This window comes from Gouania willdenowi, chromosome 17 (genome assembly GCF_900634775.1).
Source record: "Gouania willdenowi chromosome 17, fGouWil2.1, whole genome shotgun sequence".
Taxonomy (NCBI): Eukaryota; Metazoa; Chordata; class Actinopteri; order Blenniiformes; family Gobiesocidae; genus Gouania; species Gouania willdenowi.
Window position 1 is genome coordinate 693,001 of NC_041060.1, and position 71,373 is coordinate 764,373.

The following is a 71,373-nucleotide window of genomic DNA, read 5'->3' on the forward strand; positions in this document are numbered from 1 at the left end:
CCCATAAATCCAATTGTGTAGATGTCCTCCACATCCTGCACCGAAAGCATGGACAGACAAACGACCTTTCACTTATTCCAGGAATCCATCGTGTATCCGACCGCAAACGTTTCGCTCAGACACGCAAGCTCACCCCGGCCCGGTCTTTGAGAGACCAGCTGACCAATTGCATAATTTCAGTTTTGGATAAATGCAGAGAAAGTGTGATTTTAAATCCACCAGACAGAAGATAAAACAAGCAGCAAGAACAGAGAGGGGGAGGAGAGTGGGAGCAAACTCGGTGAAACCAACCTGACATAACTGAGTTCGCCAATAATGAGGGATTGGGATTATTTTATTTTTCCAACTGATCCAGAATCAGTATATTGATCCAGATCTCCTCCACAACTTAATGGCGTAAAGTCTTTTTTTTTGGTTCAGTAATTTAATAATTCTGCAAACAGACAAACAAGCAAATAATTAAACATTGGTGAAAATATGACATCCTTGGTGCAGGAAATGACAAGATGGGCAACTTTAATCTCAGCAGGGGCCACAAAAATGTGATTATCTGTTCCGGGAGCCTCATAATCAACACTCATGTAAGTATTTAGAATAATTATCAATCTGGGCATTAATACACCAAAGAACAAAGGGCTTTTGTGTTTTTTTGTTGCCATTTTGGATTATTTTCTGTCATTTTGTTGTTGTTTTCTGTTTTTTGATATATTTTTTTGGTATTTTTCTTGTCCTTTTGTGTGTTTTTGGAGTCCCTCTGTGCATGTTGTATATTTCTGTAATCATCTTCTGTGTTTTGGGAGTATTTTTGCATATTTTTGTTGTCATATTGTGTTTTTGGAGTAATTTTTGTTTTGATATTAAGTATTTTTCTGTCATTTTGAGTGCAGGTTTTAGGGTCATTTTTTGTGTGTACTTAGGGGGTCGCACTAAATTAGACTGAGAGCCACTATATCTGCCTTAAAAAATTCAATAAAAAAAAAAAAAAAATTGTCCTGCATTATTCAGGATTCTTCTTTAGCCACAACACCAACAAACACCAGGGGGCGCTTTATACACAAGTTTCAATCCTGACCATTAAGACAGTCAATAAATAATAACCAAATAAATCCATCTATTTCAACAATATAAACTCAAATTTGTGAAGCAAAAAGAATAACATTAGACAGTGACGTGTGTGTGTGTGTGTGTGTGTGTGTGTGTGTGTGTGTGTTACCTTATCACCACTTAAAGGCCTCCTCCTCTGACGTGTTGTGTAGGTTACAAACATCACATTAGTGGCTTTAAAAGTTGACTTTCCTTCTTTTCTTTGACCTGCAGTGAAATGAAGGAAAAACACAACATGTTTTAACACTTTAGGATTTTATTCCCACACATCTTCACATTGATTTAGCTTTTAAAAAGCACTGTTTCCAATCTCTGCACGTGTCATAAAAATAAAAATAACCAGGGCTTTTTGTCACTTTTAGACCCCATCAATAAAATATGTGTAGACACTGAGCTACTGCTACTGCAGTGTTTCTCAATCGATGGTACGTGTACCCCAAGGGGTACGCGATGGCACTACAGGGGATACTTGAGAGAGCGAGAGGAAAAACAACAAATAAAAGCATCATAAATATGGGGTTTTATAATGTTTATTTTTCAATTACACTGAACATTACCAGCAACTCATAAAATGACAACCAGGACACTGTAAATGAGAGAAAAATACACATCACTACAAAATACACAAACATAACACAAAATGACATAAGAAAGAACCAAACGACACTAAAGAGAAAATAACTGAAATAATACCAACAACACAGAAAATAAGAGAAAAATATACTGAATAATAAAAATAACAAACAGCAACAAAATACGCAAATGACACAAAAAATGATGATAGAAATGATCTTGATTAGAACATGAACTGAAAATATTAAATACAAAAATACTTCTTTAAAATCTGTTATAATTCCATCATTATGATCTATAGTTGTTTTTTCATAGAATTCTGAGCAAAATGTTGTAGTTCGTCACAATGAGCAGGACAACAACAGAGGGTCACATGATCAACATTTATTATTATTAATAATGAGCAATCTGAGCATTAATAAGAACAAAGTTTTGATAGTAATTTTGTGTATGTTTGATGTTGTCTTGCTCGTTGTGAAACATTTTTTTTTGCATTTCTGTCATCCTTTTGTGTATTTTTACTGTAAAATATGTTTTTTGGAGTCTTAGTATATTTGTGTGTGTGTGTCATTTTGCTTTTTTTTGAGTAATTTTTGTGTATTTCTGTTGTTTTGCTTGTTTTTAAGTAATGTGGGTTTATGAAGTCATTTTTTGGTGTTTTTCTTGTCTTTTTGTGTTATTTTGATGTCATTTCCTGTAATTTTGTATATTTTTCTGAGTAATTTTGTGTATTACTGTTGCCGTTTTGTTCATTTTTGGAGAATTTTCTGTGTTTTTATCTCGTCTTTTACTGTATTTTCCTGCAATATTGTAATTCTTTGTATTTTTTTTAATGTATTCTTGCTCTTATTTTGTGTATTTTTTAAAAAAAAAAAAAAATTGGGGCCGCATAAAATTCGACCGAGGGCCGCATGTGGTCCCCGGGCCGCCAGTTGCCTATGCTACTGTAGATATGTGGCTGTGTGAGTTTCCGTCATGGGAAGCAGTGTGTGTGTGTGTGTAGAGGGAAGAGACCGCCCCCCACACACACACACACTCCCTGCTGCTGCTGTTTCACACTCGTCTTCATTCACACACACTTTTCCCACCGGGATGGAGCGGCTCGAGCCAGCGCGCGCCGAGCGCACACTCACACGCGGCTTTTTACGCACGACGACACACATGGCTGCTAGCACTCTGCTGTGGAGAACATTCTCCGTTTCTCTGTGGATAACAGCCGCCGTGTCCAGTTCCAGGACCAGGATTTATCCTCCTAATGAAGGTATGTAGGAAGAGCTCCGTGTCCGGGCGCGTGCGCGCTTCAAGTGCGTCCTGGGAAGATGGGAAATACCACATACTAGGAATTTATACACATTTTTGTGTCCTTTTACAATATTATGTCATTTATTTTCATTTGCTGCTTGAAAAATACAAAACAAAAAAAAATACTGTTTCTTTTTTTTTATCTTAAACATATTTGGTACATTGATCATTTTAGGGTGGACACAATGAAATCCATGACTATTTTCTCAAACAGCAGAAAACCAACTTATTTAAGTGATTATCAGTGAGAAAACATTCTATTTTAACAGTAATGTGCACTAGTTTTCACTTCCATGTATGAATCATATGTAAAGTAAGATTTTCACCTTATATTTTATTAATTTTGGGGCAGATTTCTATTCAGTTTGGGGAAATTTTGTGGGATAATTTGAGGAAAATTGCTGGATTTTGGAAAAACTGAAAGTTCTTTCAAACAGTTTAACATTAAAAATATATACGTGCAGGGAAAACTGAGCACAATTGTGAAGTATTGTTATATTTGTGTTCTGAATGACTGAGATATCTGCAACTGAATAAGTTGATCTTTTATGTATTTTTATGTACTTTTGTTGTCCTTTTATATATTTTTATGTTTTCTATGTACTTTTGGCATTATTTTATGTATTTTTATGTACTTTCGTTGTCCTTTTATATATTTATACATATTTTTCTGTACTTTCATTGTCCTATTGTTGTCCTTTTATATATTTATATGTATTTTTCTGTGTTTTTGTTGTCCTTTTATATATTTATATGTATTTTCTGTACTTTCATTGTCTTTTTATGTATTTTTCTGTACTTTTGTATATTTATTAATATTTTCTGTACTTTCATTGTCTTTTTATGTATTTTTCTGTAATTTTGTTGTAATTTTGCGTGTTTTTTTTAAAAATTTTGTGTGTTAATTTGGGGTCGCACACAAAATTGGACCGAGGACCTCATGTGGCAACATTAACGTGCCCTAGTTTTCACGTTCATGTATCAATAATATGTAAAGAATGTAAAGCACCAACAAAATCAAAACAATAAGTGACAGATTTCAGTCCCTGCAGGATCTTCACTTTAAATTTCCTTGTAGTTGTGACCGATTTCTATCAAATTTGGTGACATTTTGTGGGATATTTTGAGAAAAATTGCAGTTCTTTCAACAATTTAACATTAAAATGATGCGTATACGTGCAGGGACAACTGTGAGTGCTGCACATATTGTGGAGTTTTGTTAGATTTGTGTATTTTGAGGGTCTGAGATATCTACAACTGAATTAGTTGGTAATTCACACAATGACTTATTCTCTTTAATCTTTACTTTCTCCTTTGGGCCTAATTGGATGCCCCTAAAGGGCCAGATTTGGCCCCCAGGCCTTACATTTGACACACGTCTCACAGGATCATAATCCCATTCTTCCACTGTGGCGTTATAAAGAGACACCTAAAAAAAGCAGGTATTGATTGTTAAAAATGGATTGCAACTCAAGTTCCCACATTGTCTTTATTTAGCAGCCAAAGACAGTGGATTTATGGAAAGATATATTTCACTATTTCAGCCAGAAAAACAGATGATTTTTCTCTCAGCCTTAATATGAAATGATACATGGCTCATGTTGTCGTTCAAAGATGTGACATAAGCAGTAAGCACCGTGTACAACAAACATGGACAACGTTTATCATGGTGGGGGGTCCACTGAAACGTGACTTCTTAGCACCAGATCTTTTGTTTTCTTTTCCTTTTGTGAAATGTTCTGTCAATTTTTTGTGTTTTTCTACATTTTTGTTGCCCTTTTTATGTAATTCTATGTACTTTTGTTGTCCTTTTATGGATTTGTCTGTTAATTTGTCATCCTTTAATGCATTTTTGTTGTTCTTTTGTGTATTTTTCTCTAATTTTGTTGTGTTTTTCATGTGTTGTTTTTGCGTTTTTATGTACTTTTGTGTATTTTTCTCTAATTTTGTTGTGTTTTTATGTATTTTCTGTGCTTTTGTTGTCATTTTGTGTGTTTTTTAATTTTATTGTGCGTTTTCTTTTGGGTCACACAAAAATTGGACCGCATGTGGCCCTCAGGCCGCATGTTGCCCATGTCTAATGTACAAGACATTGGTCCAGTTGCATTATCTTTTCATTCATAGGAATCGCGAAACACATAAACAAGCTTTTCAGTCGCTGTCTTGTTTTAGATGCGATAAGTAGGAAACCCTTCTACGTCATGGACACGAGGGGAATATATTACAATATATATACATATATATAAACACGCCACCTTTGAGCGTAACACATTAGCTTGATTGTTCTCTGAAAATAAAACTCAATTTCTTCAAAATTATCCCAAGCAAATTGTCCTCATGTTTTAAAAAGACAAACTTATTTTTTAACCACGTTTCAAAGTTTTTTTTGTTTTGTTTGAAGCCTTTTGTTTATCTCTTCCCAAACTAACTGGTATTTGTGTGAACGTGTAATTCCAGTGACCCTGCTGGATACCAGGACAGTGCCAGGAGAGCTGAAATGGGCAGCCAGTCCTGTAGAGGGAGGGGTGAGTGGGAGCTGCCTGCTTTTATTTGATTTATTCTTTAACTTTACACTGTTTACAACACACACACACACACACACACACACACACACACACACACACACACACACACACACACTCTGGGATCTGTAAATAATCATCCCACAGAAATGGGCTCACCAGGCCTGAGTGATAAAACTGCTGGCATTGGTTTTGGCAAAGCGGGCAAGTAAAAATGTAAAACCAGCTTGGAGGTGGGAGTCATTTTTAGGGTTTTTTATTGTTGTATGACGGCCAGATTGAAGCTTTAGGATATCAGTCTCATATATTTAGTCTTCTCTCTTTATATTCTGCTCCAGTCTACTTCCTTTAACAGGTTTTCCACAAACTTAAAATCATTCTGTCACATGTTGTTTGATTGACGAGGTCCTGCTCTGCACGCACTGAGCCCCGCCCCCTCCCCCTGACCTCCCTTACAAAGATATACATACTAAACTACATTTCTTCCTGTTCTCCATAACAGCTGCGTTTTCTGCGTCAACTGTAACTCTAAGAGACACATAAAGACATCAGGTTTGGGACAGCTGCTGGATTAGTTAGTTACATTACATAAGCACAATAGGGCACACACATACACTCTATTGACCAAAAAAAGATTGATTAATATTGATAAAATATTGATTAATTCATTCATTTTTATTTAGCATTTTATTTTGTCCAAAAAGGGAAACATTTTTAATATATATATATATATATATATATATATATATATATATATATATATATTATAAAAAGAAAAAAAGTTTAATTTATTAAGCAATATTTGAATTTTTTATTTATTTTTTTTTAATTTAGCATTTTAATTTGAACAAAATATTTTAAAGAAAAAAGTTTAAATTAAGAAGCAATTTTTTAAAATAATTTTTAGAATAAATTTTGCATGTTATTTCAAACATAAATTGAAAAGAAAAAAGTTCAAATTAACCAGCAATATTTTTTGCATTTTATTTCAAGCGACAATTTAAAAGAAAAAGGTTTAAATTATTAAGCAATATTGATTTATTTAAATCAAAAGTTTTTCGGAAAAAACTTGTATTTAAAAAAAAAAAATACATATAATTTTTTAAATATATTTTCTTTTTATTTAGCATTTTATCTCAAACAAAAATGAAAAAGAGAAAAGTTTTAATGAATAAATATTTTTATTATTTTTTGACATTTTGCATTTGATTTCGAACAAAAAGAAAAGTGAAAATTGATAAGCAATATTTTAAATTTAGCATTTTATTTATTTTATTAAAAAGGAAAATAGATAAAAAAAAACAAGGGGAAAAAGCATAAACACCCCCTTTAATCACCCTATGATTCATTGCAATATTCCTGTTACTTCCTTTACATAATGAATATTTTTAATAAACAACATGCAATGATATATAATCAACCAACTGCACTAATAAACTGTTTACATTATTCATTACAATACATGCATGTAATGCCAATTACTAATACATTTTTGTTTTAGAATTGTGTACATTACCACAATAAATATATTACGTATCTATCTATAATGCATGAAAGGTCTGTATGTGTGTGTGTGTGTATGTGTGTGTGTGTGTGTGTGTGTGTGTGTGTGTGGAGCAAATATCTTCCCGGTGCCGTGTCTGTTCGACCTGAAACTTTGTCAATGACTTCCAAATACCACAAGTGTGTGCATCTGTTATTTTGGAGTAATTTGGTCATTTCCAAATGTTTATTTTAGTTTTATTTCGCCCGGACGGCACATTCATGTTCACCAGAAGTGAAAGCTATTCAGCTTTTGACCTCAGTGTGAGGGGGCGCTAGAGCACCATCACTGAACACCTCCTCTCTGGTGAGACCAGAGCCAATCACAGTGGAGAGCTAGAGTCACATGTGCAGCCAGAGCCAATGGCTCCTCGCTGAAGACCTGGAGTAGCACCAGACGAATGAGAGGACTTCTTCTCTTTTCAGGAAACATACTTTTTGACTGTCCCTTATTTGGTGATTACGTTTCAAAACGTTTATTTAACCGTTCGCTGTTTAGACCAAACGGACGGGACCCGGAAGTTATTGGCGGCTGTGTTGAAACAACAGCAAATTTACAAAATACTAAACAATATTTGTACAAAATTACACCAAACGACAACAGAAATATGAAAATGACTCAAAATTCACAAAACTAAATATTTATAAATTAAAAAAAATACACAAAATGACAACAGAAATGCACAAAACTACACTAAAAGAGATACAAAAATACACAAAATGACTCCAGAATCACACTACAATGACAACATGAAACAATAATTATACAAAAAATGCACAAAAACACAACAGAAAGATAGAAAAATACACATGACTCCAAAAAACATACATTGCAGATAAATACACCAAACAAAAAAAATGTAAAAATGAGTAAAAAAACAACAAACACATTTATCATGTTCATGTCTCATAGAATTAAACCAGATAAATCACACACACAAATAAACCCCTTTAAAACAGTACAGAGTATGTACATCCAACCTTCAAACACATACTCATTTGGTCATATTTGACTTGACTACTCTACTTAAGCTCCTCCCACTATATGAATACATACTTCCGACAGGCACTGAACTAGTGTATATTGTTAACCAATGCATTTAAGAACATTTTTTAACCTTACAAACCTTTTTTTTTGCAGCTATCAGCACTAACACGATGCTAAGAATGTTAAAAATGTGCAAAGAAAACCAGATTTTCCCACTTTCTTGGTTATTTATGTCAAACATGAAAACTCAAATCTTTGGCCCTGCTGTTAGACAAACTTTACGCCATTAGCTCATCTTTATGTTTCAAGAAAATGCCTGTGACGACGCATCGATTGGTCTAAAAACGAACTGACACGCCAACATCCCATCTGCCCTAAACACTCCCGCTGTGTGTCACTCTCTGACTCTTCCTTCCCTTCCTTCTCTCATGGACACGGTGCATTTAGAGAGTATACATCTCACAGCGTATTATTATTCAGTGGCAATAAAAAGTCCATTTGAGTGGTGGGGGCTCGACGGTCATTTCAAAGGTCACAGTACAAGGCAAATAATCGAGTGGATTTAGACAAATGGTGGCGTGAAGGTTCACTGCTGTAGAAGTACGCCTGCGGAAACCTTGGAGTCGCAACAAATCTGAAGTGCTGTCCACTGCACAAAATGGATGTAATACTAAATGTTACCCTGTGAGGCTTTAAATGGCAGCAGTGAATTAGAGGATGCGCCTCAGCCTCTCAAATGCTTTGCTGTCCACACAAGGACAAAAAGTTCTCCCAAGGCGACAAAAAACAAGAAACCTTAAGATTTGTTCTGTTGGAATTCTTTGAAATGGTCAGCACTTCATGTACCTCCACAAATACAGCTTTGGATCAACTTTGTGTCACGTGGTTAGTTCCACTTTGTGTCTGCAGAGCGTGGAAATCATCCCAGAGTGAAAGCTGTTTAATTATAAATTATAGAAGAAAATACACGGTTTTGTTGCATGTGCTTCACCTCTCATTTGAAACTTTAGTGCAAGAAACATTTCAAATCCTAATTTAAAGCCCTCCAATTTGTGACAACAAAGATACGCAGTATTACTTCCAAATAACACACAACACGATTACACAAAATACACCAAACAACTGAAAATGTACAAAACAACAACCAAAATGAAAACCAAAAAACACCTCAAAATGAATCAGAAAACTACAACAAACTCACATAAAATGAGAGAAAATGACGACAAAAACACAGAAACCCTTTGTTATTTCCTGTATTAAAGCTCAGATCAATCAGAAAGTTGGCCATCTTTGATGTCCTGATTGTACTGATATGTATTTAGCCATTATGAGACGATAAGCTGGATAAATGGATACAACTTTTTGTTTCTAAAAGCTGCTTTCCCAAGTAGTCTAAACAAAACCTTTATCTGTCTTTACACAAGGTGTTTCCATAACGCGTTAGTGTGGCGATACCATCACATGAGTAGTAATGCACTGTGTGTGTGTGTGTGTGTGTGTGTGTTTGAAGTGGGAAGAGGTGAGCATTATGGATGAGAAGAACATCCCCATCAGAACATACCAGGTGTGTAACGTCCTGGAACCGAGTCAAAACAACTGGCTGAGGACGGACTGGATTCCTCGCTCTGGTGCTCAGCGCGTCTACGTGGAGGTCAAGTTCACCCTCAGAGACTGCAACAGTCTGCCAGGGGTCACCGGGACCTGCAAGGTACATCAAAGTTACCAGTCAGTGATTCTCAACATGTGGCTCACTTTAATTATTATTCCCCCAGAAAACCTTCAAAGTTGAAACTTTTTAAACCTTTGGCCATTTTCAAACTTCCTGTGTTCCATTTTCAAAAAGTTCTGACACTTAACAATAAATATCCCTTTATTCCTACTTTTTTGTCCACTTTTCATCCAAATAAGCTATAAATACCAATAAATACCACTTGTTTCCTTTTTCCGCCTACATTTCGCCCTTTAAATCTACCCTTTGTCATTACATACCACCCGGTTCCTTTTTATTTTACCCATTTTTTGACCACTCTTGACTGTTTTTGTCCCATTTTAGTCACTTTACACTTTTTTTCTTGCAATGTTTTTGCCACTTCTGGACCATTCCTGTTACCATGTCGACCTCCACTCACTCGTCAATAAAAACATAGCAGACCAGACCAGCCCACTTCAGGTTCACCCCTGGTTTTAGATCACCTCAAAGACTTTCTGATTAGGGGGTTTGCTTCTCTAATATCATCCACGTCTTGTGTTCATTAGTCCATTAAATGGGCCTTTGATTATATATTACAGCTGGTGCTTATTCAAGCATGGGAGCCACTTTGAGTCATTATCATGTTAAGAGAAAAAAGATGATAAATAGAGCCTGGGCCACTCTGTTTCTACGTTGGTTGTCTTGCAGGAGACGTTCAATCTGTACTATCACGAGTCTAATGAAGACAGAGAGAGCTACATCAAAGAGAGCAGCTTCATTAAGGTGGACACTGTAGCAGCAGACGAAAGCTTCACCCAGGTAACGCTTCCTTTGTTTCCTCACTTTAACGCACTCCTATATGAACAATAAATTGTTTTTTCCCCAACGAGCCTGTTCATCTCAACTGCCTGTTCTACTCCTCAGAGGACACTTATGGTATTATTGCTTATTTCACCTTACCTTTACCCCAATAAAAGTTCCTCTGAGTTTCTGAGAAACAGCTGAAAAAGTGACGACCAACTCGACTCACAAATATAAGTACTAAACATATATACAGTGGTGGGGGGAAGTCTTTTTGTGCAATTTGTCCCACTTAGGCTATAAAATGTAGCCCCTGGGGTCCTTGGACAGCTCTCTGATCTAGTGTGAACAAGTGTCTTTTATACTGATAACCAGTTCAAACAGGTGCCATTAATACAGGTAACGAGTAGAGGACAGAGGAGCTAGGGCTAGGGAGTAGGGCTGCACGATATGGACCAAAAAGCTCCATATTTTTCATCAAAATGGCATTATACGATATAAATCTGGGTCATTTTAATTCAAATAAAGTCTAACCAGGAAGATAATTCAGGGTTTAATCTTCTGGTGTAAAATGCAACACAAGCTAAAATAATGTCACGGTGCTTTAAGTAAAAACTTGTGCGTGTCATAATTACGGACAACTAAAGTAAAAGCACAAAATGACTAAAAAAACACACAAACACATGGAGAAATACACAAAAGAACAACAAAAAGAGTTGGATTTATACAGCGCTTTTTTTGAGGAGACTCAAAGCGCGTCACGCCACTCACCCACATCGGTCATACCAGCGGTGGTGAGCTACAATGTAGCCACAGCTGCCCTGGGGCATCTACAGCCCCTCTGCACAATTCATACCCATTCATACAAGGCAATTTATTTATGTGCCCTACGACAATGACTCGGATAGAGTGGGATTCGAACTCCAAACCCTTCGATTGTAGGCCAACCCACTCTACCACTGATTCACTACCCAGATTTTAATAGTATTTAAAGTATTTAAGGCACCGATAATATTCAAGCAGGATCTTAAATTTCCTTGATTTTGTGACCAATTTTTGTTTAATTTGGGGAAAATTTTATGATTTTGGAAAATATTTGATTACTTACAAAACAATTTGAAGTAAAAAATGGCTGCCATCTTGTGATATCGTCATGAAAAATATATGCAGTTTCATTGATATTGTGAATTATCTGGGGATTTACAGAATGGCCGAATTGGGAGCCTTAAATGGCCGGATTTGGCCCCCAGGCCTTGAGTTTGACACAAGTGCTCACTCACACATGCTGTCTTTTATGGGAGAAAAAGACAAAAGTGGCACATTTGTTGCAACTGTTTATTAATAAATGTGTCTGTGTGGTATTTCAGAATAGTCTTTGTGCTCAGACTCCATTTGAATTAAAATGACCCAGATTTATATCGTTTATCTCCATTTTCAGAATAAATATTGAGATATGAGTTTTGGTCCATATCGGCCAACGCTACGATATTGTAATTTTCTATATCGCCAAAATAGAAAACTTGATATATGTTGAATCTCGATATATCGTCCATCCCTATGTGAGAGCCAGAATTCTTGCTGGTTTGTCGGTGTCAAATATTCATATTTTACGCAATCATTTACAAATACATTCTTTAAAAATCATACAATGTGATTTCCTGGATTTTTTTTCACATTGTGTCTCTCACAGTTGAAGTGTAGCTATGATCAAAAACACGCACCTGTACATACACTATTGCTAACGTTTCTTTCCTCGCAGGTGGACGTCGGAGATCGCATTATGAAACTAAACACCGAGGTGCGAGATGTAAAAGTCACCACTAAAAAGGGTTTCTACTTGGCTTTCCAAGACGTCGGCGCCTGCATCGCTTTGGTTTCCGTCCGAGTCTTCTACAAAACCTGCCCGCTCACTATTCGGAATCTGGCGACTTTTCCCGATACGGTGACTGGAGCCGACACTTCGTCCTTAGTGGAGGTGCGAGGGTCATGCGTCAACCGGTCAGAAGAGAGGGAGGAGCCTAAAATGTACTGCGGTGCCGACGGAGAATGGTTGGTGCCCATTGGCGGATGTTTTTGCAGCCCAGGATACGAAGAAAGGGGCGGTGCTTGCAAGGGTGAGTTTAGATATTCTTCTTTACGCTAACACGCTAACATGTTTCTGTAAGATGCTGCTGTTTGGATTCTTGTTTAAAGTCTCAATTTCATCACTTTAAAGCGGGTTACGCACATAAACGACCGTGGTAGAGCTGGTTACCGCGGGTTACCTGTTTTGACACTTGTATCCAATTTTTGTCCTTTATTTATTTTTGGTCACTTTTCATCCAAACAAGTTATAAATACCTATAAACACCACTTGTTTCTTTTTTCTCCTACATTTTGCCTTTTTTGTTCCACATTTTGCTCTTTTTCACGATGATCTGCCACATTTTGCCCATTTAAGCTACAACTTGCCATTTCATACCACCTGATTCCTCTTTATTTACCCATTTTTTGGCCCATTTTACTCACTTTACACTTTTCTTTCCATGTTTTTTGCCACTTTCGGACTATTTTTGGTCGCCTTTTACCTGTTTTGATACTTTTATCCAATTTTTGTTCTTTCTTTATTTCTTTTCTTGGCAACTTTTCATCCAAATAAACTATAAATACCTATAAATACCACTTGTTTCCTTTTTTTCCCAACATTTTGCCTCTTTTTGTTCAAAGTTTTTGCTGTTTTTCAGTAGTGTTTGCCACATTTTGCCCTTTTTCTCTATTGTCTGCCACATAAACGACCGTGGTTGATTGGGTTGTCCAATAACCGCAGGGTTGTGGGTTCGAATCCTGCTCTATCCAAGTCATTGTGGTTGTGTCCTTGGGCAAGATACTTTACCCACATTGATTTGTATGAATGGGTATGAATTGTGCATGAATATTGGTGGTGGTGAGAGGGGCCGTAGACGCGAAATGGGAGCCACGCGCTTCTGTCAGCATGCCCCAGTGCAGCTATGGCTACATTGTAGCTTACCACCAATAGTATGATTGATGTGAATGAATAGTGGTTTCTGTAACGCGCTTTGAGTCTCCTTGAAAAAAATGCTATACAAATCCAAGCCATGATTATTATTATTATTATTATTATTATTATTATTATTATTATAAAGACTATTGGGCTGTTTTTGTACCAATTTTCCAACCAAGAACGGCAAACACCAGATTATCTTCTGATTAATCAGATTATCCTGTCAACTGACGTGTGTTAAAGGTTCAAAGTGTCTTGAAAACTGCTTTCAAATAAAATGCAATATTGTTATGATTGTTAGTATTATTATTTTAATTTGGTGTATTTTGTTGTAAAATGTCAGAGTGACTGCCCTCTATGGGTTAGAACCAGGCTATTACAATTGAATTCTGCTATTGGCTGAGAACAAGATCATGTGACGTCATTGGACCATCGTGCATCACAAACAACCACTGTTGGCTCCGCCCCCTCCTATAGGAACTAGTGCCTGTGGACTATAGTTAGCTATAGTGAGTACTGAGCAGCTAGTTAGCGTAGCATAGATTGTTCATTGGAGATTTTATAGTATACACTGGGCGTGGCTTACCTGCTCCAGGAGCCCCTCCCCTTTTTATTTGGCAGGTCAAGAGAAACCAGGGCGTTTATTAACTCTTTAAACTTTAATCGTTTTTGTTGTCGTACAGTATCTCGTGCAAAATCTGGCGTGGTCTCAATTTTGGGAAGTTTATTTGCCCGTAATAACATCAGATGATGGAAAAAACGATAAAACAAAAGTCAACGGAAATGTGTAAAGTTTAAAAGATGTGGGAATATTTTGAAATGGAAAATGGGAACCTCTACACACCATCACATGTGTTCAAACTGGCCTTGAACCTTTAATTTCACCACTTCCTCACGTCTCACCACTACTGCCTTTTACTGTGTGTGTGTGTGTGTGTGTGTGTGTGTGTGTGTGTGTGTGTGTGTGTGTGTGTGTGTGTGTGTGTTCAGTCTGTGTTGTGGTGTTTTAATGTATACTGATTAAACCACCTTGGGTTCTCTTAAAAGGCACTATACACATTTAACTTTTTATTATTATTATTATCATTATCAGAAGCAAAAGAACAATAAATATGGAGGGGATTTTAAAAATACAATATTTATTAACAGTTTTTGGATACGAAATAAATATATTGAATATAATAATTAATTGACAGAATGTGTAAAAAAAAAAAAAATAAAAAATGGATTAAGGCTGATTTTTCCTCTTCTTTTATCAGAAAAACAAAAACAAACTGAGGAAAATAACAAAAATATTTCTATCTAAAGGAAACAAAAACTTCTTTAAAAATCTAGTTATTATTACGTTGCCATTGAAGTGCAGAATATTCTTACCACTATACGACAGAATAAAGTCACTTTATATTCAACCAAAAGTTACACTAATGACATTAAACTCGGTTTGAAAAATCAATAAGTTTCTTAACCTTAACCACGTTTTTAAAAGACTCTATATTCACATTAAATACAAAAGAAACGTACTTTATTTACTGCAGGGATGGTTAACTGTTAACTGTTATCACAGCGGGGCCACATTATCAACATTTATGTTAGCATTTAGATTAATGAGCAATCTGAGCATTAACACAAAAAACAACCAATGTTTTTTTTGTGTCATTTTGGGAATTTCTGCTGGCATTTTGTGTATTTTATTAGTGATTATATGTGTTTGTCATTTATTGTGTTTTATATTTGCATTTTGTTTATTGTCAATCTGTGCCTTTTTTGATTTTTTCTGTATTTTTGTCATTTTGTGTGATTGTTGTTCAGTGAGTTTAGGTGCTTGTTTTGTGTGTCAGATGTCCTTTAATGTGTATTATGAGTCTTTTTTGTGTTTTTGTTGTTGCTTTGTGTATTTCTGTGTACATTCTGTGTATTTTACTGTTGTTTTGTGTGTTTTTGAAGTTTTGTGTATTATGTTGGGCTTTATATTACTTCCAATTTCTTGAAATACAATATTTGGTGCACAGAATTAGACCGAGGGCCACATGTGGCCCCTGGGCCACCAATTGCACATGTCTGATTTACTGTATTTGAATATAAAAGGTTGACTTTTCATCTGCCAAACATAAATTCTTTCTTCAGAATCAGCAAAAACAAGAAAACTTCATAAAGCTAACAAACACTTCCTACACATTTAGTTATTACAAGTGTTATAACACTTAGAAAACCTCAGTTGGTCTTTTAAGTGGATTTTATTGCTGTGTTGATGAACGTAAGCTTTAAATTTGCTGTTAATGAGATTCTTTTCAGGCTGAATGCGTTCACGCTTTCACACCAGTAGCTTATAATCGTGTTTATTAGTTAATGACAAGTAACAAAATCAACCCCCAACTTCAAGTTGGAATATTTTTCTCAAGCTCTAATCACTAATCAGACTTTAAAAATAAAATAAAATCTAATCAAAGCTCCGGGTCTCAGTGTGAAGTAATAATCAACGCCATCTGGACTAAAAATGTCCCCACAAAGCTTCGATTATGATCATGATAATAATCATATTCACAAGCTGCTCACAAACATACATGTCCTACCTCCGTCACACACATTACAGCAGATAAGCTTCCTCCATCACACACACACACACACACACACATACAGTCATTTTGTGTATTTTCTGTTCTTTTGTGTATGTTGTTGTCGTTTGTTGCATTTTTCAAGTGATTTTATTCCTTTTTTTGTCATTTTTGTGCTTTTTTGTTTATTTTTATATCTGTTTCTTTATTTTTTGTTGTCATGATGTGTATTTTTGCTGTTGTTTTCAGAATCAGAATCAGAAATGTTTTAATGGCCAAGTACAGTTTTTAGGACAGTTCAAGGAATTTGTCTCATATACATTTTTATGCCATTTTGTGTGTTTTGAGTCATTTTTGTATATTTTATTTAAATTTTTTGTATATTTGTCTCTTATTTTGTGTTGTTTTGTTGTTCTATTGTGCTTTTATGGGGGTTGTTTCGTGTGTTTTGTGTTTTTGGAGTGATTTTGGTGTATTTTTGTTGTCGTTTCATAACTATAGTCCAAGAAAGAGACTGGAAAGGAGAAAACACTCACTGATCTTTTCCCTTCAGTTTTATTTATGAACCCTATCCCAGCAGACTAATTGTATAACAAACAGACTCATAATTCAAAGAGAAAAAGAGGAGACGGTGAGCGGTGGAAGGAGAAGGACGGAGAGACGGACGTAAAGAGCCAGTCGGTGTCAGTTGGTGATAAAACCAGAGAAAGAAAGTGACTTTTTTATGTTTCGCAATAACAAAAAAAACCATCAGCCAAAATTATATGTGATTTCTTTGTCCTGTTCGCCCCATTTGTTCCCAATGAAAAGCTGGGGGGGGGTTAGGGGGAGTCCCTGAGGTCTGAAAGATGTTTCTTCTCATCTAGATTTAGGAGAGACCCTTGACTCTGTTGAACCTCCAGCAGATGTGAAGTGCCATCTATCCATCCTCTCCTCTCGTTCTCTAACCGTGGAGCAGCTTGTCGGCTGAAAGCAGCTGCCTCTGTGCAAATCCATCACAGCGTGCACGGAGGAGCATGCTTAGCTAAATGCCTGCCTGGAACGCTCTGAACATTTGTAGGAATGGGAAAAGAAAAGGAGGAAGGGAATGAGACGTAGATGTTAGAGATCAATTTGTCTCTCAGCACATCACAGAGGTCGAAAGGTCTCTGGTTCCTCCAGAATCACGTGCCTTCACTTTGTCAGCAAAAAAAACGAAAGAATTACAGAAAAACCTTCTGACCATCGCTGGCTTTCAGTCACAAGTCTAACCCAAACAGGAAATGTTCCTAATTCCTTTTTAGGATTTAGTTTGACAAACTAACAGTATTATTGCTGAAGAACACGGCCGTAGAACCACATTTTGGGCCCTGGGTACAAACCATCTTGTTGGATCCCTATTTTACGTTATGTACACTTCTTTTTCCCCTCCCCATAAACTATACTAATATTCTTTCATTATTATAGAATTATTATTCTTCACATCAACCTTACATCATTTTTATATTCTAGAATTAGTTTTTGATCATGTTTAATAAAGTGTGTTATAAATACGATAGCCACCTTAGATAGTTTATACTGCATTTTATTTGAAATAGATTTATATTTGAGAAATTATAGGTTACAGTTATTTGATATTTATTGTGTGTGATGTGTAATCCTTTTTTACCGACTTTCTTTTCTTTCCTTTACCAATTACTAGACATTTTAGGCGACCCCACATGGGGTCCAGACCCTAAGGTTGAAAAAAAACACCATAACCTAATGACTCCATATCTATTGCATGTATGTTATATGTATTTTAGTGGTTTTTTGAATATTGTGTTTGTGACATAATTGTGCTACAATTTAGTGGTGGCTGATTAATATTTATTTATTTTGTATTTTTTTTGGGGGGGGGATGGGGGGGGGGGGTATAACTAACACACACACACACTAAGCAAACGTCTACAAAGGTTAATAAAAGGTAAATATAGAATGATTAGAATCATGAGGAGTCTGGACACCTACAGCAAAATGTATTCTTTAATATATATACAGTATATTTTTTCATACTTTCATTTCCAATTAAGATTTCACACGCAAAAGGAATGTTCGAGCATTTAAATGCGCAAGAGTGCACTATAGTTTATTTCAAACAAAATAATATATTGCCTAAAAAAAGACGTGTTTTAAAGCTGACCTCTGGAGAATTGAGTCAAACCTTCTCTCCCTCTCCTTTATTTCTTTCTTTCTTTGTCTTTTTGGCCTGATTTTCCTTTGCTGAGGAAAGACATGGTTTCCTGCTGCTGTCTATCTCCCACAGCAGCAGCACACGCCCCTGCTCAAGAAAATACTATATTTTCTTGTAATTTAATGAAACAGGATTATTTCATGTTGTAGAGGCCATTTTATCACACTTTTAAAAATAGGAGACGATAATTAGCTACATTTTACAAAGGAGATCGTATTTACTTACTATTGCAGTATTACATTCGTTGTATGATAATTAAAAAATAAAAATAAATCCACTCATTAAACAAATGTTGGAGACACAGTTTGGGGTTTAGTTCCTTCACATATGACATTATGGAGAGGGCACTAATGATATGAAGAGGAGGTACACAGTGGGGGTACACGGGACAAAACGGTAAGGAACCACTAGATCTCTCCAGTTGTGCTCGCTGCTTGCAAGGGACGGAATTTTTCAATTGCATATGTTTGTTTGATTGTAGAAGGATTTCCTGGTTGTGGCGCTTTGTGTTTACATAGAAATAGTCATTATGAATTAAGTTTTACATGAAAAACAGGTTTATTCGCCTTTATTCAGTTCCGCTTTGGGTCTGGGGGTTGGGAAGACTTCTGAAGAGCTTTAACAACAGATATTTGGCTTACGAGTGAGAACATTTTAGACACTGTTGGCAAATGACACCAATAGAGACAGAACACGTATTCAAGGATATTGATGCAGCTTTGTGTTCCTATAAATCAGCATTTTTCAGCAGCCTGTGGCTCTCTGTGTAGACGTTCCCAAATCATACAGCGTTAGATGCCAGAACTAATTTCTCCTGCTCAATAACTTTTGAAATCCCAATAAATCACTATAAAAACCACCCAGAAACATATTGGTCATTAGTCTTGGCCAGCGACGCTTCGATCTGGCCTTATTACCTTCCATTATTCATTTTTGAGGGAATGGCAGATCTTACATTACATAAAGTGATGTTCCTACTTGTGCAAGAGATAATCCTGATTTAGTCCATTCTCTTATTGTTCCATGTCTTATATAATGTATTTAATCAGCTAAAGACAAACTTTAGCTGATTAAATATAATACAGTATAGGGTGCATTCACACTGGTTTGGTCCAGGACTCGGTCAGAATGGACGAAGGACAGCTGATCATTTTATCACCCTGGTTTGGCTCTGTTGGCGTCCAGAGTGCAACTTCTGATCTGCTCCAAACAGCCTCTGGTGCAGTTTGGCCCCCTCACTGTAACCAGTCGTTACTGGAGTAGAGGCTTCTGAAAGCTCTCCACTATGGAGTACTCAGAAACTTTCTCTGTTTGTTTTTGTTTAAAGTAAATGTACAAAATGACAGAAAAGTACATCAAACAAGAGCAAGAATACATAAATAAACACAAAGAATTACAACATTGCAGGAAAATACAGTATAAGACGAGATAGAAACACAGAAAATATTCTAAAAACACACAAAACTACTACAAAAATTAACCAAAAAACAACAGTAATATCAAAAATTACTCAAAAAAATATACAAAATTACAGAAAATGACAACAACAGTACACAAAAAGACAAGAAATACACAAAAAATGACTCTGAAAACCCACAGTACCAACAAACAAGCAAAACAACAACAGAAATAAACAAAAATTACTCCAAAAAAAAACGCAAAATGGCAACACAAACAATATGACTCCAAAAAACATATATTTTAGAAGAAAAATACACAAAAGGACTACAGAAAGGAACAAAATGCTTCACAACAAGCAAGTCAACACCAACAAACAAACACAAAACTACTATAAAAACTCTCTGTTCTTTCCTGTATTAATGCTCAGATCACTAAAAATGTCAAAGGTCTGGTATGGTTGGATTAGTTCCAACTTCACATTCTTTTAGGAACACTTTTTATCCAGTTGTTTGTTAAATATATATCTTTTGATGGGTTGATAGAGCGTAATGAGGATGAGGAGGAGGGGATGAGAAGCTCTGGGAGGAAGAGGGGATTAGATGTTGAAAGAGGTGAGAAGCTGGTTTAAAAGAAGGCCAAAGACAGCAGAAGGCATCAGTGTAAAGGGGTCCCTCCTCCCCCTGCTGGGGGTCTGTCATTGGGTGCAAAGGGGACAACTAGAGGAACACAAGGATAGGGACCTCCCCCCTTCTTTTCAAACACCCGGTTACGACCGAGGTCGTGACTGAGCTTGATGAAGACGTCAAAAACGTTGAGTGACAGCCACTCACGTCTACAGAAAGAGTTTAACCGAAAAGTGCAGGGTCACGACCGAGGTAGATGAAGACGTCAAAAGTTTGACAGCTGCAATCCGTCTGGGAAGAATCGGAAACGAAGGAGGAGAGACAACAGAAAGAATTTGAAATGCGTTGAGAAGCACAATGTCTTTCACTGGCCTCCTTTCCCCCTTTGGTCTACATCAGTGGTTCCCAAACAGGGGGACAGGAGCACATTGCAGGGGTACTCGGAAAGATTTAACAATTCATTTAAAAATTATTGGGAAATGTTGGGAAATTTTTGGGCTATTTTTTTTGGACAAATTCACCACAAACAAACAGTACTATTTAATAAAATACTAATTTAATGCTGTAGAGGACGTTTTATCACTTCTGACAATAGGAAACAATCATTAGCTACATTTTATAATGGAGACTGTAATTAATGATTCATTTTTTTATTTTATTTAAAAACAAATTTTACTTACTATTGAAGTAATCACATAAAAGTTGCATGGTATTTTTTATTAATTCCACTTTAAATTCCGCTCATTGTTTGACATTAGTTGATTAAGGGAAACATTGTTGTGAACCAGGACGAACATGCGCAGAACGACCGGAATTAAACGTTTACAAGATTGAGGAATTATTCCACTCAGAATTCAAATCAGTTTGTTTACATCAGAGGTAGACAACTTTTATCACAGCGGGGCCACACAATCAGAAGGTCACATGATCAACATTCATGTCATATTAGAATAATGAGTGATCTGAGCATTAATACAGGAAAGAACAGATAGTTTCTATAGTAATTTTGTGTGTTTTTCAGTCATTCTGTGTTTGTTTGTTGTTGTTTCGCTTGTTGTGAAGCATTTTGTGTATTTCTGTAGTCCTTTTGTGTATTTTTACTGTAAAATATATGTTCTTTGGAGTATTTTTTGTGTATTTGTGTTGTCATTTTGCTTGTTTATTAGTACTGTGGGTTTGCGGAGTCATTTTTTGCATTTTTCTTGTCTTTTTGTGTACTTTTTTGTCATTTTCTGTAATTTTGTATATTTTTCTGAGTAATTTTGTGTATTACTGTTGTCGTTTTGTTCATTTTTGTAGTAGTTTTGTGTGTTTTTGGAGTATTTTTATCTTGTCTTCTACTGTATTTTCCTGCAATGTTGTAACTCTTTGTGTTTTTTAATGTATTCTTGCTCTTGTTTTGTGTATTTTTTTCTGTCATTTTGTACATTTACTTTTGGGGCTGCATCAAATTAGACAGAGGGCCGAATGTGGCCCCCGGGCCGCCAGTTGCCTATGTCTGGTTTACAAGAAGTCGGTTTAAAGATGATTAAATTTTTATCCTGAATTAAAGTGGAATTAAAGCTCTCATGAAAACGTGGCCAGTGTAGAAGGATTTGATGGTTGTGGTGCTAATGTCTGTACACCTGCACTGGTTTCCAAAACAGGCAAGAGAAGACACACACACACACACACACACACACACAAAGAGAAAGAAATGAAAGCTAGAAAGTGCCATTGATGGCTGAATGAAGGACTAATCACTGCATTCACTTGAAATGGGAGATCATTGCATCATATCATGAACTAAACGTGTGTGTGTGTGCATGTGTGTGTGTCACTGACTTTGTATCTCACAAAGCATTTCCCTCCAATATCCTCCTCACAGATTGGAGGGCTGCCCAGGAATGCCTGGAGAAGAGTGTGTTGGGACAAACAGGCAGGGTGTGTGTGTGTGTCTGTGTGTGTGTGTGTGTGTGTGTGTGTGTGTGTGTGTGTGTGTGTGTGTGTGTGTGTGTGTGTGTGTGTGTGTGTGTGTGTGTGTGTGTGTGTGTGTTAGGGCTAACATGGACAACTAAAGTAAATGCACAAAACAACAGCAAAAAAATACACAAAATTACTACAAAAACACGTATTGACTTAGAAATACACAAAATAACAATACATATACTTAAAAGGACAACAAAAAACATAAAAGGAGAAAAAATGCAAAAATACAAGAACAACATACATAAAAAATATACAAAACGTCTCAGAAAGACGTCCAAAATTACCAAAAAATACACAAAAGGAAGAAAAAAATACACAATGTATGAACAGTTGCACAATATGAGCCAATTTGGTTTTTTTCTCCTCTAAGGGACAGCACGTGTGAGTGAGTTCTGTAGTGTGGCTTGTTTAGTGGATGGTCTGTGTTTTCATTAAGAAGTAGCGAAAGCAGCAACTCCTAAAACTACTATTTTAATCCAAAATAAGCTATGAAATTAAAATATGTCGATATAGGCGATATTCTAATTTTCTTTATCGCCAAAATAGAAAACTCAATATATTTTCAATCTCAAGTTATTGCCCAGCCCTAGTGTGTGTCCACGTGCACTCATGTTTATGTGCAGCAGGTGACGACCCCAGTGATTTGGTGAATGGAGCCAAACTCAGGTGGGGAGAAGTGTTTGCATTCCACTGTGTGTGTGTGTGTGTGTGTGTGTGTGTGTGTGTGTTATTGTCTCCCTCTCCCAGGTTGTTCCTCATGTAGAGGAGATTTGTCAGCACCATCCGTGTGTCTGGCATGAAAACAAACCCTCATTATCCTTCTTTTCTCTGCACCAACACTGCACCCTGATCCATGGTCGGGGCAGGTGGGGGATGATGATGATGATGATGATGATGATGATGATGATGGTGGTGGTGTTGGAGAGGGGGGGGGGGGGGGGTGGTGATGTGTGTCTGCTAAGCAGGATGGGGGGGGGGGGGGGCATTGTTTTCAAGTCCCTTTGAGATGCTAATCCCCAGTGTTGGCTTTGGGAAAACACACACACACACACACACACACACACACACACACACACACACACACACACACACACACACACACACACACACACACACACACACACACACACACACACACACACACACACACACACACACAGCTCTAAACCACCACTTTAGTGAATTTAGAGAAAAGCTGAAGCTGCTGTTTTTCGAATCAAGCCACTCGTTAGGTTTTAAATTCAAGATCCAAGATTAGATCTGAGTGAGAAATCGATTTAATCGATCATGAATCGATTTCATTGAAATTTTCCAAAATCGATTCATAGGTGCTGAAATGGATCATTTTTTTCCCATAGCCCCAGTAGCGGCGTTAGTAAAGTCGACTAATGCTCAACACGAGAGTCAAGTCACTTCGGAGTAAAATTTGAAAGATCAATACTGGATCAAAATCGAATGCTGATTAATCAATTCAAAACCCTATTAATTGAAAACAAATGGATTCAGGACATTGTGACGATACCCAGCTCTATAGATCCCTCTGGGAGAAGGAGTCACATATACTCAGTCACATGGTCAGTGTACGTTTTGGTCATTGGATTTAAAAAAAAAAAAAAACATTTTGAAATTAAAAAATTATGATTGAAATTTGAGACATTTTTCTCGATCAGAGTTGAGGCGAAACAAACAAACAAAACCATTGATTTTCTATTTTTTAAAACAAAAAATGAAGGACCTGTAATCTGAAGCTAGATAATTATATCAGGGATTTATCTAAATTAGCTTCACATAACCAAACATTGTCCGTTAGACGGACGCTGTCCTATGAATCTAGATTACAACTCACTAAATTAACCAGGTGATTCCAGCCTGGCTACGTGCGCACTCTAGTGACAGAGGTGGATATTACAGCGTCAGACCAATCACAATCACAGAGAAACTGTAGAGAAACTGTAGAGAAACTTACGTTACAAATGAGGAATAATTCTATGAAAATATGAAGAAATAAAATCCATAATTCAGACCAAAAACAACAGTTACTGCAGTAAAATCAGAAAGTAAATAATGCAGGAATTAATGAGTGTTATTGATTAAATTAGTGAGATTATAAACAGAGAATAAACAAACACTGATCAGTTTCACTTTCTCTTTTAACTAGTCTGTGTCTCTGATACTACGTTCATACAGATCATCATCTAAATCATAAGGTAGAATATATTTATATTTATATTATCTACAGGACCAAGGCTCTCTGAGTCACCACAGAATACATTAATTAATTAGTTAATTTATTCATTTATTGGTCTGAAAGCGCCTGATGCACGCAGGCGTTATCAGCTGATTTATTTGACCTTTTTTACTTTATCAGTCCATCAGATATAAATCTCTATGTTTCCTATAGGATGTCATCAGTAAATAAAGGATACATACTGTATTCTCTCTATGGACAGCTCGTTTTCTAAGAGATCTGATTGGTCAGGAGGCGGGACTTTAGTACTCACTCAAATCTTATCCAGAACTAAACCTGCTCCCGACCAGGTTAGTCGTTCAGCCTAAGTTACCATGGTGATTGAGCTCCGTAAGACGTTGGCTAGCTTCGTAGTCCAGCACACACTGATTAAATCCCAGAGGTTAGCGCGGTAAGAGGAAAACTAGCTTCGTAGCACACGCCCCAAAACATACAACAAAAGAGAAAAACATACAAAATGACAACACAAAATACACAAAAAAAAAACATGAATTTTAAAATGAAAATCAAATCAACACTTTTTTTTTTTTTAACAAACAATCAATGACTAACACCTACACTACTGACCCCAGATTAGGATCTTCTCTTTATCCCCTGCATTTCCTAGGGTGTTAATTAAAGAGGTCACGACCCCAGTGATTAACAGTGTCCCTCCCTCTCATGTGATAGTCTATCAATCAATCAATCAATCAATCATTCCCTCCTACCATCCATCACACAGACAAGTGTCAGACTGAAGCGTCAGGGGTACTTCCTCTGTCTCCTCCCCTCTGCTATCGGAAGGAACAAGGGACGATGACAGACGACACGGGGTCAAGGAGACCACATACACACACACACACACACACGCACACACACACACACACACACACGTGTACAGTGTGACATGTCGACAAGGCTCTTAGTTGGATTTGCTGGAGCTACATTTGCATTTTCACGAGCAGAAGAATGCATATGCAAATGGGGACAATGCTGATAGTAATCAAAGGGCACCTCCCCCCCCCCGCCTCCCCCCCCCGCTCTTTACTTTGTCTTCTTTCCACACACCTCTTCCTCTTTATCACTCACTCGTTCAATGTCTGGGTCTTTTTTTTTGTCTCTAACAACCTTTTCCATCATTTGCACTGTCACTCATTTGTTTCGAGCATCAAGACGGCTAATTACAGTGTAATTATTATTCCGTCGTACAGGCAGAATCGAAACGTACACACACACACACACACACACACGGTTACATGATGTTTTTTAATTCAGAATGAGTTATTCTGAATTAAATAATATCGGAATTAAACTGCTTCATGTGTACATGAAAACAGTATTTCCCAATTTGAGGTTTACATGGAAAACAGGTTTATTCAGCTTTATTTAAATCAGCTTTAGGTCTTGGGGTTGGGAAGGCTCTGATTGGACGTATCACGTCTCTCGGAAAAAACACACAACAAACCTTTTACTCCACCTCTGGGTCCTAGTGCCAGCCGTCCGGTGAAGCCTGTTCCGTTTACCGTGTTTACCGAGGTTTGTGTGTGTTTAATAAGTCCGTGTGTGTCCGTGTAAAAGTCTGCATGTTGATGCTTCCGTCCATCCACTCTTTTCATCCTTGTATTCTAAGGCTCTTATAAATAAGTAGTTTTGGCTCTAGTTCGGACGGCCATCTTGGAATATTTCGTCATTGCATTAAATCGCACATGTGCAGAACGACCCAAATTAACTTAAAGCGGCATTAAGCAAGTAAGGTGTTTACAAGAAAGTGATATTATCTCATTCGGAATTAAAATTGGAATAAACCAGCCTCCTAATTCGGACTTAAGTTTAATTCGGAATTACATTAGCCTTAGGAATTGAGAGTTTACATGGTCAGTTTGAAGAGGAATTCACTTTTATTCTGCTTTAAAGACGAATTAAAGCTCCCATGTAAATGTGGCCATTAACATGGGACTCGTAAAATACACAAAATGACTAAAAACTCAAGAAAAAAAATACACAAAAAGACAACAAACAACGACAAAAAACACATGCCCATCCCTGATCTAGATCGTGTCGAGAATTGCTCCAACCACAATGTGTGTAACATATACTGTACTATAATGTAATCCAATGAATCCCTTCATTTAGTCCAAAACACAGTAAAACTGCTGTAAAAAAAAATAAAATGTAACGTCCTATTTACAGGAAGAAAGCAGCTCCGCCCTGAATTATTTTTTTAATCTTTGTGAGGCTGAACTAAGTCATTAAAAATCACCATTTTTAGATATATGTTCATTTTTGCTGCAGTATCATAACATGAACTGTGAAGAAGAACCAACCTAAAGTCTCAAAAGTTAGGGACCTTTTCACTGAAAACTTCTACTACACACCTGAGGTAGAACTAACATCTGTGATATAAATCTAACAGTAATATGTATAAAACTATTTTATATTTATATTTTAAATCTCAATAACCTAGCTTTGAAAGGAAGTTTATGGTCGAATGGCTCGAGCGCCAACAAATAACTTGTATTTTCAAAAGAACAACAAATTAATTCATATGTATTTTGTACAGTCACGGTGTTTTATGGTACTTATTTGTATATTGTGTACATTATATTGAGGATTGTATTTTTTCAAATGAATTGGGGGAAACAAATGAAAACGTTTAGTGAGGTTTTGTGCTTGTGCTCGTACCACCGCACTAGTGCAGCTCCAGCTTTTTTCACGGCCCTTGATAGCGTTAAGGTTAATGTTGGGTTAATGACACCCTCCCAAGCTCTTACTCCAGGTCACCAGCACTTTCCTTTCTGAGCCAGCGCGTACAGAGACACAAAAGGCTACTTAGAAAATACAGACATAAGGGGGTAGGTACTAAAGAAAGTTTACGGTTCTCTTTCTCTCGCTCCTTCTTTTGCTTTTCTGTGTCGGAGACAAAGATAGAAGGACTCGTTGGGTAAATCAGACAAAGGCAGAAAGTCTCTCCCCCTGGCACATTCTTTTTCAGCCCTATAATCAACTTCTAAATCAGAGCAGGTCAAATTCTTTCTTCTATTTTTCTCGCCCCTTAGCTTGTTGACATCTTCATTAAAATTGCTGGAGACGACTATTCTTTTTTAATCAGATAAAGAAACTGTGTAGGCCTACTAAATCAGAAAATTGGAGAAAAAAGCATTGTGGGATATAGAGTCCTGTACACAGAGATATAGAAGTGTTTTTTTCATTCTTAAACAGGCTACGGAGATATTAATTTTCTAAATCTGAAGAGTTTTTTTTATGTGTTAGATCACAAATCAGACATTAGCTGCGTTTCCGTTACCCTTGGAAATGCGCAAAATCTAAATCGCGCAATAAAAACTGAAATTCCAAAAAAACGAAAAGAAAATGTATAATAGATATTTTTAAATTCATAGAGTTTATATTTTTATACTTGTTGAAAAAGCCCTGTGAGGAATTCCTAGTAAAGTTAATAAAAAGTCAAAAGTTCATAGAATTAAAATCCATGGAGAGGTTCAGACCTTTGGTTAGCAGCTCATTTAAAACATGTAAACTTTTTTGACCATGCTTCCTAAGGACAATGAATTTTTTTTATTGTGGGAGAATCCAGAGAAAACCCAATAAAACTATTTATTATTCTTGTTTTTCTACTTAAACACAAAAAACATAAAATCACATTAAACAGGAGAATGAAATAAAACTAAGAGAGATGGAACCTTCCACACTTTAAAGGATCCATTCTTTCTCACATTTTGCACCAAGCAAAACAGCTGAAGAACTTTCTCAGGAAACTTATTTTTCCATCCTTCTTCCTGTTCTTCTTCTCTGCTTTGTCCTGCTCCTTCTGTTTGTTTGTCATGAGGACGAGCTCCTTCTGCAGAAGATCAATTGTCCATCGCTGGTTCATCAGAAACAGTTCATGCTCCATTTTCTGCCAGTCAGCGTCCATCTTATATAAAATCCAATGCATTATTATCATTATAATCATTTTTATTCTTTTTAAATCATGTAAATCACATTGAATTCCCGACACAAATACATCTGCCTTGTTTTGCTTTAAAAGAATCGTATTTGGGAATCGTTAAGAATCGGAATGGAAACGAGAAAGCGGAATCAGAACCAGAATTGTTCAAATTCAAATGATGCCCAACCCTAATTATACGTACATGTATTTGATGTAAAAGCTCACATTTGATCAATAATATTCCAGCTTTTAGCTGCAGAGGTTGAAGACGTTTGTGGAGCCTCATCTAAACCACACTGAGAAATGATGCCAGTCGTCTTCAAAGCGTTCTCACAGTGTGACACTTAGAGCGTTACATGGAGATGCAGCCAGAAAGAGAGAGTGATGAGAGGGACAAAGACTGACGAGTGGAGGTCGAGGAGGAAGTGCATGAATAGGATTGGGAAATGTTAAAAAAAAACCAGTGCATGAGAGCGTAAATGTGAGGAAGCTGTGGCAGATGGAGAAGGATGGTTAGTGTGAGCAGATTACAGAGGAGAACTTCCTGATGAGAGTGTCATAAAGCAACATTCCTATCCACTCCCATTGGGGGATGTCTTCATCTGTCTTGGAAAATGTGAAAGCTTTGGGAAAAATGGAGTGCTTGGGAACAACAGCGGGACTGAAAGAAGAAGAATCAATAGCATGTGATGATGAATACGAAGATGGTGAAGGGATTTTCTCCTGAATGTAAAGAGGGAAATACCGTATATTCTTTAACCCTCCGTACTCTGACATCTCTTATGTTGAGCCAGTAGACGTCGAGGGGTATAATTATGCACTAATTTATTGTATTGTTGCTCTGTCAGCGTGTGAACTCGCTGATGTACAGTGCAAATAGTCCTCTCCGTCGCTCTTTCTGTTGCTTCTTTATTCCGTATATTTAAATGTCAATTATATTTGTGTGGGCTGGCAGTACTGGAGAGTTTTGATTTATTCAGCTCGAGTGTTTCTGGTTTTCTCTGCGTGAGTGGGAGCTGATCAGTAAGTGTTCTTTTAGGTGTTTCTTTCTTTCTTTGCTCATCAAAATGAAAAAGAAAAGAAGTCAAAGTGTCCCCCTCCCACACACTGTATCTGTTTCTCCCTTTGAATTTTTCCTTTAGTCATTTTTCTGTGGGTCTGAAAGCCATGTGCATATAAAAGACAAACAATCTTCATTGACACGTTAGTCACTTACTGTACCATGGATCAGTCGCACTTCATTCTACTTCTTGTTTTCAAATAATACAATATATTTGCAGGGGGCAAACGCTAATAAACTATTCATAATCGACCTAGATACATTAGGTGCAGCCATAAGACTGATCTAAACCTTTTACCTTTTTACACACAAGAAAAGCCAAAAAATAAACTAAATGACATACAAAAGTACAGAAAACTACACAAAATGTAAAAAAAAATGCACAAAATACAACTAAATTAAACAAAATTACTTCAAAAACACACAAAATAATAACTAAAATGCCCAAAAATAAAATATAATACAAAACAACAACAAAAATACACAGGAAATGACACAAAACAGGAAACATGACTCTGAAAAACATACAAAACTAAAAACACGTATAAAATAAGGAATAATATACTAAACAACAAAAATACATGAAATTACTCCAAAAATGCACACATCAACAACAAAAACTGTTAAAATGACATATAAATACATATAATAATAACTCTAAAAACATGTGGCAGAAAATGTATTTGAAAAATTAGAAATAGGTTTAAAGAGAATGCACAAAATGATTTTAAAAATGTAAAAACACATAAATCGTCAACAAGAATACCAAAAATAACTTAGTAAACAACAAAATCACACAAAAATACAACAAACAAAGACCAAACACTTTGTTTTTCCTTCTAAATACTGGCATGATTGTTTATAATATGACCCTTGCAACTTGCTCATCCACTTCTATTTTATTCATACGATAATCACAACTTTTAGGATTATCTCCGCTATTAGCCATAGGAAACCATCCACTCCTCTTTTATACCTGCTTATCCTGGTTTGGGAAGCAGAAGATTACAAAGACCTGCTGTATTATTATTATTATTATTATTATTATTATTATTATTATTATTATTATTATTATTATGGTCAGAGTGAAGGTTAGAAATAAACTGTTTCCAGACTCACAAATGATGAAAAATGAAGGTGGAACTATACATGTTACGACAAGATATTGCGATAAAAAAAATGGTGCAAGATGTATCGTCAAGGATACGAGTGGTATCGTAACTGCAATTTTTTTTGGGTCTTGTTTCCTTTCCAATAATAATAAATTGTTATTGTGATAACTTTATCGTATCATATCATGAGTTCAGTGTATCGTCCCACCTCTATCTGTGTTCTTTTCCCCTGAAACTTGTATGAGATAAAGTACAGCTCTATCTCATCCAAACAAATGAGCTTTATCATACACGAATCTAAACAATTCACATACGTAAAAATGTGAACGCTCTTAAAATATAATTGCTTTGAACTTTGTTTGAGGTTTTCTTCTACGTGATGTCTCATTTAATTACTGTATGTATGTTTGTTCTTGAATGAACCACTCAGAGACTCTATAGCTACGTGTTTCTAGATACTGTAGGTGGAAGTCAAGAAAACAGATGAAGCTTTTGACGAGTGTGGCAACTGTCTTTAGTTTGTGATTGTACTTTTAACGTGTCTTTATTTTTCCGTCTGCAGCCTGTACCGCTGGTTTCTACAAGGCCAGGTCCGTGGACCCTGCATGTGCTAAGTGTCCTCCACACAGTTACTCGCTCCGGGACGGGGCCACCGTTTGCGACTGCCACACCGGATACTTTCGTGCTGACTCTGACCCCGCCTCCATGTCTTGCACACGTAAGAACTCGCACATACACACAAAGCAAACACTGCAAGACAACACCCTGAGTAGAGTACAGTATATGGGGTTTTAGGAATAAAAGGGGTAAAAAACTAACTCTGTCATTGTTTGCCAGATGCTCTATCTCATCCAAACAGAAGCAAACATGTGTGAAAGACGCCTCTGTCGTAAGACCCTATTACTTATGACTAAGCCACCATCTACATTCTGTCTCAGAGTGATAACTAAAGACATTAAGAAGCAGACAAACGCACTCTCATGCACTCTCCTCAGGTCTGTGAGTGGGCTCTGTGTGTGACTGGCTGTAAACACACATGGTGTTCTTAGAGAAATAAAAACACACACACACATAAACACACACACTCTTACACAAGCATTCACGTAAAGGCCATGAACACATTCACATGGCTATACGAGCAGATGTCTACGTTTAACACCGTTTCACATCCGCCACATGCTCCTTTTCCATATGTGGAGTACAGGGTTGGTGTCAATTACATTTGTAATTGGTAATTCATTAGTTAATGCTAATGCTAGGTTAATGCTAGGCTAATTCTAATGCTAGGCTAATGGTAATGCTAGAAAATGCTAATGACATTGCTAGTCTAATGATAATGCTAGTTTCATGTTAATGCCAGGCTAATCCTAATATTAGGCAAATGCTAGGCTAATGGTCATGCTAGAAAATGATAATGCTAGTCTAATATTAATACTAGGCTAATCGTAATATTAGGCTAATGCTAGGCTAATGGTCATGCTAGAAAATGTTGATGCTAGTCTAATATTAATACTAGGCTAATCCTAATATTAGGCTAATGCTAGGCTAATGGTAATGATAGAAAATGCTAATGATATTGCTAGTCTAATTCTAATGCTAGGCAAATGCTAGGCTAATGGTAATGCTAATGTTAATTAATGCTACGTAATGCAAGCTAAAGCTAATGCTAGGTTAATGCTAGGTCAAGCAAATGTGGATGTTAATGTTAGGCTTATGTTAGTTAATGCTAACCCCAGGCTAATGCTAGCTAATTCTAGATAATCCTAATGCTAGTTAATGCTAACATTAATGCTAGCTAATTTTAATGCTATTGCTAATCCTAGGCTAGGTTGATGCTAATGCTAGGCTAATTGACTTTGTAATTGTAATTGGCATTAAAATTCAGTGAAAAACTGTCATTCAAAATGTAATTAAATGCAAACCTGTGAAATCATGTTACAGTTCTATGGCTTACACATATATAGTTAACAATTATTAAAATATGTTTCATATCAACTTTTCTCACTACCCGTCAGTTCTCCTCAGGATCATTTTTAACATTTAAAAAAAATATATAAATCTTGAGGTATAAAAAAGGCTCAGACGCCCACACCAAAAATATTAAAAACCAATATTTTCATTGATTACGAAGCTTAACAAGGTAACCAAGAGATGAGAAACATATATGATAGATACTTGTTTTTAGTGCATTTTACAGCTGATTTAGGACTCGTTATCATAAGAGATGCTAACAGTTTTGAAAAGCCCCCCAGAGATGCTAACAGAAAGCTAACACAGGAGGAAGGTTAACTTTTTTTAGGTTATTTATTACAGATTTAGTAATTGTGATTAATTTCAATCGACCTTTAATTGGAATTGACTTTCTGGGAATAAAAAATGTAATTTAATTGTAATTGGAAAAAATGCTGGTAACTATAATCATAAATAAATATAAATAATTGAAAACGTAACTGTAATTTGAAAAAAAAGTAGTTGACCCCAACCCTGGTGGAGTAGATGGTGTTTCATTCAGGCCTTTTTCCCGGTCCCCCTCAGAGCCGCCGTCGGCCCCCCAGCAGCTCATCTCCGTGGTGAACGAGACCTCCGTGGTCCTGGAGTGGGCCCCGCCTCGCAGACTGGGTGGAAGAAGCGACGCCATTTACAGTGTGGAGTGTCTCATCTGTAAGAGCAGTGGGAGGAGCCTCCCCAGGAACCGCAACGTGGCCCCGACCGAGGCTCAGCACGGGGGCCACGGGATGCAGTCGGACCAGGGGATCGTAGGACCTGAAGTCCAGCCGGGCAGTGGGGTCCTCCAGAGTAGACTGGGAGAGAACCCCCACCTCAGCTCAGGATCCATCTCCAACTCCCAGACCTGCCTGCCCTGTGGCTCGGACGTCCTCTTCTCCCCCAGCCAGTTGGGTCTGAGGACCACCAGGGTGGTGGTTAGCGAGCTCAAAGCCCACACACGCTACACCTTCACTGTCCACGCACGCAACGGGGTCTCCCGGGCCAGTGGGGCGGGGTCAGCACCCAGTGTTTCTGTCAGCGTCACCACCAACCAGGCCGGTGAGCAGAAAATGTGTTTGTGATGAACTGTTTTGTGTGTGTGGTAATATAAAATATGCCTGGGCGATAAAACGATAACCATATATTTCATGATAGAGATTTAATCAATATCAATAGAAAATATGTTCGATAATTTCACTGAACTCCTTTAGAAAAAACTTGGAAACAACCCCTGACTCAGCACCACAAGGCATTCTGGGGGATGTAGGCACATGAATGGCCTGAGCTGCTCCAAGGTGGCTGTTTACATTAGTCGTCTTCATGTTTCACCGCATCAAATGAGCTGGAAACTCCACTATAGCATGCTAAGCTAAGCTAACCCATGTGACAGATAAGACTGTGCTAAGAGCTCATACTAACGTACTACTCATACTAACATTCTACTCATACAAACGTACGACTCATATTAACCAACTACTCATACTAACGTACGACTCATACAAACGTACGACTCATACAAACATTCTACTCATACTAACGTAGAACTCATACTATCCTACTACTCATACTAACCTACTACTCATATTAACCTACTACTCATACTAACCTACTACTCATATTATCCTACTACTCATATTAACATACTACTCATACTAACATTCTACTCATACTAACTTACGACTCATACCAACATTCTACTCATACTAAGTCTGACGTCAAAATGAGTATGTAGTGCGTTCACATTAGACAGTATGAAAAGATTGAGTACATATATATATCGGGAATATTGGACCCAATACAGATCCCTGGGGAACTCCACAGGTAACATTTAAGGAAGTAGAAGAATGTGCCCCAAAATGAACAAATTGCTTTATATTGCTCAAAAACGGTGCATCCAATCCAAAGCCATATCGCTCCAATTTCATGATCTGTAGTGTCAAATGCCTCGGATAAATCAACAAATGTTCCAATAGCGTGTTGTTTTTTTATCAACGTTCTTCAACAGAAGAGTTTGAGAACCACTGCGTTTCATACAAATGATCTGGAACACAGAAAGTGATTTAAACAATAAGACACTGATTTTTCTCTTTGTTATTTGCTTGAACATTTGCTAATTAAGATGATTTCGAAAGTCTTTGGTTGACGAAACAATATGCGTGAATAAGTGTATGCATGTATAAAGTAATTTAAATACCTGCACGTAATGCAATCATAAAAGCCACTAGTTTTCTTTATATTATTATCAGAGCTAAGAAAACCAAGCAGACACTGTCTGTTTATCTTTCTCTCTTACTATCACTGTCAGAGTTGCCATAGTTATTACTCTGTCCTCCCACACCAAACAACTGCTGAATTAATTACTGGGCCGCTCGCAAACGAATGTCAGAAAGCACTGGAGGAAATGTAAATCACCGCCTTTATGACAATTAGAAAAAAAGTTTAGCTGTAAGGAAGAAATAAAGACACAAAATCTCATCTGAACTCCCAAATACTCAATAGGAAAAAAAAATATTGAGCTTTTAATGTGACGCTTGACAGCAGTGAAGCAGTAAAGCGTGAGCATTCCCTTGTCGTGGTGCTCGGGCATTGAAAAGGCCTTTTATGAAGTGTTTCATTTTGCAGGAGAAGACTGTTCGCTCACACATGCTTTCCATTAGTTACCACTGTGCTCGTGTGTGTGTGTGTGTGTGTGGTTGTTACAGCTCAACCGTCTTTGGTGCACTTCCTTCTTGTGGCATTTTTGGAAGTGGCACACCTGCTTTATTCCAGGTGCTCAGGGGAAATAACTTAGCTATGTGTGTGTGCGCAGCGTCAGAGCGTGTCTGGGATGTGTCAACCTGATATCATACGAGCAGCCTCGAAATACGACATGGCACGTATGAAAAAGAAGGGAAAGTGGAGTCGTACGCGTCTAGAGAGGAAGGAATAAGATTAAAATTATGATGAAATGTTTTTGCTTTTTTGTTGAATTTTGTGTCTCTTAATCTGAGGTGAAAGTAACAGATTACATATCATTAAATATATAGTCGTAGACAGTCTCCAGATTCGCACCAACCACAATGTGTGTAACATAGACAATATTGCAAAAATGATTAGTGACATCATTGATAATGTTTACGACAAAAATTAACGTCTCCGTTCTGAATACGGGTCAAAATGCATGTTCTCACTCAGGGATTAAATGCTTCTTAAAACAGCAGCATAACACTAGAATCATTTACCGTTAGAAAGCTTAGAATCTTCTGTTTTTAAGACACAACCATCACAGCAAACACACTCAGTTTGTTTTGTCAAACTTAGGAAATAAAACGGCGACATAAACAAGCCAGCACTGTTCACCTTTAAAGTGATGCCATGTTTGACTGAATCCATATATTCCAACTAAAGCGGTCTCAAAATATTCCTCAGACATTCAAAAATCCACTTTTTTATCTCTGTGAGGCTGAACTGTGTCATTAAAAATCACCATTTTTAGATTCATGTAAATTCATGATAAAATCACTTTTTGCTTCATTTTTGCTGCAGTACCATACATGACCTGCTGGCTGCAGTGTCGCTTTAACATTTACATTGAGAAGAAGAATTGTGCAACAGAAGAAGAACCGAGTCACGTGACTCGAGCATCAAAAAATAAACAATGAACAACAAATAAATTCATATATATTTTGTACAGTCAGTGTGTTTTAAAATGATTAACGAACATTGTGGAACTACAAAAAATGAAATAACCAGACAACAATCAAATGCATCATATCATAACTGACCAATCAGATTAAACGTAACACATCATATCATACCCGACCAATCAGATTAAACGTAATGTGTCACATCATAGCCGACCAATCAGATTAAACATAACGCGTCACATCATAGCCAACCAATCAGATTAAATGTAACACATCATATCATAGCCGACCAATCAGATTAAACGTAACGCATCACGTCATAGCTGACCAATCAGATTAAACGTAATACATCACATCATAGCCGACCAATCAGATTAAACGTAATACATCACATCATAGCTGACCAATCAGATTAAACGTAACACATCACATCATAGCCGACCAATCAGATTAAACGTAATACATCACATCATAGCTGACCAATCAGATTAAACGTAACACATTACATCATAGCCGACCAATCAGATTAAACGTAATGTATCACATCATAGCCGACCAATCAGATTAAACGTAATACATCACATCATAGCCAACCAATCAGATTAAACGTAACGCATCACGTCATAGCCAACCAATCAGATTAAACGTAACACATCACATCATAGCCAACCAATCAGATTAAACATAACGCGTCATATCATAGCCGACCAATCAGATTAAACGTAACACATCACGTCATAGCCAACCAATCAGAATAAACGTAATGTATCACATCATAGCCGACCAATCAGAATAAACGTAATGTATCACATCATAGCCGACCAATCAGATTAAACGTAATACATCACATCATAGCCAACCAATCAGATTAAACGTAATACATCACATCATAGCCAACCAATCAGATTAAATGTAATGCATCACATCATAGCCAACCAATCAGATTAAACGTAATGCATCACATCATTGCCGACCAATCAGATTAAACGTAATACATCACATCATAGCCGACCAATCAGATTAAACGTAATGTATCACATCATAGCCAACCAATCAGATTAAACGTAATGTATCACATCATAGCTGACCAATCAGATTAAACGTAATACATCACATCATAGCGACCAATCAGATTAAATGTAATGTATCACAAGTTTCTACATCAGATGTTTACTCTATACATGGGAACCGTACCAAGATTTATTACCAACAATAAACATGTGGGGGGTGAAAGTAACTAGTAACTTTTACTTTGAGTACTGCATAATTGTGCTTGAGTACAGTTTTAATGAAGTAACAGTACGTCTACTTGAGTAGATACATCTTTACACCTTTGCTTTTTCATTTCAGCTCCGTCTCCAGTGTCAATGATCCAGGTTCTGGATGTCACCAGGCACAGTTTGTTGTTGTCGTGGCAACAGCCGGATAGGCCCAATGGGGTCATCCTGGAGTATGAGGTTAAGTTTTATGAAAAGGTGAGTTCATGTGTTTCCCCTGATAGATTTGCAGTCAAAGATCATTTATTGAGCTGTTTTTATTTGTTTCTCAGGATCAGAAAGAGAGATCCTACCGCATAATGAGGACCTTCTCTCAGACGGTGGACGTCACAGGTCTCAGCCCCCTCACCGTCTACGTGTTCCACGTCCGCGCACGCACCGCGGCCGGATACGGAGACTTCAGCTCTCCTTTTGAATTCTCCACCAATTCAGGTGAAGTCAGAGAGTAATGTTTGGTAGTTTCAGAGAATAATACATCAACGCAGAGAGTAGGAGAGACTTTTTAACTAAGTAACTAAGTACAAATACTTTGTTCCTGTACTTAAGTAGTTTTTTCTGATATCTGTACTTTACTTGAGTGATTTCTTTCTTTCACTCCTTACTTTTTTAAACAAATATCTGTACGAAGATGACGCCATGACATAAAAAGATGCAAAATGTTGGTAGTTTGAACTTTTTTCTGTTAGGCAGGTCTCTTAGTTTATTGGCATTGGTATTATTTTTAAAATGCTCTTGGTTTAATTGCATTTATACCTTAAAACCTTTTATTTAAAAATTTTATTTATTATTTGTGCTAAATTTTCCTGGTGTTCAAAGGTATATTTGAGTAGATCTAACTTGTTTCCATGTAATAGTTCTTAAAAAAAAAAATACATATGGAATTTGCTTGTACTTTTTGAATATATTTTTAAATCAGTATTTTTGCTTGTACTTAAGTATGTTTTAAAAGAAGTAAAGTAACAGATTTAATTTAGTTCCAAGTACCAGTTTTTCTACAAGTTCTTGAAAAAAGAAATGAAATCTGCTGGTTTAAAAACCCTGTCTTATTATTGAAAGAACATTTGTTTTACTTTTATACTTCAGTACATTTCTTAGCATGTACTTTTTTACATTTACTCGCGTAAGGGAGCAACTTCAAGACTTTTACCAGTTATTTGTTATTCACGTATTGATACTTTTTGATACCTCTCCCTCTATAGATCCTTTCCCGCTGATCGGAGAGGGCGTTAACTCAGCTTTCCTGCTTCTGTCTGTGAGCGGGGTCGGTGTTTTACTGCTCATATCTGCAGCTGCGTTCATCATTAGTCGAAGGTACAAACACACACGTGTCCAACACAGATGCTGTACATAATTAGCATGACACGCTATGTGATGAAAGCATTAGCAGTTATCGAGTGACAAATCAATGAAAAAGCATATTTTTCTTCTTTACATCATTAGTTATAAGTAATGCTTGATTTTGAATATAAATGCAACCTTTTTGGGATGATAAAAATATGTTGACGTTATCTGTTGTGCATTATGTACTTCCAAGGCTGTTGTTTTGAAGGTCCCACACAAGAAGTTAATGTGTAGTCTTAGTGTTTGTAGCACTTTATGGAGTGTATGACAACAGCCTTTTGTCGCCTGGGTTACCAAAAAGAAAGCCTTTATCTATATTCTAATACAGATGTGGGCAACTGGATGCACCACAATAAAGCAGAAACACACAAGAAGCCACCAAAAAAAACACAAAATGACCAAAAAATATACTAAATGACAACAAAATTTGACAAAATGATCGAAAAATATACAAAACAACACCAATACACAAAATTGTTAAATTGAACGATAAACTTTGGTCTACCTTTAAACCAAATACTCTTAGTATAAACACGACAACAGAATGACAGAAAAATATACAAAGCAAAAAAAATCAACAAAATGACTCCAAAAATACACAAAACAAGAACAATATACAAAAGGTCAGAGTAAAAACATACAAAAGGACCACAAAACACTTTGTTCTTTCTCATATTAATGCTCAAATTGGTCATTATTCTAAATACTGATACGAATGTTAATAATGTGGCTTGTGATGTGATAAAAGTTGCCCATCATCTAATCTTTTCTAATAGTTAATCACACAGGAAGTTGTACCCATATTCAGGAAGTGGCAGCCCCAGAAGGACTAGAGTAGACAGGTATACTGGGAGTGGTCTTCAATCAGTGCATACTGTCATTATATGTGTTTGCCCTACTCTAACGACATAGTACACAAACACACACACATGTGTCCTCCTTCTATTGTGTTGCCAGATAATGTGGTTGTGTTACCTGGAGCTCTTTAAGGGGATTAGTGTAGAGACGGTGATAATCCCTTTGTCCCTGACTTGTCATTACTGTCTCTTCCAGCACAGCTTGCATGTCAGCTTCCGCTGGCGTGCACACGAGTTGCCAACTACCCACTTCCACGCAGACACACACACACACGCACACACACGCACACACACGGACACACACCTGCTCAGCCACAAAGGTTTTTCTGACAGTTTCTTTGTTTAATGGAAAACACCTTTTATCTTGCACTACCTGAGGCATCGCCCCTCCCCCTCCCCCCTCCCTCCCTCTCTCGCTGCCTTCAACGCTTTCATCTGGTGCTTTCCTGCAGCCCAGTGTTCTCTGTTCTCTTTGTCATCACTCCCTTTTGCTGTAAATCCTGAAAAAACCCAAAGAAGGCAGAGCGCTCTTAGAGAGGAAACACAGAGTTAATGTGTCATGTGCCCTTTTGACACCTTCGTCCTTGTAGTAAATCAAAACAAATAGAAAAAGAGTGAAACCAAAAAGATGAGACAAAGGTTTTTTTTTCTTTTCTTTCATGTCTGTGGATAAATACGAGCTCTTTGTGTCTCACCAGGAGGAGCAAGTACAGTAAAACAAAGCAGGACTCAGAGGAGGAGAAACATCTCAACCCAGGTACTACTACACACGCTGGTGTGGTCTTAAGTCTAAGACAGGTCGTCTTGGGCTTAAGACCACATGTTGAAGGTCTTGGTCTTTTTACGTGGTCTCATCTTGGTTTCGAATGGGCCAGACACAGAATTTTTTGTCAAGACGAGTCGAGACCAGCACCGACCTGCTATTTATCCACTTTGTTAATGTGATAATAAGGAGAAGCACTTGGAACTGTTCCTGATTAATTGCATTCCCACTTTTAAGACCCACTTGTTTTCTTATCCTTCTGACTATATTTTAGCGTGCTACTACTCTGCCAATTCTCAACCGATCTACACCATTCAAATGTCAAAATGTTCCACTGCTTAGTGACAATGCTGCTATGTAGCTTGTGAGATGCTAACATCTATGCTTTTAATGTAATATTAGGTTTTATGCTTTTACTGTAAACTGCTATATATCCATCACTTTTTAACTCAGAGACACAGTTTTAGCACTAAAATGTTGTCCACTGTCTAATCTACAATTCTAAGTCATTTGTAAAGGTTGCACTCTGAAAAAACAAATGTATATGAATTATTTCATTGACCCTGATTGTCATGCCTAATGCAAATCTTAACCGATTTACATCATTCAAAAATCAAAATGTTCTGCTCCTTAGTGGCATTGACAATATAAAATTTGTAAAACCCTCAGCCTGCTTCTAAATTTCTTTGAGCAATCATCAAGGGGATCCTGGTTCAAATCTTGCCTTCCACAATCTCTGTTACTATGACTCTAAATAATTGTTTGTTAGATTTTCAATGACGTAAATCTGTTAATTCTTCCTGAGTACAGCCTGCATATATTTAAGCTTTTGGTAATGTGTACAATTTGTCTTTATTGACAAGAAACACATACAGCCAAAAGAGTTTTTTTTTCGCATTCCCACTTGCATTGCATGCAAAATTGTCTAGTTCATGTTGTAATTTGACTTCAAACATTACCCATTACCTCACTCAATGGTTGGAAATCTTTCCCAGTGCCTTATGTGTCCAAGACCTGCAAATATGAGAAATAAATCCGAACACTCCCTTTAGGCCTCGTTCACCTGACAAATACTTTTTCAGACATTCAAAGTAATTCTGGACTTATCAGTGGTTCAAATGTTCAATCCTGTCATCGTCTTGGTCTCGATTACCAAAAGCCTTGGTCTTGTCTTGCATTCTGGTCTAGGGCAAGTATTGGGCTGTGTTCTATATACTACAAACTCCATGAGTATATAATGTCTACTATATATGATTAGGATGATGGCCATTCCCACTGAAGTATACTTACAAGTTTCCCAAGATGCATTTTGAACCTAAAGGACAGAAACCTGAAGCACACTAAGGCTAAATATTTCTGTTGATTCGTCACATTTGAAAGTTCTGAAAAGTGACCAAGTAAAATATCAACTCGTGGTCATTTGATTTATAAAACTCGTGCACACACATTTCATTCTGACATTTCAAAGATTCCGGGGATTCCATATGGCCCGCCATTATCCTACTGACGAAACTTCTGGTTAACTTCAAAACAAGAGCCCTATTTACAAAACTGTTGAAGACTAGTGGAAGACAAGAATTTATGCTTTTGTTTTGAAAGGGGGATGTTTGATATTTAGCTTGAAGCCGGTCCCAGGACAACTTTACATTCCGCTCGCAATGCATCATTGGGCGGTTGAGTATGACTAGTGTACCCTACGTGCATACTTAAAAAATGTCCCGAAATGATACACATCCTGGTATTTCTCGCAGACTCAATCTTTCCATACTAACTAACCAGAACACCCCACATACTGACTATGACGTCAAACTTAGTACGAGTAGTACGTTAGTATGCCATGGTCTTGGATAGTGTAGTATTGAGTACCACATGAGCAGAAGCATTAACAGAAACAAATTGATGCTATTTCTCATTTTCTCACTCACATCTACCACAAAAAAAGAACCTCTTAGACGTGCTGCCAAGAACATTTACATAACATATGGAGCTGTACAGCTCATATACAGTCACTCATCTCTGCTTTCTTCTCTTCTCTCTCTCCTTCTCCCAACAGGAGTCAAAATCTATGTCGACCCGTTTACGTATGAAGACCCTGACCAGGCTATCCACGACTTCGCCAAGGAGATCGATGTTAGCAGCATTCACATCGAGAAAGTTATTGGCATGGGTAAGCGAGACGCGCACACACATACAAAACACCCCCAACACACCTCTGCTTATTGGCACTGAGACTACTGTGTGTGTGTGTGTGTGTCTGTGTGTGTGTGTGTCTGTGTGTGTAGGAGAGTTTGGCGAGGTGTGCAGCGGGCGGTTGCGCTTGCAGGGAAAGAGGGAGATCTACGTGGCTATCAAGAGTCTGAAGGCGGGATACTCTGATAAGCAGAGAAGAGATTTCTTGTCCGAGGCGTCCATCATGGGACAGTTTGACCACCCTAACATCATCAGGCTGGAGGGGGTCGTCACCAGATGTAAGGAGTGAAGTATTCGGAAGATATTTTCCGTCTGCGTTAACTCCTCCTACACAGTTTGTCCGATTTTGACAAACAAGCCATCAAAACGTTCAGAAAGTTCCCAAGATTTATGCTTGTAGTTTTATAATTTGTAGATTTTTTTGTGAAGCTCCATTGACCTTTCAGCTACAATTCAATTTTTAGAGTGAACAGCTGGTTAAGCTACAAATTACAAAGCATTCAACCTTTAACATGTTCAGCTAATACATTCAACACATTTACACCATTTTCAATCTTATTGCTAATGTTAAGCTATTGCTAGGTTATTGCTTAGCTAATGCTATTGTGAGGCTAATGCTAGGTTAATGCTATTGTGAGGCTAATACTAGGTTAATGCTATTGTGAGGCTAATGCTAGGTTAATGCTAATGCTAAACTAAAGTTATTGCTAAGTTAATGCTAATGTTAGGCTAATGCTATTACTAGGCTAATGCTAGGTTAGTGCTAATGCTAGTTAATGCTAAGCTAATGCTAGCTAATACTAATCCTAGCTAGCAATAGCATTTTTTTCAGGAAAGTATTCTAGTTGCAAGTTGTGATCACGCATGATGCTCACATCTCTTTTCCTGTTTAGGTAAACCATTGATGATCATCACGGAATACATGGAAAATGGATCACTGGATGCTTTTCTTCGAGTATGTAACAAAAGCCTTTTAAAAAATGCATCAACCAGTTTTCAAACTCTGTGGGTGTCTTTGTGTGACCTACTTTTCTCTCTCTAATATTCTAGAAACATGACGGGCAGTTCACAGTCATCCAGCTGGTGGGCATGCTGCGTGGCATCGCCTCAGGGATGAAGTACCTCTCCGACATGAACTACGTTCACAGAGACCTGGCAGCACGAAACATCCTGGTCAACAGCAACCTTGTGTGTAAAGTGTCCGACTTTGGGCTGAGTCGAGTCCTCGAGGACGACCCAGAGGCAGCCTACACTGCGAGGGTAGGACACGCAGAGTTACGCGAAGCAGAAGAGAGTACAAGTTGTTATCCTGATTGCAGATTCATTGAGCATTCACTGGATATTTATCAGCTATCACAACTTCACACATTTATTGTTGAATGTTGGCAAATATTCATTTTTAACACATATTGCCACATTAAGGTACAATTTCTTAAATGCATCCACAATAGTGCAAGAATAAAGGAATGAGCAACTTGAAAGTTTTTCTACAGTTTCTACTGATCTGGCCTGATACCAACTTAGTAGGAGTGGGACGATACTACGACTTACCATACCGTCAGACGATGTGATAACAATATGTGATATTTTTGGAAAGAATTTTTTTTTTTAAATAAAATAAAAAAAACAAAAGCACCAAATCTCATCTTTGCCAGATATTCACAGTTATCTGGATCAATGATCCTGATCATGATACCATGATTATTCACTCTTTAAAAGCTTGTTAGAAATTTCTCTTTCCATTAATAACCATACAGTAGGTCCAAATGTATGGGCATTGGGCACCCTAATTTTCTTTTTAAAATTCACGATGAAATGCGCAATCTAGATCCGATCCAGATGAAACTTGGTGGGGTAATTGAGGAACTGACCTGACATAACTGAGTCAAATTTCACCAAGATTGGTCAACTACGTTTTTTTTTTTTTTACGTCTCGGAAACAGATACTTTTACGGGACTTGTTCAGGTTCCAAGTCCACTTCCCTATCCATTAGGGCCACCACTGCCCACCTTTACCACTTCCTGTTCTTTCAGGAAGCCACTGGGACGTATCTTTCTCCTGGTGGAAAGATTCCCATCAGATGGACAGCTCCAGAGGCCATAACCTACAGAAAGTTCACCACCTCCAGCGATGTGTGGAGTTACGGTATCGTCATGTGGGAGGTGGTTTCATACGGAGAGAGACCCTACTGGGACATGAACAACCAGGACGTGAGTAACCCTTTCATTTCCTCACCCGTACCCTCACCCAACATAAAACATGTTGAAGAACTGAAAGGTGTTTACAATGTTAGATTTTTTTTTTCCATTTTATCAATAAATAATTATTTTATTTTCATATATTTAACGGTTAACTTTATACAAATAACTCACTGTAACAACTACAAGTGTCACAGTTTAAACACAATTTATTTGCTCTGTCATCCCCTCAAAGTTAAATCCAGGAATTTAATAGCTACTTAATGTGACCCAAATTACCATATGGCCTTTATATTTAAATAAAAGAATAAACCAGAGCCCTTTTTTTTTTTAAGATAAACTCTCCTTTACTGTTCAAAAAATCTACAGATTTGGTTCAGAAATCCTTTGAGGGAAGGAATTGAGCCAAGCCTTAGTTTACAGACCCCCGAATGGAAGGAGGACTGTGACTTTAGAGCGTTATCGCTCAGCATAGATGATTATATTATATCTAAAGGGTTACAGATCTGAGAGAATAATTCTCATGAGAGCAAATTTGCTCTGTGAGCAGAATGGACTTATTTCAACGGGGTCATATATACAGTATAGCCTGTAGAATTTAGCTTTACGTGGTTGAATTGGTCTTCAGCAGCAATCTTCTCTTGAACGTCATAATTTTCTCAACTTGTGTCCATCTTATTTTATATCAAATACTGTTTTTTAAAAGGTCAAGTGTTTCGGCCAAAGAAATTGCAAAGCTGCTCACGGCGAGAGAAAACTAAATTAGCTGCTTATGGAAGTAAACAGGAAGTGGAAGTCATGGGGGAAACTTTTTGTTTTAGTTTGATGACTGGCATGATTTGATGGTTGGTTTTCTCCAATTTCCCCACACAGTATTAGGTACTTTAAATAAATGAATACATTTACTCATATTCATGTACTATAAGTATTGGCTACTCACTGATTTTATGTAAAGTTTTTGTGTCTGGAGGCAGTTATCTGGATCAGTGATCCTGATCTTGGTACCATTGATCATTCACACTTTGAAGGCTTGGAAAAAATGTACATCCGCATTAATAACCATACAGTAGGTCCAAACATATGGGCACCCTCATTTTTCAAAAAATCTCGATGAAATGCGCCATCCACATCTGATCCAGATGAAACTTGGTGCGGTAATTGAGGAACCAACCCAACATAACGGAGTCAAATTTCATAAAGATCGGTCGATTATAAAATGCGATATTCATTTTTTTTTATTGTGTTTTGATCCGTTTTTGCATATATCATCTTGCGGTGGTTTTTCCTCTTTGTCTTTTTTTTAATTAACTATTAAAAACACCAAAAACAGTCACATATTTACATGTGCACTATTCAAATATTAAAAAAAAAACGTTGTGTGGTCGGTTGACATTCAAATATCACAAATATCTGTCGTGAAGATTGCGAGTGAAGGAAGTGACGTAGTCTACGCGCATGCGTTGAAAGGATCTGAAAAGATCAGGCCCGTGAAAGGATCAGGCGCTGACAGCTGGCTTTGGGCGGCCATCTTGGATTGTGTCGTCACCGCTCGAGGAATTATTCAATTCGGAATTAAAATCGGAATAAACCAGCCACTCAATTCAGATTTAAGTTTAAATCAGAATGGCCATTTTCATTTGGAAATAAGTGTTTATATGATCAGTTTAAACAGGATTTAACTTGAATTCTGAATGAAAGCTCTAATGTAAACCCAGTGTTAAGGTTTGCATCATCTGTCGACTCCAGTGCCGTGTGAGTTTCATTTCAAACATGTGACTACTAACAATGTGCGATATGTTATTGTTTACAGTATATCATCAAAAACATCCTCACTAGTAGGAATATGTCATCCCACGATAGAAATGATAAATTCCAATGTTGGAAATAAGTGAGGGCCACGGGCCATTTGTTCCTCAATTTAACCAAGAATGTCCCTAAAAACCTTGTTCCAGGGAACAAAACTGTCCCCAAGTTTTTTTTGTCAACAACCTTTTATTCTCTAGAGCGGAGCGCTGTTCACGGAAACTCCGCTGCTGAGCTTCTGCGGCGTGCGCCGCCACAGCCGCCCCTCGCACGCGCACAGATGGCGGTGCTCGTCCCAGTCAGCTACCATGCAGCAACACATCATGGACCGCTACTTGGTTAAAACCAGATCCACCCAAAGTTCCGCAGTCACGTTGACAGATGAACCTACAGCAACAATTATGAACCGGAAACTCAACTAAAAAGCTAACTAAGCTAAGCTAACTCACAGACATAAAACTGGGCTAAGAGCTAACGCTAACCCCTTCATTAAGGGCTCTATTCTCCCATGTGCCTTCACCCAGTTACACACTGTGGGTGGAGCCGCCCTGAAATGTGGGTGTTCCCATTGAAATCTGGTTTTACGCGCATTCTCCAGTGTGCGTAAGTCCTTTTCCTCTACGTGCTTCTAACCCTGGAATAAGTGCAGTGCCCCATCAGGTGAAACATTATATTGCACTAGAAATAAGACCTATGTTACATTTGAATGTCTAGTGTTGATGTATTTAAATTAATTTGTGCTTGTAAGGAACCTGTTTACATTTTAAGTTGGGAATTGTTTTATTCATTTATTGTTTTTATTTATCGTAATTTTTATCCTTATCTTGATCTTGTTTTATCATGTAAAACACATTGAGTTGCCTTGTGTATGAAATGCGCTATACAAATAAATTTGCCTTGCCTTGACTAAATACCAGAAATTATCGGGAATTTTTTTGGTGTACTGTATATCACCTCTCCCTAGTGACTACCCATTGAAGCTAAGTAGATAGCATCATAGCGCTAACGATTGTCCGTCCTCCAGGTGATGAAAGCAGTGGAAGAGGGCTACCGGCTCCCCGCCCCCATGGACTGCCCTGTGGTTCTGCACCAGCTCATGTTGGACTGTTGGGAGAGAGAAAGAGCTGAGAGACCGTCCTTCAGCCAGATCCTCAACATGTTGGACAAACTCATCCGTAATCCTGGGACTCTGCGTCGGACAGGAGGGGACAGGTACATACTGCCAATGTAAGAAACCAGAACCCCAACTGTATACATGGGCTCCTCTGTTGTTATTATTATTATTATTATGCATCACCACCACTCACCCACTGTGTGCATTCTAGACCCACAGGCACCATGCTGGAGTCAGGGCTGGGTTCAGAGGTGTGTGTGTCGGTGGTTCCAGAGGCGTGTGTGCCAGAGTGGTCAGTGTATGAGTGGCTGCAGTCCATCGGGTTGGAGATATACAGAGAGACCTTTGCTGCTGCAGGTTATAACAACCTGGAGAGCCTCCTGGCTCTCACTCACCAGTAAGTAAGAGCCCCTAGGGCTGGTTGATTCATATTCATACTGCTGATATATAAGAAGATAGTGTTATTACATTTTTGCATCCGACTTCATTGCGTAAGAAGCAACTGTCTAAAAAAAAAACTGCAAATTTGACTTTCTTGAATGCACATTTTAAAATATATGTTCATACAATGTCTCTGCTATCATTTATGCTATGACTCATGACAGCAAAATACACAAAACTACCATATACAAATATACACAAAAATAACAGAAAAACAAATAAAAGGGGAACAAAATTATTGAAAATGATTCCAAAATGACACAAAATAACAAGAAAATGCACAAAACAACCCCAAAAACAACTACAAATGTGAAATGTACACAAAAATAATTGAATAATTCATAAAACAATACAAAGAATACACAAAATGACTTCAAAAGGTATACAAACCACAGAAAAATACACAAAACAATGACAAAAATACTCAAAATGACTCCAAAAACAGACTAAATTAAATAATGCACTAAATTACTCCAAAAAACATGCAAAAATACATCAAAAATACACAAAACAACCTCAAAACAACCAAAATACCTACAAATGTGAAATGCACACAAAAATAACTGAATAATTCACAAAACAAGATCAGAAAATACACAAAATTACTTGAAAATAAAATAAAATGTGCACAAAGACAGCAGAAAAATTCACAAAGCAACAAAAATACTTAAAATGGCTTGTAGCACACAAAGCAACAACATAAAATACACAAAACGAGTTGAAAAACAGCAAAAACAGAAATACACAAAATTACTCCAAAAAGACACAAACTAAAAAGTAATGCACAAAATAACACACAGAAGAACTTAAAAACAGAATATACAAAATGACAAAAATGCTCAAAATGACAAAAACAGAAAAGTACATCAAAAATACACAAAACGACCTCAAAAATAACACAAAAATAACTGAATTAAACAATAACATAAAATACACAAAATTACAAAATTTCACCAAACAACAAAATACTTAAATTGATTCACCTACATATGGTAAAAATAAATAAATAAAAGCTGACATGAATGTTGATGACAATTTGTCCTTGACCTTTGAATGCAGCGCTCGTGTGTGTTTCTGACTTTCTGTCCCTGTGTGTGTGTGTGTGTGTGTGTCTCCACAGGGAAATGGACAGACTCGGAATAATCACGCCAACACATCAGGACGTACTACTCGCCAGCGCACAACAGGAACTCTTAACGCAAATGCAACACATGCAACACACCATGGTTCCCGTCTGAGCTCCGCCCCCAAACAAACCTGTTTCCAGACAACTTTCCTTTTACCTCATTTGTGCACTTTATTATTGGGACTTTTTCAGCAGCGAACACACACAGCCAGTGGAGTAAAGAGTCGACCTGACGTGAAACGAGGAGGAAGAAGAAGAAGGAAAAGAGAAAAGCAGCACTTTTGTCAACTTTTTTTGGAGGTTTTTTTGTGTTTTTTTTTTTTTTTATGAACCGTGATCTGGATGTGTCCGCAGAGAACAGGATGAGCTTAAAAAGCGCCTCATCCTCTTACATCAGGCTCCATTTTCACTTGGATTCTTCTCTGTTTTTCTGAAGGCTGACATGTGCATAAGCAGAATGGCTTCCAATTTAGTTTTTTCTTTGGCTGCTTTGTGCTCAACTTGAATAAAGCGTGCTTGTATGTGTGCGTGTGTGCGTGTGTGTGTGTGTGTGTGTGTGTGTGTGTGCGTGTGTGTGGGTGGCTGGCTGCTGGTTACGTGTGTGTAGTGAGAATGTATCCAACATGGAGTCTCCCCCATGAAGATGTCAGCTATCTTTGAAAAATCTTAATATGCAACTCTAAAGGAGAAAGTGGGAGGAGCTGGGCAGAATGTATCGTTACAAGCTCTCGTTGGTTTCATTTTTTTGGGACGAGTGCGCTAACAAAAATGTAAATTTTTCTCTTGTTTTTTGAGGAATTTTATTGTCTATTTTGAACCTTATGAACTATTGTTTCTTTTAAAATTAGACATTTTTAGGCTAGACTGTTGTCCACTGGTGTCCGTGTGTACATCCTTTTTTTTCTTTTATGCTAAGATTTAGCTACATTGTGTTTATTACTTTATTTATGATCTTTTTTTTTTTTTTTTCTATTACCGATAGTTTGTAAATTGTAAAATAGCAACACTGGGGTGATAATGTAAAAAAAAAGAAGAAAAAAAAGTGCCATATTGCATTTCAATAAATGCCAAACTGATCCATATACTGTATGTAGGTTTCAGCTGTGTAAAATATTTCCTCCATGTTTCATGTTTCCTCATGTTTCGTGTTGATCGTTTTTTTTTTTTTTTTTTTTTGCTTGGCAGAAGACGAAGTCCTCTGTGAAAGTTGAGACTTAGTCAGAGGGTGTTTGTAACAGAGAAAACAACTCCAGAAGAACGCCCAGCTGAAATACTGCGAGTGTTATCACACGCAGTGTTGACTTGGAGTGTGAAAAGGAGAACAGACACAAAGAGAGGAAAAGAAATAAAAGAAGAAGAAAGAATCATGAGAAGAGTCAGATTAAGAGGATCGAAAGTTAGAACGAAGCTGTCAGTGTCATGAAAACAGAATAAAATGACTCCAAAAACACACTAAAGGATACACAAAATACACAAAACTACCACAAAAACAACCAAAACGACTACAAATGTGCACAAAAACAGCAGAAAAATATACAAAACAGCAACAAAAATACTCCAAATGACTTGGAGCACACAAAGCAACAATATAAAATACACAATGTGACTCCAAAAACACACAAAAGGACATAAAAAATATGCAAAACTACTGCAAAAACAACCACAAAAACACTTAAAATGACTTGTAACACACAAAGCAATAACATAAAATACACAAGATGACTCAAAAACACAGAAAATGACACCAAAGACACACTGATAAAACAAGGATCAGTCTCTTGGTCCCACATAAGGAGGGAGATGACTATAAACGATAAACTAAAATAAATGATTATATAAAATGTGTGTTATCACTTATTCATTTCATCTATGATCTATTGTTTTTGACAAAAGGGGGTACTTGGATTAAAAAGCTAGAGAAAGGCGGTACTTGAGCCAAAAAAAAAGCTTGAGAATCACTGTTCTAATGCATATTTCTGTAACTTTGTATGTTTTTAACTAGGGATGTAACGATTAATCGTAAGGCAGTTAAAAATCGATTCATAGGTATCACGATTGACATCGATACTTTGAAAATTGAATCGCAGTCCTTTTTTTAAACAGCATATATCTATTTTCTTTCTGGCCGCCTTCTACTCTTACATGTTAATGTTACATATTCATAAATGATTCCTTACACTGAAAGAATATTTGTAAAATTACGTGAATATCTTTAAAAGTCACGTTTTTCTATTAGCTCTATCTACTAGCATAGCATCTCTTCTTCACTGCTAGATTAGCTGTATGCCAACCGACCACTGTGTTACCACTGCCCTCTGCTGGTCCAAACTAATATCTGACGTAAATCAGTGCAATGACGGGTTTTTTTTCTTTAAAAGTCCAATTGTTAAGGCACAAAATACATTTTCAGTTGCACTTTTAAAAAGAAAAAGAACTATTGCATTGTTTACTATAGAACCAGAATTTAAATAATAGGCTCCTTCATTTGTATTATTCCTTTATTTATTTCATTCAAGATTTATTTTTAGTTAAATTGCATTGTTTTGAATAGTTTATCAAGGGATTCTTTTGACAATTAAAAATAAAAGGAAGATATTACAGTATTTTTCAATCATCATTTGTCTACAGTCCCATTTTGTAAAATAAATCGTGAGAGAATTGTATCGTGAACCCAGTATCGTGAATCGTATCGGGAGTTGAGTAAATCGTTACATCCCTATTTTTAACTAATTTTGTGCATTTACTTCAGGGGTTCATTCAAAATTAGAGCTGCATGTGGCCCCCGGGCCAACAGTTGGGCCATGACATGGTTAAATACAAATAAAATCAATAAATAAACTAGGCATGACCTGTATTCTCAAGGCAAATACATTTACGTCAGTTTGAAAAAAATAGCAAAAATGACAACCTGAAAGTAATAATGCAGGAAAAACAGAAGAGTGACCTTGATATTAAATATGACCTTGAGCAAAGGTCAAGGTCACACATTGAAAGGAAATGTTGTTCAATGGTATCAGTCTGAGCACTGTGTCACAATGTGTGGCCGTTATAGGAAAACAGTATTATAATTTTTTTTTTTTTTTTTTTGACGTCTTTTTACTGGTAGGTCATTTGGTCCAAATAAATGAAATACTCCACTTGAAATGAGCTTTTCATAAATGTAAGCATTGAACTTATACAATAAATATTGGTAGAGATATGGAAAATATTTCATTTTTGACACTTGATGCGACCTTGACCTTGACCCTATGAGATGACACACAGTACGTGTCAATAGTGCTGCATTAATAACCTCGGAAGAGTTCCACGACAAAGGAGTTGCAGAAGAAAAATAAGAAGAAGAACTACGATAACAATGTATTTGGTCATTTTCAATTGCCAAATACAATAAAAGCTGAAATATGAAGTAAGAAGAAGAAGAAGAAGAAGAAGAAGAAGAAAGAAAGAAAGAATGTGTAGAGTCGCATTAAGAGGAAAGAAAACTGTTACTGTGAGAATCTGTTTCTTGGATAAATTAGGCTGAGTTTGCAGTGCAAACATGTCGAATCAGCAAACATCTGTCTCTCACGTATAATATATATATATATATATATATATATATATATATATATATATATATATATATAAATATATATATATATATACAACTCACTCTGAGACACCAGGGACTCTGAGTGGAGGAAGTCTTTGATTTTCAAAGCAACAGAAGATATGATTCAGTCTCTGTTAGTTAAAAAGAAGAAGAAGAAGAAGAAGAAAAGTCAGTGTTTTTGTGCCTAATGAGAGCTGCCTTCACACACACACACACACACACTAGACCCCCCGCTTCCATTCTCAGTACCTCCAAATCACACACAGCAAACAAAATGCTGATGGTACTTAATGAGGCAGATGCTTCCAACTTAGAGACGAGGATGAAGTCGACTTGGCTCAAGGCAATAAAACAGGAAGCCGTCGTCAAATAATGAGACACTGACGGCGCAGTGAGAGGGGTCGGCCCTTTTGTGCTGATACATCAACATTTTTCAAAATCTCAGTGGATGGAGCTGAATGCAGAACGCCTCGAGCTTGCAAACACACCTTTCAGCGTGTTTAATCATAGATTTAACGTTGAGTCACCAACCAAAGAGCCATCAGCTATAGCCAGCTTTTATTTTGAAACCAGAAGTGTGTTTGTCTTTCACCAACACCAGCATTCTATTTAAAATAATCCTCAGTGAGTTCCAAAGAAGGAATCCTGCATTTCATTTCACCTTTTTCTCTTCTCACCTTGTCTGCACATGCTGTCAAAGACATAAAAATACACAAAACTACCCAATTAACAACAAAAATGACTACATATGTGCGCAAAAATCACAGAAAAATACTTCAAATGCCTCCAAAAAGACACAAAAGAACAAAGCAATGCACAAAATGACTCTAAAAACACACAAATGGGCATAAACTACCCCAAAAATAACAAAAAGTACTACAAATGTACACAAAAATAACAGAAAAACATACAAAACAAGAACAAAAACACTAACATGACTCCAAAAAGACACAAAAGGACACAAAAAATAAACAGTTACCCCAGAAAAATTTACAAAACAACAAAATTACTCAAAATGACTCCAAAAACAGGACCTAAACTACACCAAAAAGAACAAAAAACGACTACAAATGTACACAAAAACAGCAGAAAAATATACAAAACAAGAACAAAAACATTATATTATGACTCCAAACAGACACAGAATAAGAGGAAGGCTTTTAAAGGCAGTTTAAAATAGGAAATAGCAGCTTTTTACTGGCAGTAACAGAGCCAACATGCTGCCAAAGCCATCTGAAGCACGCTGCGCTCTGAAACTAATTAAATAAGATGGACAGGCTCCCGCACAGCTCAGCAAGTAGGTATAGCTGAAAGGTGCGGAAGGTTCAATATCAACCTGCTATAAAAACAATCAATTAGACACAGAGGTTTTGTTAAGTCTGTATTTACTGCTTTTAGTCTCACTGCAGAGCTCTGTTCTGGGTCTATAGATATCTACCACACAGATGCAGGGGTGTCAGACAAGGGGGGGTAAAGGGTACTGAGTACCCAAGGCGGGCCGTGGGTCTATAATGTTTAAAATGCATTTTAGTACATATGTACTAAAATGCATTTTAAACATTATAGATTATCAATATGTGAATGAAAAGGCCCTTGTCTGAAAAATATATATATATATATATATAATATATACCCCACACCCCCCCCAAAAAATAAATAGATAAAAAAATAACCAGCCTCTCCTAAATAGTAGCAAAAGTATGTCACACAATATTCAATAAAGCACTAAAATACAGTAGAACAGATTTATAAAATACAAGCAATGGATATGGAGTCATTCAGTTATTGCAGTGTTTTTCAACCATGTGGGGTTGTTTAAAATTATGTATGTAGTAATTAGCAAAAACAAGGAAGAAAAAAAAGATTTTTTTTTTAAATCTTATTTTTTAAATACACAGCACGCACAATAAATATTTAATAACTTTATCCTATAACTGAACATAAATCTAATAAAAATATCTAAGGTGGCACACTTGTCACTAATCCTGGCTACTCTGTATTTTATAACACACTTTAATAAACATGATCAAACATTTGTGATATAAAAATGGGGTCACGACCCAAAAAAGGTTGGGAACCACTGGGTTAATGTGAAGAAAAAAGAAGAGTTATATAATAATGAAAGAACACTAGATTAGTTTATGGGGGGGGGGCACAAACTCTAAAACAGGTGAAATCAAAGGTCATGGAACCAACTCCAGTGGTTGACGAGTAATTGTGGAAAAAGTGTTTCCATTGAGCTTTTGCGATACATTTCAATAGGGAAACGCATGAAAAACCTCCTCATGAAGGCGTAAAAACTTTTTTGCGATGTTTGAGCGCTTTTTCTAAATTCAGGTGTTTCCGTTACCAGTTTTTATTGCGTTATTTAGATTTTGCGTATTTCCAAGGGTAATGGAAACACAGCTTGTGACTCGCTGAGACACGGAGTAACTAGCTGTGTTTCCATTACAATTTTTTTGCAAAATAAAACCACTATTTCTAAAATGGTGACCTAGTATAATTGCGCTTTGAACACGTTTCCATTGAAGGTTGTTTTAAGCAGGAACCTAACTTGTAAAAAAGTGTTTCCATTTCACTTTTGCGATACATTTCAACAGCAAAACTCATGAAAAACTTCCTCATGAAAGCGTAAAAACTTAATAGCGATATTTGATCGTTTTTTTTTCCTTGAAATTCAGGTGTTTCCGATTTTGTGCAATTCCAAGGGTAATGGCAACACAGCTAGCGACTCACTTTACCTTCTCTTGTTCATTCTACTGCTTTCTACGGCTTATATTCCAAACAACGCCGTACGATCTGAGTTATAGAGCATCAGAAACGAGCCGCTCTCGTAACCGATGGATTTTCCTGTCAGTTCGTCAGTTTCCTGTCACATTCCTTCTTTTACTCCTCACTCTTCCTACTAGTATCCAACCAATAGAACAATATTCAACTTGTCAAACCCAACCCCGACTTTCAAACTAATCCTCAACGTCTCACTCTCCAAAAAAGGAGTTTGTGGGGATTCTTAATCTTATTATCTGAGCCTCCACGAAGAATCAGCACCAGAGGAGAAGCTAAAGGTCATCAGAGAGATCACTTGGCCCTAATACCAAGCTACTGCTTCACTGATTGGTTGCCAGTTCATGCAAACATTTGTGCCAGGCTTGTTTCTGAAAAGTAAAATCCTAACTTTTCCTTTTATTACTACAAAACACGACCCGTGGGTGTTCCACAGAGATCGATCACCAGTCGAGAGCTGAATCCACACTCCTGATGCTAGAGTGAGCAGTACTCATGTTAACCCTAAAAGACACGCCCGTTATCACGAGAAGGTTCAGATCAAACTGAATCTCTCTGTCTTGGTGTCTCAGCGGGAGACGATTGTGTGTTTTTGTCCACAGATTAAGGCTGGTATAGAGCCGGCTAATCCGGCCTGCTCTTCCATGTGGGAGTGGCAGCGGGGCGTCTTTGCTGTGCAGCCGACTGTAATCTAATGGCTGCGAGATTGAGGGTTTTTGTGCGCGAGCACGCTCGCTCACACTGAGCCGCAGACTCACCAGGAAAAAAGTCTAGATTTGTTTCAAGGATTAAAGGCATCACCTCAATAACTGACATAATGCCACAGGCATTCCCACGGTAAGCCTGATGAAGACGTCTGTTTGTGTGTGTGTGTGTGTGTGTGTGTGTGTGTGTGTGTGTGTGTGTGTGTGTGTGTGTGTGTGCGTAGAGAGTACTGATATATCCTACTCAAGTAAAGCACTGTTACTTGATTGAAGTTCTACTCAAGAACAAATAATCCATACATAAAATATTCAAACATTTCTTACTAATCTGCCCATTCTGTGTAATTCTCATTGCTTATTTCGCCGACATTGCTCTTTTTTCTTTTCTCTTCTTTTTGTATTATTACGTTATTAAGGTAAAATGTCCTGAAAGACACTTTAAAATAAAATGAATTATTGTTATTATTAAAAACAAGTAAAAATTAGCTCAATTAAATAGTACTAAAAATAAAAGTTACTTGTTTTTTTTCACCCCCCACCTTTTATTGTTGGTAATCAATCTTGGTACGGTTCCCTTGCTACAGTAAACATCTCATAAATAAACTTAAAAAGACACAACTCCACCAAAAACATCTGTATTAAAAAAAGGTTTGTCAAAATGTACAATTGTTTTTTTTTAAGTTTAAAAAACTATTTTGACGCTATGACGTGATATGTTTAATCTGATTGGTCGGCTATGACGTGATGCGTTACGTTTAATCTGATTGGTCGGCTATGACGTGATGCGTTACGTTTAATCTGATTGGTCGGCTATGACGTGATGCGTTACGTTTAATCTGATTGTCGGCTATGACGTGATGCGTTACGTTTAATCTGATTGGTCGGCTATGACGTGATGCGTTACGTTTAATCTGATTGGTCGGCTATGACGTGATGCGTTACGGTTAATCTGATTGGTCGGCTATGACGTGATGCGTTACGTTTAATCTGATTGGTCGGCTATGACGTGATGCGTTACGTTTAATCTGATTGGTCGGCTATGACGTGATGCGTTACGTTTAATCTGATTGGTCGGCTATGACGTGATACTTTACGTTTAATCTGATTGGTCGGCTATGACGTGATGCGTTACGTTTAATCTGATTGGTCGGCTATGACGTGATGCGTTACGTTTAATCTGATTGGTCGGCTATGACGTGATGCTTTACGTTTAATCTGATTGGTCGGCTATGACGTGATGCGTTACGTTTAATCTGATTGGTCGGCTATGACGTGATGCGTTACGTTTAATCTGATTGGTCGGCTATGACGTGATGCGTTACGTTTAACCTGATTGGTCGGCTATGACGTGATGCGTTACGTTTAATCTGATTGTCGGCTATGACGTGATGCGTTACGTTTAATCTGATTGGTCGGCTATGACGTGATGCGTTACGTTTAATCTGATTGGTCGGCTATGACGTGATGCATTACGTTTAATCTGATTGGTCGGCTATGATGTGATGCGTTACGTTTAATCTGATTGGTCGGCTATGACGTGATGCGTTACGTTTAATCTGATTGGTCGGCTATGACGTGATGCGTTACGTTTAATCTGATTGGTCGGCTATGACGTGATGCGTTACGTTTAATCTGATTGGTCGGCTATGACGTGATACGTTACGTTTAATCTGATTGGTCAGCTATGACGTGATACGTTACGTTTAATCTGATTGGTCGGTTATGACGTGATGCGTTACGTTTAATCTGATTGGTCGGCTATGACGTGATACATTATGTTTAATCTGATTGGTCGGCTACGACGTGATACATTACGTTTAATCTGATTGGTCGGCTATGACATGATACGTTACGTTTAATCTGATTGGTCGGTTATGACGTGATGCGTTACGTTTAATCTGATTGGTCGGTTATGACGTGATACATTACGTTTAATCTGATTGGTCGGCTATGACGTGATGCGTTACGTTTGTTATGTTATGTTGTCTGGTTATTTCATTGTTTTTTGTAATTTCACAATGTCCGTCAATCATTTTAAAACAAAAATAATAATTTGGGTGTAGAAATGTAACAAATGACTTATTTTAAAACGTACTTAAGTACAAGTAAAAAGTGTGTCCACGTAAATGAGTGAATAGACACACACACACACACACACACACACACACTGTGTTGGCAGACCATGTATCTCTCATTATGCTGAGCACTCACTCGTGTCCTTGCTCTCTCTCTCTCTCTCTCTCTCTCTCTCTCTCTCTCTCTCTCTCTCTCTCCTGCTGCTACTGGACAGGTACAGTAACATCTGACTACTATTAATGATGACTTCTGCTGCTGCCATTATCACACACAGGATACATGCGTACGCTTCAAAACGCCTCCATTTCACCCTGAGGTTTGGGAAGAAAATCTGTGTTTTTATGGGTGAAAAAAACACTTGTTGGAAATAGGGATGGGCGATATAGACTGAAAAAATTATACCGATAATTTCTGGTATTTATCACTGTACAGATAAAAATACGACAAATAAAAACAATAACTAAATAAATAGAATTCCCATCTTAAAGTGTAAACAGGTTCCTACAAACACTATTAGTGTTATTGTATGTTATTCATTTATTTCTTCATTTAAAATGAAATTATTTACTAAGAAAAACAAAAAATATCTCCAATAGTGTTTTTACTGCTGTTGAATCTTGTTTATTTTATATCTGATAATGAGTTACATAAAGTTATGGATGACAAATATCTCTATGATTTCCTATAATTAAACCAGATCTAGTTGATGATGTAATCATTTAGGATATTTATGTGTAATAATCACTATATTTACATTACTGTCTAATGGGGCCAGCTTTGTCTGTGAACACGTGAAATATCATTTAAAATATTGCGTTTCACAAGTTGGGGCGGATGAATAGTGACGTTAGCTTAATGCTAACATTTATTTCACATGACGTGTGACATGTTAGCTTGTATGTTAGCTTGTATGTTAGCTTGTATGTTAGCTTGTATCCTTCCATACAAGTGTTAAATCTGACCATAAGTAAATCAGTGGTTCTTTGTGGATTAATGACAGTTCCTGTTATGAAGTGGTTAGCGTTAGCGCTTAGCCCAGCCTGATGTGTCGGTGGGTTAGCTTAGCTTAGTTAGCTTTAGTTGAGTTTCCAGTTCATAATTGTAGGTTCATTTGTTTTGGATCTTGGACTGGTTCACTTTGTTGTCTGGTTTTAACCATTCCTGATGTGGAACCAAGACTGACTCTTGTATTTTCAGTTCATGTTCTAATCATTTCTATCATCATTTTGTGTGTTTTTTGTATCACTTTGTGTATTTCTTTATTTGTTTTTTTTACTATTCAGTATATTTTTCTCTTATTTTTGTGTATTTTGTAGTAATCTTGTGCATTTTTCTCTTATTTTCTGTGTTTTTGTTGCTGTTTTGTGAGTTGCTGGTAATAGTATGATTATAATTTTTAAATAAAATAAGTTATAAAACCCCATTTTTTAATGATTTTATTTTTTTATTTTAATTTTCTACACTGCAAGTACTCCATGTGGTTCCAATGCGTATCCCTAGGGGTACACGTACCCCCATTTGAGAAACACTGATTAAAATGATTCTCTCTCAGTGTGTTTCTCTGTTATTTTTGTGTATTTTGTGATGATCTTGTGTGTTTTTCTCTCGTTTACTGTGTGTTTGTTGTCGTTTAATGTGTTACTGGTAATAGTTGGGTTAGTTGTTTTTTGGTGTCATTTTGTTGTTGTTTGCCTGTTCTTTACATTATTCAGTATATTTTTCTCTTATTTTGTGTTTTTGTTGTCATTTTTGTGAGTTGCTGGTAATATTTAATATGATTATAATGTTTCAACTAAAAATAAACATTACAAAATCCCATATTTGTAATGCTTTCATTTGTTAATTTTCCTTTCTCTATCTCTCTAGTACCCCCTGTAGTGACATCACGTATCTCCATGTGAGAAACACTGGTCTACTATATACTCTAAGTATGATTAGGATGATGAGCGTTCCCACTAAAGGCTACTTCAAAATTTCCCAAGGTGCATTTGGAACCTACAAGGACAAAAACAAATATTTCTGTTGATTCTCCATCTTTGAAAGTTCTGAAAACATTTGAAGTGAGAAAGTCACCAAGTAGAAAATCAACATGTACTCATTTGATCCATAAAATTCTGCTACGGACTTAACTTCCTATTAACTTCAAAATAAGAGCCCTATTTACAAAATTGTAAAAAAAAAAAAAAAAAAAAAAAAAAAAAAAAAAACTATTTTACATTCCTCTACCAATGCATCATGGGACGGTTGAGTATGACGAGTATGCATACTATATAATATACACCCTGGTACTATCTAATATGAACACACTACATACTCATTTAGACGTCAGACCAAAATAAGTTACCAGAACTAAAACAAATTGAGGCAATTGATTGCCTTCATTTTTTAAAAGTTCTTTAACTTAAAAGTCAAAATTTTCCAGAATTTAAAAGGTTGGATGACTGACTACTTTTTGATGACAGTTAAATTAAAGTGCTATATGAATTAACTATTTTTTTAATAATCCATATTTGAAACAACAGGAACTTTATAATTTTTAGCATGTAATTATTTAATTCTATTAAAGTTGTACTTAAGTTGTGTTTTTAAGATATGCTTACTTATAAACAAATATAGTCCATTTACTCAGAAATTATTAGTTAAAGTTACTCAAAAAGAACATGTCACATCAACTTGACTTAATTAAGTTAGTAGAACTTTGAACATAAAATGTATTAATTTGAACGTTCAGGTTTACAGTGTTGTACAGAGATAGGCAACTTTTATCACAGCGTTTGATCAGAGGGTCACATGATCAACATTCATGTCAGCATTTAGAATAATAAGTGATCTGAGCGTTAATACAGGAAAGAACAAATAGTTTTTATTATAATTGTGTGTGTTTTTCTGTCATTCTGTGTATGTCTGTTGTCTTGCTCATAGTGAAGCATTTCTGTAGTCCTTTTGTGTATTTTTTCTGTAAACTATGTGTTTTTTGGGGTCATATTGTGTATTTGTGCTGCTGTTTCACGTTTTTTTGGAGTGTTTTTTGTGTATTTCTGTTGTCGTTTTGCTTGTTTGTTAGTACTGTGGGTTTGCGGAGTCATTTTTTGTGTTTGTCTTGTCTTTTTGTGTTATTTTGTATATTTTTCTGAGTAATTGTGTGTATTACTGTTGTCGTTTTGTTCCTTTTTGTAGTAGTTTTGTGTGTTTTTGGAGTATTTTCTGTGTTTTTATCTTGTCTTTTACTGTTTTTCCTGCAATGTTGTAATTATTTGTATTTTTTATTGTACTGTATTCTTGCTCTTGTTTTATGTATTTTTCTGTCATTTTGTACATTTAATTTGGGGGCCGCATGTGGCCCCTGAGCCGCCAGTTGCCTATGTCTGCCATATAGTATACAGGTACATCTGGGTATTTCTCACGTACTCCCTCTTTGAACACTTTCCACAATCTTTCTAATGTGAACACTACATACGAACTTTGGCGTCAGACTAATGAGTAGTACTGTACGTACGTTACTATGGGATTTCAAACACAGCCTTAATTAGTGGAAAAACTCAGATTTATTGATTACCTAATCGTCTGTTGTTGCCGATCGGAGTAAGATAATTGCTGGAGTTAATTCCAGGATGTCGGAGAGCGTGCTTGGGGAGGTGAAGCCTGAGGAATGTGGGTGGCGTGACCCTTCGACCCCCCCTCCCATATAGGGAATACCACAGTGATTAAAATGAATTCTACAAGTCTGAGTGCAACAGCAAAACCGTCATAGGACTTTAAACATCAACAGCAGGTGTTCCCACTAGCTCCTCGTATCCCGACAACACAGCTCAGAGTTCGACACGCTGTCACTTCAAATCAGGGACCGAGCACGACTATGAAAAGATAGTTTGGGGATCGTTTTCCCCAGTTTCATTTGAATTGGATCAAGGTTGTACATTTCATCACAAGTTCTCAAAAGAGTGGGGTTCCCATACATCAGAGATAGGCAACGTTTATCACAGTGGGGCAAAAAAAACATGTTTATTATGTTTGATCAGAGGGTCACATGATCAACATTCATGTCAGCATTAGAATAATGAGCGATCTGAGCATTAATACAGGAAAGAACAAAGAGTCATTCTGTGTGTGTTTGTTGTCTTGCTCATTGTGAAGCATTTTTTTGCATTTCTGTAGTTCTTTTGTGTATTTTTCCTGGAAATTATATGTTTTTTGGAGTCGTGTATTACACACAAAATGACTAAAAATACACAAATTGTCAACAGAAATGCAGATAATGACACCAAGAAAGAACACAAAAAAACAAACACAATGACTCCAAAAATGCAAAAATCAACAACAAAAATGCAGGAAATGACAGAAAAATACACACAATTACACCAAAAATAACACAGAAAAAATAATAAATGACTATAAAGACTGACAAAACATCAAAACCACATCTCTGCTGTAAACCTTTAGATCCAACAGAAACTCCATCAAAGTCAACCTGTCGGGGATGAGGTGTCACCACAAACACTGGACTCTATCATCAAAGCTCCTCAGGGAATGTCCAGCAGCTCAATAGTGTTTGATTTAGGATCATGTGGACCAATGAATGTCTATCTGAGTGTGAAGGCTGAGTGCGTACCAACCCTGGAGACATGAAGACAGAAACAGTTAATGGTCATTGCATACATGCATGTTCAGTAGGGATGGAACCATTTCATTATTAACCTCACGGTACGATAATTATTGCGATATTGGGGGAACGCTCACGGTTTTACTGGAAGCCACACAGTTAGCAACAATGCTAACAATAACAAGAATGATGACCATTGAGAATTTGTCTGTTCATCACTGTGACTGTATTTATGATCATACTTTAGATTTATAACATTATAAATACATACTAACAAAAAAATAAATAAATAAATAAATAAATACATACTAACACATACAGATTCTGTAGCTAAATCTAATGGAGACACACTTAAAGTCAACACAGGTATAGAAACAGTTGAACAATAAATATAATAATTAAAAAAAACAGCCAAAAAAATTAAAGTAGTGCAAACTTCTTTATTCTGTTTAGCTTCAAGTCAACATTTGAGGTTAGGAGTAATCTGAGTATTTACAGTATCCACTAACCTTTTAAAGCCCTCCTTGTCCACATGTATTTATTTATTTATTTATTTATTTGACAATGTAATTCAACATAAATACACAATAAGTTTGCAGCTGATGTGATGCACATAAAAGTTTAAAGCTAGCGCTAGTTTACAACTGCTGTCCCTGTTTGGGTCTTTTCTACATTACAGTGGAATACAGTCAATACAATACAAACACAGTTATTTACAAAAGGGTTCAGGTTTATTTCAGACCATTGCAACAACACATCAACAGTCAGGTCAAATTAACCTGTCTCACAACAGTGTAGTACGGTGGCCCAGAAGGGCCAACAACACAACACAACAGCAAAAGTCATTTGTATGAAACCAAAATGGAAAAGCAGGGATTATTTTCAAAATAAAATGCTCTGTGTTCTCGGCGGATTGACTGGTAGAAGAAAACACGACCTCCCAGAGCCTCCAACGGGACCTTTTCAGATTCTACCCAAAAACCAAACACATATTCAGACTCGGGAGAACCAGACCTTTACGTTAATACTTTTAATAGGATTTTAAAGTGCTTGGATCCGGTCAAGCATGGTATCAACGGAAAGGTCTGGTCCCTCCGAGTCCAAATATGTGCTTGGTTTTGAGGTAGAATCCCCCCTTTTCCGTTTTGATTTCACACTACTTTGGTGTGTTGTGTTGTTGTCCCTTCTGGGCCACTGTAGTCTACTCTCACAACAACAACTACAACCACCACAGACAATGTCGATAGATGTGCGACGTCTTGTTATTACTTTTTAGACCAGAATGGATTGATTGTTTCACGCAATCCTTAAACTTTTCTGAATGCTGGGTTGTTAAGGTGCTTCTCATGTAGCTCGTATTTCCTTTAACCTCTGACCTCACACTGTCGCACCACACCATTGGTTCAACCAACTGTAACCTATGACAACACCCCAAAGCATTATGGGACTTGTAGTTTACTCTGAAACAATTCGCTACAACCAACACAAAACTTTAATATCCAGGCACAATGACTCATGATTTTATATCGTGACATAATCAACGTGATACCGTCAATATCGTGACATTCCTAATGTTGAGTTTTCCCTCGTGTCTCGTGCGCGTTCATCCGTGTCGTCTCATTTCTATGTAAAGCCAAACCCTTAAAAGTTGTTCCTTTAATAAATATCAACAAACAAAAACATTTGTTTTCTCGTTCCAAATGTCAGCATGTCAAAAAATACCAGAAAAAAGGGAGACGGAGGGAGAAGAGATGCAGAGGTGAAACACAGAAGAAGAACCAGGGCATGGTGGAAAGTTGTGTCCTTCACTCGTCCTCCATTCTTCCATCCTCCATCTCATTAGGCATGGATAGGTGATCAATAGAGGAGCAGCACAAGAAGGGGATTAAGATTAGAAATCAATGGCTTTGTTTTCTTTTCGCACGCCAAAGATAAACACTGCCTTAAGACACTGACGACGCAACAGAGAGACTCTGTGTGTGTGTGTGTGTGTGTGTGTGTGTGTGTGTGTGTGTGTGTGTGTGTGTGTGTGTGTGTGTGACATCTCCTGTGTGGACAGACAAACATCTGTTTGCAGCTTCTCACAAACACTTAAAGCAGATGCTCCCATTTCTTCAAAGGACTCAGAACATACGATGAGGTAGAAAATCTCCTACAATCATAATAATAATATCCACTCTGAATGACAGAAAATGACATAAACTCTGTTGTAATTATTATTCATTAATTATAGTCCCTTTGTTATTGTTGTAGTAGAATCTTGTGTTTGCTTAATTCATTATTTCATTTTGAACTACAGCCTGAGTTTGTCATTAGTTTTGGTCTGAATCTCTTGTTCCTTGTTTTAAAACTTCAGTTGCAATATTAAAATGTCTGATACATGAGGACAGAATATAAACCAAATGAAGGCCCAATAGAAAGCACTGAGATGCATATCTATGAAAAGCATAAACCAGACGATACGTAACTTTTATCACAGCGAAAAAAATGTGTTTGTTTGATCAGAGGGTCACATGATCAACATTATGTCAGCATTAGAATCATGAGTGATCTGAGCTTTAATACAGGAAAGAACAAAATCATTGTGTGTTTTTCTGTCATTCTGTATATTTGTTGTTGTTTTGCTCGTTGTCAGAAATTTTGTTGATTTCTGTAGTTCTTTTGTGCATTTTTCCTGTAAAATATATGTTTTTTGGAGTCATATTGTGTATTTGTGTTGCTATTTTGCATTTTTGTGTATTACTGTTGTTGTTTTGTTCATTTTTGAAGTAGTTTCCTGTGTTTGAGTATTTTCTGTGTTTTTATCTTGTCTTTTACTGTATTTTCCTGCAATGTTGTAATTCTTTGTATTTTTTTATGTATTCTTGCTCTTGTTTTGTGTATTTTTCTGTCATTTTGTACATTTACTTTAGGGGCCGCATTAAATTAGACCAAGGGCCTCATGTGGCCCCCGGGCCACCAGTTGCCTATGTCTGACTATCAACCATAGATAAGCTCTACTAGTGCTCATATTATGAATACATGTACTTCATTTTGGTTTATTATTGCATGAGTGCACTTTACTAAGTGTCACTAGTACTAATAGTGAGCATTACATGCGTGTGAGGGGGGCGGGGAAAGCACATTCAGGCTTCCCATTGGCTTTTGAACATATTACAACCAATCAGTGACCTGGATTTGGTTATAATCCCTCCTACTTAATTTGCATACGGTGTAGTAACACTACGAGTGAATCTATTGGCTTTACTGGTACTAATAGACTAAAAACATTAGTAGTACTTGGACAAAAACAAATGCTTTACTAGTAAAAGTTTTTGGCGCGTTCGTGCTAGAGTATGGGGGGGATGATTTAGTGTTACTAGTAATACTAGTAGAATGTACTCAAAGCTTTACTAGTAGTATGAGACACACTTTTTGATTCACTAGTAAAGTGTACTAGCCAAAACTGAGTACATGTACGCTAAAGACGTAGAGCTGAACTATGGTTAATAGAACCATGATCAGATTTATGTTGAAATGGCTTCCATACATACAGTATATTAAAGCTCCTGTTCAGTAAAGATAATGTCATCTATTGTAAACCCTACGACTGTCACAAACACAAGACTTTCTGCAGGGTGAAAAAAACAAGTCACATAAAACCCGGATGGGGTCAGGCAAGGCTTTCTGTGCAGCCGCAGCTTTAAACAGCGATTCCTGCTTTGATCTGTCCTCACGTGCGCGCGCGCGCACACGCACGCACACGCACACACACACACACACACACACACACACACACACACACACACACACACACACACACACACACACACACACACACACACACACACACACACACACACACACACACACACAGCTCTGTTAGCCGTGGCTTTGGCCTCGCTCTCCTTTGAAAGAACAAAGCCATTTGTGTTTGTGGAGCAGATGAAAGCTGCAGGTTTGAATTGACCGTTCACCCAAGGTGCTAACATCACTATTCTAATTATTTTCTATATATTCATGCATGTTTTTCTCTGCACGCACTAGTTTACAGTAAGTAGTGGTGTTTTCATACAGCCTTTTGGAACTGGATAGATATTCATCCACTGTAATTCATTTGACAAGCAAACCACTGGGTTATAAAGGAAACACTGGGACTGAAGCTGAAACAGTTGGAGTGATCCAGTGCATTATGGTCAAGTAATGGATTACATGTACTTATGTTACTGTAACTGAGTTACTTTTAAGGATTATATTTTTAAATCACTCATTTTACTTGGACTTATGTACATTTTAAAAGAAGTAAAGTAATTTATTACATTTGTACACCCAACCATTACCGAGTAAATTATGTATTTTTTTTGTTTTAAAATGATCAACAAACATTGTGAAACTACAAAAAACTAAAATAAAATTGAACGACCAGACAACAATTAAATGCATCACATCATAGCCGACCAATCAGATTAAACGTAATGCATCACATCATAGCCGACCAATCAGATTAAACGTAATGCATCACATCATAGCCGACCAATCAGATTAAACATAATGCATCACATCATAGCCGACCAATCAGATTAAACGTAATGCATCACATCATAGCCGACCAATCAGATTAAACGTAATGCATCACATCATAGCATTGAACGCAGGTTATTTTCTCGGTTCATAAATGTATCTATACTTAGAGCCTGATAAAAAAATTTTTGTTTTAAATGGAATTTTATTTAAAAAATAATTGTACATTTTGACAAACCTTTTATTTTCTACAGATGCCTTTGTGGAAAATAAATTAAGTTCTAATTGTGGTAGATTATGATTATGTATATATACTTTATATATATATATATATATATATCAGTACTCTTTACACCTCTGAATGATGTTTTATGATATACTCTTCTCTTTCAAACAAATGCAATTATACAAAAAACAATATTACAATAAACAATATTTGATACAGATTTCTTCACGTCAGAAAAAAACAAAAACAAAACAAAAACAATTACATTACATATATTATTGCATATTTTATTTGTGTTTGAAAGAGAGTGGGCAGACGTATTAGTCCCGCCCCTTTTCCTACATTACAGTTACAAATAATGAATTTTCAGAATATTTTTTAATAAATTAATTTAAATTGTTATATGATTTTGTTTCTACAAAATACCTTGTGTGTGCGTGTGAGAACTTTTCTCTTCCAACTACAAAACCAAAAACAGACAAATTGTGACTCTGGTTTAATTGCGTTTGTGGAGCAGCCAATCAGCACTCAGCTTACTAAACACCATCTTCCCGCTGGAAACGCCCCCTTCCTCCTTCATTGTGCGATTAAAAAATGGCGGCGCGGTATAATGCAACTTAATAAAGTCTCTTGACGAGGGGCGTGGAAGTTTAGTTATTAATTACAGTGAACAGTTTATCATGTGAACAGCTAACGTTCTCACACGCACACAAAAAAAATCTCTTTTACAAATACAAATTATTTTTTCACACAGATTTTTTTTTTTTCTCAAAATCTTTATGACCCTAATTTGATCCCATAGAATTCTCTGGAAAGCATGAAGAAGGCATGGAAAGAGTCGTGGTGAGAGAGAGGGCGAGCAGCAAGAAGAAGAAGAAGAAGAAGAAGCAGAAGGTAGTGTTTCCATTGTTGAACCATAAAGCTGTTTAGCTGCTGATCCTTGTCCATCACAAACCGACATGGTCGACTTGTCGCCCTGAGTGACATTGTCAACACACAAAGTGCACAAATGCACGCGCCCGCGCACACACAGCATATGTTTTTGCTCAGATATGATGCTTCAATGCACGTGCGTCAAACTCAAGGCCCGGGGGCCAAATCCGACTCTCCAATGGGGGTACGTGTACCCCTAGTGGGACACGATGGCACTACAGGGGGTACTTGAGAGAGACAGAGAGGAAAATTAGTGAATGAAAGTATTATAAATACGAGGTTTCATAATGTTTATTTTTAGTTAAAAAATGATAATCACTGAATATTACCAACAACTCACAAAACCACAACAAAACCACGGGAAAAATGTAGTGAATAATAAAAAAGAGCAGACAAACGACAACAAAATACACAAAATTACATCAAACACACACTAAATGAGAAAAAAACACACACGATCACTACAAAATACACAAAATTAACAGAGAAACATACAAAACGACACCAAGAGAAAAATATACTGTATACTAAAAAGAAAAGAAACAACAACAAAATACACAAAATTACACTAAAAACACACACAAAGCACAAAATTATGATAGAAATGACCTTGATTAGAAGATGAACTGAAAATATAAAGGTCAGTCTTGGTCACACATCAGGCATGAGATGATGAAAACTATAGAAATAATTTATTCAGGAGGCACTAAACACTGTTTCTTTAAAATGTGTGTTTTCACTTATTAATTCCATCATTATGATTTATACATTTTTTTTCACAGAATTCTGAGCAAAATGTTATAGTCGAACATAATGGAGGACGAGACCCGATAAAGTTTGAGAACCACTGCTTTAGAACCAAATCTGGAAAGTGAAAGTGACAGAAAAAAGCTCAGTTTTTCAGTTCTTTTCTCAAATTGTTGAAATACCTCTAAATTATTCCAAAAATCTGGCAAATTTTCCTAAAATTATTGCACTAATTATCCATAAATTCCCCAAATCATGGAAATTAAATGAAGACTCATATACTTTATTACAGGGAAGTCGTAGTGGAGCGCCCAGAAGAGGATGCACGCCCGTGCCCCCCCAGCGGCTGAAAATCCTTTCCTCATCTCCACCCTGGACCCCGCCCCAAACCCCCCCCCCCCGGAACCACCACCCACGCCCCCTGCCCCTGTTCTTGAGCTCTTCTGTGACTGTTTTGTTTTGTTTTTTTCCTACTTTTATACTGTTCATCAGTTCATCACCTCTTCCACTTTTTCATCTAAAATCTGGGGCGTCGCCCTTGTGGTGACCCACAGTTCTCCCGCGCCTGTCCTCCCATGTTATATGTGTTATATGTGATTGTCTTTTCATGTTTTCTTGGACAAAATGAAACTGAAATTAAATTGTGTTATTCTGATAACCGTTTCATTGAATTCCATTGCTAACAGTCGGCTAACTCCACTTTTTACATCGTCTTCTAAATCCTCAAACTGGGCTTTAAATGAACTGTTTCCACTCTTTTATTGGTCCTGCTTTAAAGTGATTGGCTTTGACATCATTATATTTGTGTGTGTGTTAAAGTGTCAGTGCAAAGTCGATGGTTGATGTATGAGGCCCTAAAATATGAGTTCCTTTTATGGCCTGTCAGAAACACAATAGGATTGATGATGACTTATAGGCCGCTTATATTCTGGAAAACGTCTTTGTGCAATTTATTTTACAAAGTAATAAAGCAGAGGGAATGTTAGAATAATATAACTTAAACTGAGATATAGCACAGGGGACAGAAAGGTATTAGTGCCTCTGTTGTAACTTCTGGGAAAATAGGAAAATAATGAATTCTAATAAATTACTTTTCATCGTTTGTTTTAAAGGAGCTGTTTTGAAGGTCAAAAATGATCTTTGAACGTTTTTAAATTCACGTACATGCATCAGATTAAAGTGCATCAGCTACAGCTTCACTGGTTTGTCTTGTGGTTCAATCAGGAACCAGATATTGGCAACTCGTGGTCCGGGGGCGACATACGGTCCTGTGAGGCTCTCAAGGTGAACGAACAAAATGACAAAACAATGACTCCCATAAACATACAAAATTACAAATACACAAAAAGGACAACAAAAATACATAAAATTACACACACACAAGCTGACTACAAATAAATGATTGAGAAAATATACAAAAACAACAACAAAATTATTTCAAAAACACACAAACAATAAAAACAAAATTACAACAATAAAAACTGTCGTGAAAATGTAGAAAATGGCTCCAAAAAACCACAAAACACCTGTATTAATATTCAGATTGGTCATTATTATAAACATTGACATGAACGTTAATAATGTGGTTTTGTTTTACGGGTGCATGAGTACATTTTAAAACAGTTTTTACTCATAACATATTTTATGTGTAACAATATTAAAAACACAAATGTATCTACTCGTAAATGATTTGTGCTTTACTTGTAAAGTAATAAAATGTTTCCCATCACTAACAAACTCAAAATATCTCACTAGTACGAGTCTAAAACAGTTTACACGAGTCAGATATTTAGACTTTACTGTAATACTGATTTTGCAGCACCAGACATTACTAATAAAGTGAAATCATTTACTAGAAAACAAT

The 71,373-nt window shown here is 36.9% G+C and overlaps 1 protein-coding gene across 2 annotated transcripts; it reads left to right on the top strand.

Annotated features, from left to right (window-relative positions):
- Positions 1-2,686: 2,686 nt before the first annotated feature.
- Positions 2,687-50,436, top strand: LOC114478994 (ephrin type-A receptor 4-like). Of its 2 annotated transcripts, XM_028472382.1 has the most exons (19): positions 2,687-2,938; positions 5,437-5,504; positions 9,542-9,739; positions 10,430-10,540; positions 12,282-12,636; positions 31,187-31,342; positions 33,160-33,669; positions 37,587-37,711; positions 37,786-37,945; positions 38,713-38,824; positions 40,410-40,468; positions 42,528-42,641; positions 42,757-42,942; positions 43,558-43,619; positions 43,715-43,924; positions 44,699-44,875; positions 47,691-47,878; positions 47,992-48,177; positions 49,342-50,436. In XM_028472382.1, exons 1-19 carry the CDS (start codon positions 2,770-2,772, stop codon positions 49,457-49,459), a joined length of 3,264 nt encoding a protein of 1,087 aa, XP_028328183.1. In that variant the 5' UTR covers positions 2,687-2,769; the 3' UTR covers positions 49,460-50,436. The 2 variants fall into 2 exon arrangements, with proteins under 2 accessions (XP_028328183.1, XP_028328184.1); XM_028472383.1 differs by lacking the exon at positions 49,342-50,436 and having other exon boundaries at positions 47,691-47,893; positions 47,992-48,181.
- Positions 50,437-71,373: the final 20,937 nt, after the last annotated feature.

What these genes read in the sequence shown, in the direction of transcription:
- LOC114478994 (XM_028472382.1), top strand. Translation starts at nt 2,770, where the DNA reads ATGGAGCGGCTCGAGCCAGCGCGCGCCGAGCGCACACTCACACGCGGC. An exon ending in CGCCTCCATGTCTTGCACAC is followed by an intron (nt 31,343 to 33,159) that starts GTAAGAACTCGC and finishes GGTCCCCCTCAG; the next exon opens with AGCCGCCGTCGGCCCCCCAG. An exon ending in CGTCGGACAGGAGGGGACAG is followed by an intron (nt 47,879 to 47,991) that starts GTACATACTGCC and finishes TGTGCATTCTAG; the next exon opens with ACCCACAGGCACCATGCTGG.